Source organism: Panthera pardus, unplaced genomic scaffold (genome assembly GCF_024362965.1).
Source record: "Panthera pardus isolate Hobbes unplaced genomic scaffold, ASM2436296v1 HiC_scaffold_12, whole genome shotgun sequence".
In the NCBI taxonomy this organism is placed as follows: Eukaryota; Metazoa; Chordata; class Mammalia; order Carnivora; family Felidae; genus Panthera; species Panthera pardus.
This window is the reverse complement of record NW_026526677.1, coordinates 17995236-18057461: the sequence shown is the minus strand read 5'-3', so window position 1 is coordinate 18057461 and position 62226 is coordinate 17995236. Positions and strand designations below refer to the sequence as shown.

Genomic DNA, 62226 nt, shown 5'->3' with positions numbered 1-62226 from the left:
GACGTGGCCCCTGAGGTGCCTACTTGAAGTACCCTCCACTCCCACCGGCTCTTGTCCCTTGAATAATGGTCTCTTCCAATCCAGGCAGGTGTCCCCTCTTTCCCCGAGCAAAGAGAACTTCCCAGCACCTTCCAGCTTGGTAATTCTCAGGCCGTGGTTCCAGGTAGCATTTTAAAGCCACTGTGTGCGTATCTAAGTTACCTTTCCAATAAAGACGCTTGGCCACTGGCTGTATGTCAGAGCCTGGACTTTAGGGTTAGAGGACACCACATTGGATCCCCGCGCCCTCCCCCCCCCCCCACCTCTTATAAGCTGTGAGACTTAGGTAGGTCACTTATCTGAGTCTGTGCCTTCAGCGCTTAGCACAGAGCAGTGGTCCACGGCATGCTGTTTATCGTCATTATCGTCAGATCAGGATGACCTAGGTGCCAGAACGGTGTGTGATTCCCCACTGCCATCACCTTTCACCCGGAATTACTGGGGCCACCTTGGATGAGGACAGCTGGAACGGACTCCTCTGCCTGAATGGGGGTCACCTCTTCCTTCTCAGTCTAGAGAGCCTCAGGGAAGATTCTCCTGTTTCAAGAGCTCACCCTACCTGGCTTTCAAGGGAAAAAAGGCTGCAGAGAGATTTTGTTTGTTTGGGGCTGGAAAAACGAGTTTCTCTTTGCTTGTCCCTGGCTTGAGCGCCTGGGTTTCTGAAGCAGGATTTCTGCCATCCCCCGGTTGCTGCTGAGCTGTCCTGAAACACCAAGAAGGAGCTCCGGTCTGGGCTGCTTGAGGAGAGACCACACCCGACCGAAGAAGAACCATCTCAGGGCCCTGAGCACATGGTGGCCACCACTGGACCGGTTTCCGTGGCAACGCCTGGCTTCCGGCCCCAAGACTGCCTTCCTCCCACCTCCTCCCAGGCAGGTGTCTGCCTCCATCTCTAGCTTGGGGATGCTTCTGAGGTTCCTGCCAAGGAACTCAGGTGCTGGCTCACCTGCAGGAGGGAAAGGAGGGGAGGATGGGGGCAGTTCTTCAACACTGGCAACAAGAAAATGCCCAACCCCCTAAATCTATCCATAGCACATCCTGTGGCTCTAGCCTTGCCAGGTGTCTGCCCTGGAAGGGAGACAGAACAGATGCTAGGGTTCTGAGCTTCTGGAATGGTGGTGCTTCCGACTGGCTATAAAAAAGAAACAGAAAGTCTTGGGTGGAAAATTACCACCAGCACATGAGAAGAGGCTGACTCGGGAGCCTCAGGTGACATCGTATATCGTCTCGAGGAGTGGGTGGATGTCAGGAGGGACCGTTCGATGATGCTAGGCATGGGGCAGAGAGGGCAGGTACACAGGTACATGGGTTTAGCTTGTTTTATGTATGATATGGAAGACCAAAGATGTGTGTGAAAGGTACGTTGTGGCCAGTTTCGATCACAGGATCATAAAACCTTAAAGTCAGTGATCGTTTGGTCCAAATTCATTTTACAGATGGGGACACTGAGGCCCGAAGCCAAGTGACTTGTCCAAGGCCACAAAGTGACATAGCCATGCTGGGTTGCTGGTTCTTAGCTCCTAAATGCAGGGCTCTAGACTTGAGTCCCTCTGCAGGGACAGAGCTTATACTTAAGGCGGTTCAGTGGAAAGCCCCGTATAAGGCTTGTTTAACTCTATAGAAATCTATAAGCCCTGTATAACTCCTCTTCCCTCTTCCAGACTCTCAAATATTCGTTTGGGGCTCTAGTGGGCCATATTCATAGTTACCTGGGAAACAGTCTATCTTTGGCTCTGTGGGGTAGGACCTACTTCTCCTACTCTATTACGAAAATAAACATCCAGGTTGTCATTAAAATATAATAAATATGTGTATAATATAAAATAAGGAATTATATGCGCAGCCTTAGAAAGCAAAGACATCTCATGGTTTTCTTCATGGATCATTTATCTTTTATACGAACTTTGCTTTTAATCAGCCCTGGCTGATTCCCTACTGACTGTAAAATTCAGGCCCCAGCCTTTGCCTGATGCCAGGGGCTCTTCCTCCAGAGGCCAGGGCCGCAGTGGCCACCAGGAGGCCCTATGGTGACGGGCCTCCGGGAGTCCTCTTGTCCCTGCCCACCTTCTGGAGCACAAGAGGACTATTGGCTGCTGCACTGATCTTCCAATGATGGGAGTGTTTCTTTTGGGGATGTTAGGGAAAGAATTCTCTAGTTCCTACCTAATTTTTTTTCTTCTCAAGAATGAAGTCAGAGCCCCGAGAGGCCAGTACCCCTGCTTGCGTGTAACCCCTTTGATTGAATGCTCAAGCAAAGCCATCAAGGCACACACATACACACACACACACGCACATGCACACACAGAGAGCACTTTATGATTCAGCCATTCTACTCACTCCTAGGTACATATCTTAGAGAAACGTGTGCATGTGAACGAGGGGATATGCACAGGCATGTCCACAGCAATCTTGTAATAGGAAAAAAAAGGAAACATCTAAACGTACGTCAGTAAGAGGATGGGATTCTGGCATCTCCATACGATGGAATGTTATACAGCAGCAAATGCATGAATGAATGAGCGAGTGAACGAGTGAATGAATGAACTAGAGCTACATGGGTCTGCATGGATCAAGCTCAAAATTTTAACGTGGGCGGGGGGCAGTGCCTGGGTGGCTCAGTCGGTTAAGCATCCGACTCCTGATTTTGGCCCAGGTTATGACCTTGCGGCTCATGAGATGAAACCCCACGTCGGGCTCTGCATTAACAGTGCGAAGCCCGCCTGGGAGTGTCTCTCTCCCTCTCTCTCTCTCTCTGCTCCTCCCTTGCTCACTCTCTTTCTCTCTCTCAAAATAAGTAAATAAAAACCAAAACAAAACTTAAAACGATTTGGATGGGGGGCAATAGTGGGATGCGATTTAAACAAAGTTTAACACACGCAAACACACTCTGACGCTGCTCAGGGTTTACATACACGTGTAGCGAAAGGACGAAGAAATGCTTGGGGGGAGAAACACGGCGGTCTCCTGAGTGAAGGACTTCAGAGGACTTTGACTACCTTGGTCGAGTTTTATAAAACTCGGCAGCGGCTTATGAGTGTTTACCGGATTGTTTTTTTGTGCATATAGGTCTAAAATGTTAAGTGAAAAGAAAGAAACAAGACACCAGGCACCTGACCTGGTTGGAAGTTATTTATTTACCATTGAAAGGTCGGTGTTCCCCAATGTGACACCAGACGTATGACTACAACGTCTCATGCGTCTTTTTGTACTTCAGTTCATGACTGCGAAACAGACACACGCTTAGCACTGACAACAGCAAACACAGGCGGCAGAAACAAATCACGAAGACTAGGTCTGTCTTTTGGGGGGTCCTCGCCTCGATCTGGCTCGGGCTGGGACTACCTCCCTCCAGGACTCCTGTACACCCCAAAGGAACTGCCCCCGGGGCGCCTCTCTTCCAACCCTACCCTCTCTACCCAGCCTCATTTGGAGCTATGTCACTTAACCCACACCCAGAGTCATATCTCAAATTGAAATGGACGGACACGCACAAGGACTCGCGCAATAGACACTCAGCAAATACACACTGATTTGATGTAAGCAGCGGAGTCACAGATGAAGGCGGGCGGACTCCCATCGCCATCCAGGTCACCTTGGGGGCCCCAGGCCGGTCTGCGATGGGTTCTCGCCTTATTTCCATCTCGCTCCACGCCCTTCTTCGAAAATGCTCCCTGCTCCCTGGCCAAGCACAAGGTGTTCCTTTCAGAAATGATCGGCCCAAGTCACACGGGCCCAATTACTCTAATCGGGGGGGTGAGTTGCACGTGTGTCTGCTACAAGGTACGCGGAGGCGAAGATCGCCGAAGCCTGTCGACGTGGCCGTCTGGGACCTCTGGGCGATTGAAAATGCACCCAGACGGAATTTCGTTGGAAAAGCACAGCCGTTACAGTCTCTTCTGTCACTAGGTACACGTACAGGTGGCTGGGATTTGTCATTAGGTGGATGGTAGCACTTACGGCTGAGGTGTCTGCTGCTTTTACCATTGAGCACTCAGGACAGACGGACTTTTGTGTCACTCGCAGGGTCTCTTCCTGCCAACCCCCTATCCATCCTTCATTCATTAATTCACTCAACAGATACTTATCGGGGGCCCGTCAGCTAGCTTCATTCTGGGTCCTCGGAACACACAGGTGAAAAACCTCCCGCAAAAACCTATCTCGTTCTGCGCAGGCCTGCTCCGTGAGGTGGTGGGTGACACTTCGATGTGCTACGGTGGCGTTTGACTCTTACTGGGGCAGCCTTTAGACTGGATTCTGGAAAGCGCAACGCTTGAGATAGAAAGAACGGATGCCTCGTGATGGAATGACCAGAGGCAGAGTTGATCTTTCTGGCGTCAGAGGCCCTCTCCGGCCCACCTCAAACATCCTTCAGTGCGACCGTGAGGCAGGTGCATAGATTTATAAGGAAGTAGAACCCGTGTTTCCTGATTTTAAGTCTAGAATCCAGAGCGTTGTCCGTTGGAGTAGCGGATGTTGCCAAGAAGAGAAGACTGGTCAGCTCATGTAGGAAATGTTTTGTTTCCTTGTGGCTATGCCAACCCCAACAGGCAGACCAGGGCGTGAGGGGAGCCTCAACAATGTGTTATAGGAAATCGCTAGCAAATGCTTTGCCTAAAAAGCACTTGGCAGGGGGGGTGGTCCACCTTAATGAGCAAGATCTCCAATTCTGAAAGCCTTTCCAATTAAACAGGGATCCGATATTTTTTTCCGTTTCTTCGGATGCTTTTCTACTTCTGCACGGGACGGGCAGATCGTGACAGAAGGTGATAAGGCCCCTGCTCAGATTCTCAGGGAGAGGCCAAGCATGGCCTAACTTGTTGCGGGAAAGAAGCACGGCCCTTACCCACCTCGCCTCAGGGTCCCTTGGGGGTCACAGGACCGGGTGACATTTGAAAGCCCAGAGTTTGGATGTCCCGTAGCAGAGTTCAGCTGCAGAATCCATGGTTCTGGAAGTGCCTGGGGATGGTTCTGGCGCTTTCCAGTCATCGTCAGCTGCCATCTTGAAGCGTAAAGATGATCTGTGGGGTGGCCTGAGAGTTTGTCTTTTTGGCCAGAGAATGCCGACGGCTTCAGAGCACTATTTCATCTACCACCTCATTCACAGATACAGAATGGCCGTGTTGCTGGTCCTGTTTTACAGATGGCCAACCACGGAACCCAGGGATCCTGGTTCACAGGCAAATATCCCACCCCCTCGGCAAGACGCATCCTTTAACTGACGATGCGGACAGCTATTTGGAATAAGAAGGTAGGGATTTGAAACCCAGGCTGCTGGTTACTTACTGATTCAAGCGACAGGCCCTGAAAATTCAGGAAGGGAGGCACACTCTCAAAAGACTCTCTCTCCTCTTTCAAGTTGCCTTCCTTCTCCACATCTACGGAGCCAGACATAATAGACTAAGTTAATATGTGCCCCCACCCCTCCCACCCCCCCCCCCCCGAATTCCTCCTGGAAGGGCTGGCATGCTGAGAGATGCATCGGTCTCAGAGGGTCACTTGGGTGATGTCGGTGGATGTGACAACTAGTGCCTCGTGACGAACAGGCTCGTCACGGAAGATGTCCCCAAGTATAACGTGAACCGAGTTTGAGATAAAACGATGGGGAGTTATTGAACAAAAAGCACAGAATTCAGCCCCAGAACAGGATCTGAAGGGCACAGATGAAAATATTAAGCATTAAAATAGTCAAATGAAAGAAACGGAGAGGCCTCCCACATTTCACACTGCCCGTTGAGATGTCCTACAGTGGAACTGGCTGCCCCTGGGGACTGCAGCCCCGACAAGGACTGCGAAAAACCTGTCCGGAATGCTGTAGAAGGGATTGCTCCTAATGCGGTGGTCCAACCTCGGCATCAAAACCCGTCGGTGCTGGTTAAAAATGCAGGTGCCTGGGTTTCGGCCGGGAAGAGGGACTTGGAAGGTCGACGGGTGGGCCCGGGGAATGTGCTGGTGACTCTTCACACGCTAAGGTTTGAGAACTGCTGGGTTCCTGCCGCGACCGGGCCGGGGGCGTGATTTAATGCCGATTTCATCCCACCCCGACAATCCCTGATTCTCCGAGTTGATCCAGGATACTTTATTTCCTCCATCATTTTTGAAACGCCTCTTTTTAAAGAGCCACATTCTGCCCGCACGTTATTCCCCACCTTAAGCTTTCTCTGCATCCTGCTGGACCCCCCACCGGCCAAACCTGCCCGTGGGCTGTATTTGACAGGCGTCTCTTCAACAGCACAGAGGAGCCAAACGCATTCCTCAGGGGGACCCAAATGTCCCATGTCCACCCCCGGCCCTGCCTCGCTCATGTTTTAGAAATGAGAGTGTAAGAAGAGAGGGGCGGGGTCCTGGCCTTTGCAAACACATCTGTCCCCCGGGTGTCGGGATGAGGATGGGGCACAAAGAAGACGTCGCGGAGGACAGCGGGGCTGGAGGGGCGGGGCTGTGCCCGACAAGGGAGGAGCCCAGGCAGCTGGCTACAGACGCAGCTGGTGCCACATGGCGATCTGCCTCCGGGGGTTTTTGAGCATTTCCTCCCAGTGGCTGCGCTCGGAGCCCGAGGCGTGCAGGCCCAGGCTGCAGCGGCCAAGCGCGCAGCTCTGCCCCTCCTCGTCCTGGCCCAGCACCTCCAGCTCCACGCTGGAGGCCTGCAACAGGCCATCCGGCAGCTCGAACATGATCATCTCGTTCCACACTGGGTTGATCTTGTGCTTGGCCCGTTTGGTCTGCTTCTTCTTCAGCTTCTGAGCCTGGTGCTTTAAGGTGACCTTGACAGAGACATCTGGGGGAAAGAGAGAGACAGAAGGGTAAGCTGGTGGGGGGTGGGGGTAGCGGGCCCAGGATGAGGCTCCCCCTCGGGGCTGGAGAGACGGGGTCTCCGGCTCAAGATGTGCATCGAGGCTCCCTCTGGGCACGCCCCGTTCTCACCAGGCCCTGCGCTCATTCAATTGTTAAATGGCCCCCATGTGGCACTAGACCGGGGCATACGGCAGAAGTTCCTGCCTCCACAGAACTTAGGCTGTGGGTGTGGAACTTAGGGTGTGGAAACTTAGAACTTAGGGTGTACAGAACTTAGGCTGTGGTGTGGAAAGCACCCAATAGCATAGTACATCCAGGGTGGTCGTCTGGTGGCCCAGGCTTGGGTCAAGCGAGAACCACCACCTGCCCTGAGCCCTTCCACGCGTCTTCAGGTCCCACGTCAAACCAGGCCCAGGAAAATGGCTCAGCTTGATTTTTAAACTCGGACCAGAAAAACTAAGCCACCCCCATGGCTTCACCCCATTGGTCTGTCCACGCGAGCGTTCTGGCTGATTATGAAGGTAGAAGGTCTTCTCCTCCGTTGTTTTACAAATTTCACTTGAGGGCCCCGGCTTCACGTGGAGGACGAGGGCACACTGCCTTGGCCCCCCAGGGGCACCGCACCGATGGAGCTGTCCCCCAAGACAGCGGCACAGGTCACTGGACAAGCTCTCACGGAACATCACAAGGCTCAGGACCCGGATGATGTTTTCATTTGTCAAGGTTCCCGAAGCTAATGTGAGAATAATTGTTACTCGGTATTTATTGCTATAATTATCATCCCCGGGGGGCTAGTTTGTTATTTCAGCCGATAGATTTGAGAGACAAAGTGTTGTGCTGTAATTGTCCTGACAGGAGCTGTAAAATAAATAAATAAATAAATAAATAAATAAATACAAATAAAAAAAGAGTAGGAGGCAAAGAATTGTCTGGAGGGGAGGAGAGGAAGCACTGAACTCTGGCCTTTGGCTCAGGAATCTGACGGCAAAACCAGTTCTGATTTCTTTTGCCCCAAATAGTTGGCTCAAAGGTAATGAATGCGGTGGCAATTCTCAGTTTGTGTCCTGCTATAAATATCTATTTATTTATCCCCTGCTATGAGCACTTGGCTCTGGGTCCAAGCAGCATACTGCTACGTTTCCGGCCCTGACAAGAGAGCCCGTTTCAGTCCCCAGACTCGGGGTCTGTGCTGGGGTATCCAGAAGCAAAACCTGAGGCTTCCAGAATGTTGAAGAGATGCTTATTTGGGTATATGGGGCACAGATGCCCGAAGCTTCAGGCCGCCTCAGCCCAGGCACCCACACACCCTCTGCCAGCATCCGCACTCAGCTGGTGTGGGGGTGGCAGGTTGACAAAGACTGAGAAGAGAGAAGAGGCTTTGGGGGGGGGGGTGCGTGGGGCACACGGTGACGGCCAGCTGAGACAGGAGGACCTAGCTTTCCAGACACCAGTTGGTGAGGTGAGTCCAGCTGGGTGTGGGTGATGGGCTAAGCTAAGTTTCTTCTTAGCCCAGATGCTCCAGTCCGTGGCTAAGGTCCTATCCTTGGCTTCCTCTGACCCGTGGGTAAGACTGGCTCCTCTCATGATGGATCTGGAACGTAGGAAGCTCCAGGCAGCTCACACCTGGGCCCGATGGAGGGATCGGCCCAGGAGTAAACAGATACGAATTTAAAGAAGGGAGTGTGTTCTCACTCACCCTTCCCCAGGAGCGCCTTGGGCTGGTTGGAGTGGAGGTTCTTGGCCTTAATGAGCACGACCAGGAGGCGGTTGGCAGCTGGGAGATAGCTGATGGATAGAAGGACCTCTCCAGTCCCCGCAGATGGTTCCTGAAACAGAAGAGAGGATACAGGAGGGGGACCCATCCACTAAATGCTCAGCCTGGGGTCACACTGGACCTGTATCCAGCAGGCATCCTGGAAACCACGTACCCATCAAGGCTGCTTTCTTACAGAGGGAGGAGGGCACCGAGGAATTCTAAGCCGCGTGCGCCTCAATAAGAATTTTTCAGTTGCCGCAAATTGTGATTTTCCAAATTATCATATGTTCAAACCCAACTTCTAAAACACATCAAAGAGATGCCACTTAGGATCTGGCAGGAGCAGAGGGTCGGGACCCCTTCTCAGCCTTCGCCATCCCCCACAAGCTCTTGGGGTATCTTAATAGAACACTAGGGTTCTCGGGGACACAGTTTGAGAACCGCTGCCTCGACCGGTCAGGTTCCTGCGGCAGTGGGGAGTTGCGATTCCTTACTCTGTTTGAAAAGATAATTCCTTCCAGTCCCTGGAGGCCTGAGAGTCAATAATATGATGTACGAATGCGGAGCAGGGCCTTGCCTGGTCAACAGAACGGCCAACTGTGTCAACAAAAAAGCCGGGCATGCGACGTTAGGAGGGCCACCAGAGACCTCCGGCAATAACCTCGCTTTGCAGGAGGTGCTGACGCCCCCTGTCAAACAGCCAGCACGCCTTTCCTCCGTCTGTGGCTCTACAGAGTGTCTCCGCTGAAATTCCTACAAGAATCTGTTTGGAATTTCAACAAATCGACTGAGGGACAAAAAATGACCCAAAAAAGGCCCCCACAGGAGGCAGACAGACACGTGCCACGGTCAAAAGGTGGCGTGACAGATTTCAGCACCAGACCATCCGGGGCTGAGCACCATTTACTAGCTGGGTGCCCTCGGGTCCATCATTTCACTCCCCACACCTCCGTTTCCTCATCGGTGGAATGGGGACCCGTCATCCAGGAAGGTCATCCAGGAAGGACAGCCACCACTTTTTGAGATTGTGAAGCAGGCATATTGTTTCTGGATGTTTGGGATTTGGGAGTGAGGCTGGAGGAGGCTGGCTAAGCCCTCTGCCCCCGTCACCCCTTTCCTCCGGGAAAAATGTCTTTGACGTGACTGTATCGATTCCACCAGCCCTAAGTAACCAGTCACACGACAGAATGATTCGGGAGCTGCCAGGAACGTTGGCAATGACATGAGTAACCGCAGCGAAGACTAATTAAACACTTATTACGGGCGAGGCGCGATTACGTTATCTATCCCACTAGGAGGCAAGGTCCGTAAAGCGGCTCCCGGGACCCGGCCTACGGTTGACACACCGTCAACTATGTGTGAGTGCAAGAAGTAAGAGAGAGGGTTCATTTTCAGAAATGCCAGATGAAAGCTGTGCTGTCTCCTTAACAGTAGGTTTACAACCTATTGGAAATATGCATGAACCCCAGCCCCCCACAGTGGAGCCCCAAACGCTTAGACACTTCACTTCCTGGTTCTTCTTCCCCTCTCCGTTTCTCGGGCTTATCTTCGCGGGCTTTGCGATGAGCGTGTGCCAAAGAACAAAGGGAGGAGGGACTGAGGGTCTCTGCGTCACCTCAGGGAATGTACCTCTGTTCCAATGAGACTGATTTTTGCCTTACATGGGCATAGACGTCGTCTGAGTGAGGCTGTAACCTCTGTAGTCCTCAGCCAATGAGGAACCAGGGGCGGGACTTCACGCTAGGAGATAAATTGTCTGCTGTAACTGCCCCGGGGTGTGCCTGTCCCTCAGACACCCGCTCTTGCAAGAACGTTGATTAAAGCCTCACTCCACTGTACTCTGAGTTTCGGTGTCCCTCCTCTGGTTGGGTCGGTGGATTTATTTCTCACAGTGAGAAAGAAGGGTGAGACGTCCTACTGAATCTTGACAACAATCCTAGAGATACCAATCTTGTCTCCATTTAAAAAAAAATTTTTTTTTAACATTTATTCATTTTTGAGAGACAGAGAGACAGAGCATGAGCGGGGGAGGGGCAGAGAGACAGGGAGACACAGAATCCGAAGCAGGCTCCAGGCTCCGAGCTGTCGGCGCAGAGCCCGACGCGGGGCTCGAACCCACGAACTGCGAGATCGTGACCTGAGCCGAAGTCGGACGCTCGACCGACTGAGCCACCCAGGCGAATCTTGTCCCCATTTTAAGCATAAGATCTTGATGCTTCAGAGAGCACGTCCCCACCTGAGGTCATGTAGCCAAAGTAAGAGAAGTAGCAAAACAGCCTTGAATGGAGGTCTGGTCTGATACCGAAGACCAGGTCCTAAGCCAGGGCTCTTCAGACCTCTCGTTCCACGGTGAAGGAGCCGGGCCCAGGGACTTGTCCGGGCACCCAGAGGGGCAGCAACAGACTAGGGTGGACCACAGCCTCCCGATTCAAGGCTGCTTCTTGGAGGCCCATGGGTGACCTGTGCTGTAGCCACAGGATGATCCGGCTTAAACATCCTGCTCCCCTTGGACCAGGCAAGAGGAGCTTGGTCCCATCAGCCCACGAAGGGCTCGTCACCTTTGTATAGGGTGCCAAGGCCCTGGATGAGCCCAGCCGGCTGCACCCCAGCCAGACAATTTTAGCAGCACCTGCCAGCTCAACTCTGATGCTCCAAGTACCTGCTGACAAAAATAACCTTCTTCACCCACACCCTGCCCCCCATCTTTCTCTTGGGCTCTCAGCGAATCATTCGAGATGCCCTCCGAGTGGGTTGCTCTATGATCCCTGATGACGCACACGCCACCTTCGGGCTGAATGTCTTCCGGCAAGAACTGGCTGGCCCCTCCGTTAACCCGTTCTAGCCCACAGAGGAGCGAAGCAGCCACTGAAGGCTCTGCCCACCTTGTTCATGTCAGCCCACGCCCTCGAGCTGGGGCGAGGGCCACCCTCACCTGCCGCGGGGCGCCAGCTCCTAGGTCGGACGGCATGCTGCAGTCATTGCTCACGTGTGTGGAAGCAGGCCAGGGGGCCACGAGGATGTGAGAGTGTCCTTGAGGCACAGTGGCCCCTCTGAGCATGATGAGGATTAGAATGCGTGCACTGTGAGGGCAGGGCCCGGTGCTAATTTCTGCTGTGTCCCCAGCTCCTGGCGCTGTGCCTGGCACAGGCTGGAAACCGGGCAGGGTGTTTGTGGGATGAACGAACGTGTCTTGCTCTTCTAGGGGGAAGGATAGAAGGCCTGAGACTTCCAGAGAGATAGGCTCCCTCGGCCCTGGCGGCACCAAAGTCTCCAAAGCCCTAGGGGAGCCCCTCCACCTCCAGAGAAAGCTGCTCTACCAGCCGAATAAACCAAAGTGTGCGATCTTCTTCCCAGGCCCCCCGGGCTGTGATTCCGCACAAATCCCAAACCACGCGCTAATTAGAGACTGTGCTTCAGAACAGCCTGGTTCCAGCTGAGAGTGGCTGCAAATTTTTGTCCATTTTCTGAGGCTGGGAAAGAAAGAAAAATAAGGCAAGGAAGAGATTATAGCAAAAAGGGAGGCAGGTGGGGACTGAAGGCGTCCGTCAGGGAAGGCTCTAACTGATGGAGCCTCATACACCATCGGGCACTTAGACGGCATTTACATGGCATGGTGGTGAGGGGACAGCACAGGACTCACAGCCAGACCAACCTGGTCCCGAGGTCCCGCTTGCAATGTCCCAGCTGGGTGACCATGCAAGGGTCACCCAGCTACTCTAAGCCCCAGGCTCCAGGTCTGTAAATGAGTCACAGTGTCACCTTTACCAGGCTGCTCCGGGAAAGAACTGGGGTAGAGTTCCAAGCACAGCAGCTGATAGATAAGTACCCCCAAATGAATATGCTTTTTTAGTATTTTATCACTCTAGCATGGGAGTCAGCAAACATCTTCTGTAAAGTCAGGTAGTAAATACTTAGGACTCTGTAGGCCACCCAGTCTCCCCGAGAAGGCGCCGGCCAGCAGGTTGAGACTGGTCTTCTAGAAGGTTCTCTCTAGGCTCCACTGTGGAAGCCCTTGGATAAGGCCTTGACGCCAGAGCCTAAATAATCACACACCGTCCTACAGCCCTGATGTCTCCGACCCCTCGCTGCCCTGACCTGGGAGGATCGATGGCTTGCTCTCCAAGAGACCCCTCTCTGAGCAGTGCAGCCTTTCAGCCGACGTTCCTCTCACACCCTCGGCTCCCCTGACAGCAGAGGGCTGGGGAGAACCATGCCAGGGCTGGTGACAACAGAGAGCACCGGGCTCTGGGGCTGTCCCTAGCCCAGTCCATCCTCCAAATCCCAGTACAGACGCCATTTCGCACCAGGCCTTCTAGAACTCTCCATCAGAGTTAGGTTAGGCCTTTCTTCCATGTCTTAGGATTCAATGCATGTCCAATATCATCGTTGTCCTTGTCAATGTCACTCGTCTGCTCCAATTTATGCCTCTGGCCTGTAAGTTCTGGGTAGAGGGATTCCACACGGTGCTCATCTCCCCAGCAGTGCCTGGCACACAGCAGGGACACAGGGAGTATACGTGAATATAAATGGGGCCATTACTGGGGCGCCTGGAGGGCTCAGTTGGTTGAGCATCTGCCTCCTGATTTCAGCTCAGGTCACGATCTCACGGTCATGAGATCGAGTCCCGTGTCGGGCTCCACGCTGGGTGTGGAGCCTGCTTAGGATTCTCTCTCTCTCCCCCCTCTGCTCCTCCCCCACTTACTCTCCCCCCCTCCCCCAGCATCAAAGCCAAATCACACATAATGTGTTTTCCATGATGGCAGGGGGACCTTACATGGCAAGCTAGAAGCAAAACCAGACTCCAGAAATTCCATAGCCTGGGCTGAGTCCGCTCCAGCCCTCCACCCTGTTCACGACACCGAGCGTCTTCGCACACACACACCCGCACACCCGGGGAAGGTCCGTGACGCTTGTTTCGCGAGCCCTGGCCCAGTCCTGCCGCTGCATGCTCCCCTAACAGGCTTCAACTTTCCTGGTGCAAGGTCACCCTACCTTAACTGAAGTCTTCAGCTCACCCCACTGGGCGGCCCCCAGAGGCACAGACACCCCGTCCAGGCCCAGGCGGAGCTCCCCGACCACGCTGTGGCGGGAGAAGCGGTCGCAGGTCCGCAGGGTCAGCAGCAGGGTGGCTGTGGGGAGCTCCTCCTCCGCCAGGGGGAGCGCCAGGCCTTCCTCCCACATGGTGTGCAGCTGCCGCTTCTTCAGGGCCGTCTGGGCCTCTGCGGTGCCCGTCCTGTTGGCCACGCTGCCTTGGACATAGCAGTCACAGCCTCCATCGTGGCCACTGGTCACAGCTGCAGCCAAGGAGACAGCAACACAGACGTGGGACTTTCTCAAGGACAAGGGTAGAGGAGAAACACAGGCCTGCTTTGAGCTGCCGCATCCAGCTTAATGGCCATGACCTCAGGGGTACGAAAGCCCCAGGGCTGACCACCTTGGCTTTGCGGAATCGCCTTTCAGTAAGACACTCAGCAATGGGAGACCCTCCGAGGTGGCCAATGTCAGCACACGCTGGTCTTCCCCTGGAGAACAGGGACGTGACTGGCTGCTTCCCGGAGCCCTTCCCACCTCATGACTCTGAGGTTTCCCCAAGATGCCGGGGCCCGCAAACGGCTGAGGGCTTTTATGCTCTGATACTGTAATTTTTAATTTTTTTTTTAATGTTTATCTTATTTTTGAGGCAGAGTGCAAGTGGGGGAGGGGCAGAGAGAGAGGGAGCCACAGAATGGCCCACTGTCAGCCCCAGCTCCTTTGCAAAGTCTTAGCTCTGTTTGCCGATGACAAAATTGTTGGGGCAGAGAGACCAGGGGCATCCTGACCCCTTGGACCAGTTCTTGGATTACAGAAATTTTGCTGACCATTCAGAACACCCTCTTTATCCCCCACAAAGCCCCATTCAATGTCAAAGGCACCTGTGGCAGAGACAGCTAGCTGTTTGCCAAAAACCCGGTTTCCTCTTTTTGCTGAGCACCTGCTAAGCCACATTTCCCATGCTCCTTTGCATTCAGTGGCCATGTGACTGGGTTACAGCCAATGGGGTCTGAGCAGGAGTGATGCATGTTCTGCGTGGTCATGGCTTTTAAGGGGTGGTTGTGCTCCCTCCCTCTTTTCCCTCTCTCTCCACCTGCTGGATACAGATGACAAGGAGGCCTGAGAGGATAACGGGGACCCTGATGGAAGGAACCTGGTCCCTGAATCGGAGGTTTGAATCACCATTTGGAAGAGAAAGAGGCCAACCAGGATTCTCCACTTTGAATGTTATATGAGAGGGGAGTGGATTCCGCGCCCCCCCCCCCCCCCCCACCGCACACACACTTCACGGTCCGTTCTTTACCGAGTGCTAATCCAGCACTGAGTGCTCCCTCCAGCCTCAGGTGCTCCCATTCCTCCTGTACAGCTCCTCCAGGGAAGACGGACCCACGGAAGCCCATGAAAGTCAAATACAAGTAATACCTTCCAGGCGAGTCACGAACAGTTCCGCCTTCTGCCGGTCATAGTCCAAGCGGTAGTGGAGTTTGGGGGCTTGGTTCCAACTGGCAGCCTTCTCTGGGTTCCAGGCCTCCATGACACACACATCCTCTACCACACCTGTCCAGAGAGGTAAGGCTGTCACTGCCACCCGCATTATGGTCCTTGTTTTTCTAGATCCTCTCTTTCCCATGTGCTACCCATGCCACGAATGGAAACCAAAAACGCTCTAGCCGGGGGCCGAGTCATGGTGGCCACCCCAGGGTGACACCTGCGGTCCTGGGATTGCATGTTAAGGGGCCGTCACAGCCCAGTGCTCAAGACATGGCCTTTGGTGTCACACACGAGCTGCCACTTAAGAGTTACGTGACCTTGGACAAGCTGCTTGACTTCTTCGAACCTCAGTTTCCTCATCTGTGTAATGGGAATGATAACAGTGTCCCCTTCCCAGAGTTACTTGCATTAAATGATTCAGAAGTTCCCCCCCAGACCACACATATCGCTCACTCTGCCCCTCACTGGAACAGGAGTCAAACATCTGGAAGATTCTCGGTAGTCAAACATAATACGGGAATTAAAGGATCCAGCAGCTGTAGCCGACTCCACTTCGAGCAACTTGGAACTCAAAAAGTTTTGATTCTCAGAACAACTTTAGAGGGTAGACACGTAAAGGCCTATTTAATGTCCTAAATGGCTTGTTATGGGGTTCCTGCGCGTGGGGAAAAATTCCTCTGGTGCGTCTAAGTAAGGAACAGACTGACCAGGATGTGAGCAACGCGTAAAGCGAGACCGTCATGAACACAGGACTCATGTGGCTCCCAGGGGCGCCACGGGGATGATCACAGCAGGGTCAGTGCCAGAAGGGTCCTGCCTGGCACCCACAGCTCTCCCCTCTCAGGCTACCTCAGCCTTCAAATTCAAAGCCAAATCAAAGCCAGACCAAAGCTGGCACGGCTTGGCAATGCAAGAATGGATTCTGCTTCCAGAAACGGAATTCTGAGCTCCCGGGGGGGGCTGAGGATCAACACTGGTGGGAGCAGGACACGTTGGGCATCACAGGAACAGTGTCCGATGAATTTGGCATCCTCGTCGCCTGCACTCCCTTGCCTCTGGTCAATATTTGCTGAAGAATCAACTCCTGATAGATGTCTATGGAACCAGCGTTCTGGGGTGGGGAACAATGACAAACGATGACAAAGAGAAGACAAACTAATGTGTTCCGAATTCTTTAAAGTTCCAGACTCTGACACGCTGCCCTGTTCTTCCTGGTGGGCAGCATCCAATCCTGGCTCCCCCCGAGCTTTGGGAAACCTGGGGTTCCCGAGAAAGGGGAGCCCTCTTGTGATTATGATTACTACCCCCAACGCTCCACGTGCAAGCTTTTCCCCACTCTCGGATCTTAAGCTGTCGGGTCCTCAGAGGGTCTATTTGACATCTTTTTAAAATGCGGGGCTAAGAGCTGGGCAGATGCGTTCCTGCCACAGGCACCTTGCAAATTGTTCTTGAAGAAACGCCAGGCTAATCGCTGTGGTTCTGGGTGGGGGGCGGGGGCACCGGCTCACCGGCCAGCATGCGCTCCAGTTGGACCCAGGCCAGGAGATGCGTAAAAATTGGGGTCAACGTCAGAGCCAGTTACGCTGCCTCCCCTTGTACCGTCTGCCTCTCCGACCACAGAAATAAAACCCCAGACCACACAAGAATCCGTTCTCCTGGACGTGTTTCTTGCCTCCTTATTGTCAAAGAGCCTGCATGCTCTTTGGGGTAGGGGCTGTGCCTGCTTCGCGTATCTGCCCCAGTGCCCAGCACAGCCCTGTACCCCGAAAGGTTGCTGCATCTCGAAGTGGACGCTGATGAGAAGCAGGATAGAAACAACAATAATAACAACACGCTTTGGTTACACCTTTGCTGCCACGCCCTGGGCTAAGCACTTTATATGCATTATTTTATTTACACTTTGCAACAGCCCTCCCGGGAAGACAACAGTAGAATCCCGTTTCAGGTACGAGGAAACTGAGGCCCAGAGAGGTTAGCCACATGACCAAGGCCCCACGAGGAGCACGTAGAAGGGTAGAGAATTGGCCCCGGGACTCTGGAAGCCCACGATTCAATCATGGCCCCTCGACGTGAGTTGAAAAGGACTCTCCACTCCCCAGTCGGAAGCTGGAGGCCTCAGAGAGAAGCCGGGTAGCAATAGGTCTGCAGGAATAAAGGACAGTAATTCCCAGGCCCTGTGCCCCCGTGCTTGCCCAGCGTCAAATGCCGGGGCTGGCCATGAGACGCCGTGAGCCCCCCTGAGTACTGCCCATGGAAGAACGAGGGGCAGGAGACCCCTACCATTCTGAGGAAGGATGAACAGTTCCTCTGTGACCTGCCTCTTGAGGCGGCTGTCATTCGGGGCCGGGGGGCTGGCAGGTGCAGCAGGTTCCTCCGTGGTCCTCAGGGTATAGTCCGCATAGTTGATGACCTCCGGGGCTGTCACAGCCGGCCTGGGTCCGTAGATGTCTGGCAACTTGAGGAGGGCTCGGGGCTGGACGGGCTCCGTGGACTTTTTAACATTGAACTGCAAACACACGTCACTCTGATTAGTCCACGAGAAGACCTCCCGCCTGTTTTCTACCCACAGAAAGGAGAAGCCATGACCCACCCTTTCACGGGAGGAAGAGGGAGGGCTGGGGTCCCTTTATGCTCCGAGAGGCACCACCCAAGCAGCCAAAATGTCACTTTCAAACACACCAGAATCCACAACACCGCGGTTGTGATGACATCTGGGCCCGGTTCATCCACCCCCTGCCTCCCCCTGCCCAGTGGTCTTCTGCTGTGTCCCCTGGGGTTATTCGGGCCCATCACCTGTGCCACCTGCTTCTTGTTCTCTCACCGCCCCTCCCCCCCCTTCAAGAGACCTACAAGCACTGGCCCAACCCGGCCCTACTCACCTTTCTGACATTGTCCCAGAATCTTCCCTTTGCACGGCTCCAGTCACTGGGCTCCCTGCTTCTCAAACAGGGCTGAACTCTTTCTGAGTCTGATTTCTGGACCCCAACCCCTCCCCCCAAACCACCACCCCCACCTCCACCTGCTATAAATTAAGTCCCTCCCCCAAGCCTGTCCCTCCCTTTCACCACGTCCTGCTCTTTGCTTTATAGCTTTGAGCTCGCCCCTATATTGTTATTTTTTTTTTCATAGGTTGGCCTGTTTGTTTCCAGTCCTGTGTGAGCTCCGTAAGCACAGGGATTATGTCTTATCTTGCTCCTTCTGTATCCCTGGTGCCTGCACAGTGTCTGCTCACAGGGAGTATGCAATATAAACCCGTGGCTAGGGCTGCCATGTTCGGTTGTATGGTTTGTGCACTGCACAAAGGAGCCCAGATGAGGGGCAAGTGAGGGTTGAAATGCAGTGTGTGCACCACATGCCCAGCTGTGTGCCCTGAGGTAGGGTCTTAGTCCACCTGGAGGAAAGGGCATCTTTTTCTCTACACAAAGGCCTGCTTGCTTGTGAAGCTTTAAGTATGCAGGGCTGCGTCACACAGACCAGTGGAATCTTCTGTCTTTCCCTCCACTAGGGACTGAGATCTCTTCTACCTAAGGGATTCCAACTTATATACCAGGCAGCAATATCAGGGGTCTGCCTAGTCCCCGGGAAGTCAGGGACTGATGGCCAGACCTAGAACTCAAAATGCTGGGTGGGTAACCCATAAAATAACCCTCAAATTGGGGCAGGTGCAGACCCACAATAGAGTCCCCCAAGCAGCCTCCTGCCCTCCTCGCTGGCCCTGCTGTCTCTCCCCTCTCTGTGGCTGCTGGAGGGGCTGGCCAAGGGTCAAGGCTGCTCTCTGACCCAGGGACTGGGGAGTTTCGGGCAGGGGTGGCAGTGGGGGTGATGCAGTCCTGGAGGGGGACAGCACTCAGAAGTTGATGTGGTTTCCAAGTGGGTGTTTATAGTGTTTCCACAGTCTACGTTTCACTCTCCCGGGATAAATCCCGGACATTCTGCTCTCCTTGACACTCTGTCTCCGACCATCCCCGAGGGAGGCTGGACCTCGGTGACCTTAATTATCCAGGAATGCACCGGGGCTCAAAAGGGCCACAGGCGGCCGCCGTGCAGGTGGCCTGCTCCTGCTTTACCTCTTCTTCTTCCCAAGTCCCTAAAGGGCTTAGAGGGGATAAAACACTTCCTTCCTCTCTCGGAAACACCGCCCAGCAGACTGCAGCGCAACCCAGACTGTCCCAGTCTCTGCTGAGTGTGCCCGGCTCGTACAGGCTGGAAAAGCACTTCTGACTTAAGTGGAACACAGCCGCCCAGGAGCAGACAGCGGGGTGGCCGCACATTTACATCTAGATCGGCCTGACCCCAAAGCCCGCTGCAACCGTGGCTCCCGACCCCCTTCCCGCCTTCAAGCCTCTGCCTGGCACGACACCCACTCATCAGAAACGTTTGTCACCGCTACGCACAGCAACCACCCACAGAGGGACCTGTGCGATTTGCAAACTCAGGTCCCCTCTGCGCCCTCGCTCCATCGACGGTGTCCCCGGGCATCGAGGGACCTGGCCTCTAATACTGACCGTGCCACCGGAGCTGAGCAACTTTTGGCAGGTCATTGCACCTCTCTGAGTTTGTCACCTCAAGTGACATGTGAGTTCAAGGCTTGCTCCACTCCTGCATTCTGAGCTACAGAGAGGTGAGAGACACAGCTCTTTATCTGCAGGTACAGGGGAGCTGGGGAGTCAATCACACGCTGGACAGTAAACAGCAGGCATATTTGGCAGTTTGGGGCCGGAGTACAGGAGCAGGCATCGGGCAGTCTGTATGAATAGCCCTGGGGGAGAGTGGATGGTGCGTGCAGGGGGCAAGCAGGAGTCTGGGAGGGCCTCGGGGAGGGGCCAGGGCGTGAGCCAGACCTTGAAGGAGGGGTGGATGAGAAAGCGGGTCAGTGAGCTGGGGGAGGAAGGCTGTGCCCCTGACTGGAGCCCGGGGCACCCAACGGACACACACATAGACAGCAATGACAGGTCTCCACGTCTTTTTATCCTCCACAAAGTGGTGCCCACCTCCGATATTTCACCCAAGCCCGAGTTACAATTATTACACTATCGGGGCGCCTGGGTGGCTCAGGGCGTTAAGTGTCTGACCCTTGATTTCGGCTCAGGTCTTTTTTTTTTTTTTTTTTTTTTTAATTTTTTTTAACGTTTATTTATTTTTGAGACAGAGAGAGACAGAGCATGAACAGGGGAGGAGCAGAGAGAGAGGGAGACACAGAATCCGAAACAGGCTCCAGGCTCTGAGCCGTCAGCACAGAGCCCGGCGCGGGGCTCGAACTCACAGACCGTGAGATCATGACCTGAGCCGAAGTCGGACGCTCAACCGACTGAGCCACCCAGGCGCCCCTCGGCTCAGGTCTTGATCTCATGGTTCATAAGATCGAGCCCCGTGTCGGGACAGCGTGGAGCCCGCTTGGGGTTCTCTCTCTCCCTCGATCTCTGCCCCTCCCCTGCTCACACGCACGCACGCACACACACACCTTCTCTCTCTGTCAAAACAAATAAATTAAAAAAAAAACATTACATTTATTATATTATCGCACGAGGAATCAGAAGCTTGAGCAAGTTGAAGGTCATACAACTGACAAGTGTTATATAACTGAGCCTTCAGACATTTTGACTCCAAATTTGTGTCATTTCCATTGCCCTGCACCTGCTTCTCAAAAACACAGTCCCTGTTTGTCTGGGATGCTGGACGCAAAGGGGCAACGGCAGTGTCTGGGCTTTGGGCCCGTGCTGCGCCCTCCTGTTCATCAGCACAAAGGCACCCGGCCTGCCACTGGCCGCTGGCCACCCAGCCCCTTCTCCAACGCCTCCTATCTGTCCCTTACTGGGTCCAGAACTAAGGGCACTTGGCTGGTTGGGGGAGCACTTCCGTGGTTTGATATCTGCTTTCATGCCAGTTCAATCAGTTCAGACGAGGGCTGTGTTGATTCATTTCTAGCTGGACCAAATTTGGCTGGTTCCACATTTCTCATGGAAAGAGAACGATGGGGCTCAGTTCTGAGGTTCACTCCGTGTTGCTTCAAGCCTCCGCAGAGCCTGGGTCAGCGCTCCTTCCTACTCGCTGGCTCTGAATTTGTGAGCCCCTTGATGAGCTCAAGAGCCTGTGACAAGAGCTTAAAATGCATCGCCAGAGCACAAAGTTGGGGTGTTCCTGGCTGTCCTCCAACATCCGTTCCCTCTCTATTCTGCCTTTCCTCCAGATCCCCTGGCTTTCGGGATCCCTCCCCGGCCCCAGCTCTGGGTTGGGGCAGGGGGACCTGCTTAATGTGATCCCAGGGGCTCCTGGGTACTGTTTTTAGCACAGGGGTGGGCACCTGTCCCGGAAAGCGAACCCAGACAGGCAGAATGGAAGGACTTGCATGGCACGGAAGTAGGAGAGATCCTCTCCCCTGCTGGACAGGTAGCCTGTGGCCCCGTCTGGTGACTGCAAGACGAGCCAGTCTTGGGACAAAGTTGACATGGTGGACAGCAGGGTGGGAACAACAAAGGAAGCTGTGTTCTCTGGTCACAGTGTTACGGAGCCTCCGAATCAACCAAGCCCGGTATCCCCACTCGGCACTTCTGAGTTGCACGAGCGATGCGGTCCTTCCTGTGCCAGCCAGTTTGGGTTGGGGTCTTTGTGGTTGGCAGCGGGGAGCATCCTGAACTGAGACACCGCCTCTGTCATGAGCACACAGGATGCCATGACCGGTGGAGAGAAACTGCCTGGGGTGAGACGCCTCTCCCACCTGCTGAACGTCTCTGCATCCAGCCGAAGGCATCCTCATTTGCGGTCTATCCTTGCCCTGCCCTGGTAAGGTCCTGTGTGGCAATGGTTCCCTGAGGTGGAGAGCGATTTGTCGCCCTTCACTGGGGGCAGGGTCTGATGCCTGCTACACCACTCCCTTCAAGTAGCATAAGCAGCTGCTGGTTCCCTGTCTCGTTCTCTTGTACAACCGTATTCATTGCATTTCAAAACCCTGGTTCCACCACATCTTTCTTTTTTTTTTTTTTTCAATTTTTTTTTAACGTTTATTTATTTTTGAGACAGAGAGAGACAGAGCATGAACGGGGGAGGGGCAGAGAAAGAGGGAGACACAGAATCGGAAACAGGCTCCAGGCTCTGAGCGGTCAGCACAGAGCCCGACGCGGGGCTCGAACTCACGGACCGTGAGATCATGACCTGAGCCAAAGTTGGACGCTTAACCGACTGAGCCACCCAGGCACCCCACCACTGCATCTTTCAAACGCATCTATGTTTCCCCTTAAATGACTGGAACTTCTGTGCCCCAGGAGCAGAAAAGAGGTTTGGGAGTGGGGTGGGGGGGGCGCTGGGAAAGAATTATGAGTGGGGCACAAGCGAGAGCTCCTGGGAGGAGGGAGGCACCAGGGGAGCAGACCCCTGGAGAAGGACCTGAGCTCCAGCCTAGCACCGTAGTGTGCGAGGGGCGGGATTTGGAAGTGGGGACTGTCTCTCCAAATGTCCCTTGAACCCAGGGGAAGGGCCTGGCAATGTCGATGCAGGAGTCCAGGAAGGTTCCCAGTGGGGCGGACATTCAACAATTAAGGCACCCCCAATTGTGCTGGCATGGCAGGTACAGAGAGGGGAGACCCCTCTGTTGAGTCTCTGCAGATTGTCCCTGCCTCTCACCTGTCCCCTTGGGCCCCTGGCTCCTGCTGAGAGTGTGGACCCAGAGCAGCTTCATGTGGCACAGCCCCATGGCACCTTGGGTCACACCCCTCCCCTCTTGCCACCTCCCCGGGGGCTTCTCAGTGGCTGCTGAGGCGCACGGGACATCCAGGGACACTGTGGGTTGGCCCAAGGGCAACCCAGATGTGCCAAGACTTAACACTCCACGGGATGGGGGGCGGGGGGAGGGACTTGACCACTGTCAGCTGGAAGCCAGACCTGAATTCTTCTCCTTTCCTCCTTCCTACCCGTCCCCAAAGTATCTTCAGTCACCCCTTGGAAGATGACACCTCCAGCAACTGTCCTTGGTGCCAGGTGGTGGCCGGCTCAGTAACACCTCTGTGTGTCCCCTCCCCCCCCCCCTTCCCCGCTGCGTCCCATCCCAAGATGGCACTTCCTGCCTAAGAGCAGCTCAGTGGCCTCAGGGTGGGCTCAGCCTTCCCCAATCCAGGTTGAGACAGATGGCATGGGGGGAGGGACAACCCTTCAGCTAACGAACAAATATTTATTGAGCCCTACTAGAGGCCAGGTCCTATGCTAAGTGTTAGGAACACAGAAGTGCACAAGACAGATGCTGCCCTTCCCTTAGGGGGCTGGTGTCGGAAAAAGAGAAATTAATTATGCAGCTAATGATCTGTAAACAAACGCTTAACCTTACCAGAGGCGTCAGGCGACCCCTAACGTCACAAACGTGATTAAGTTTTTCACCTAAAGACTGTTTATTAAATTGGGCTCTCGTGCTAGGGCATCCATATTAAAGCATCACGTCACCCTGGGAGCTACGGAGGAGCCAAGCAGACTCGGCTGGAAAGGGGGACAGATGGCTTTATCCCTTATACTTGACCTTTAGAAAGCAGAGGGCAGAGGAGAGAGATTCAAACACAGAGTGTTTGGATGATGTCAAGCACAGGCCACTGCAGCTAAGCTCAGCAAAGCCCCCGCCTCGGAGCGGAGCTGGGCTGGAACAAGGGACCTGCCAGCTTCTGTCACTCTGGACTCCAGTACCCGTAACCACGCACACCAACTCGTGTACAAGAGTTTGAAATGTAGCCCGGTGGTCAGGCGTTCAAAGCCCGGAACAAGACAGCGTGATTGGAGTCCAGCTTCCGCCAATTACTTGCTGTGTGATCTTGGGACCGGTTAATTAACCTCTCTGTGCCCCCCAGTTTCTCCATTTGCAAATGCTAACAACACCTCTTTCCTGGGCTTGGATTGAGGATGAGCTAAGCAAACCAGAGTCAAGCCCTTGGTACCAAGGCTAGCATGACAAACCCTCAACAAATGTTGGAAATGCTTGTTTGAACCTGAGGTCTGGAGCAGTGCTATGCAAAGTGGGGTTCGTGCATTGAGTTCCTGTCCGTGAATTTGCGTGTGAGAAGGTACGTAGATGCTAAAGCCAAACCGAACAGGTTTTTTTCTCCCACGGATGGTGTGAGAAGCTCTGGTGTGGACCGCACTTCTCCCACAAGAGCTGCTGGGGCAGGTGGTTCTTCAATGGCTCCCAGGGCCCCTCACCCCCTGGCGTGCACCCCTTTGTGTAATTCTCTTCCCCTGAGTGTGGGCTGGACCTCGTGACTTGCTCCCGATGAAAAGAATACGCGATGAGCTGTCACTTGTGCGATTAGGTTACAAAAGAATTAGATTTCATCTTGTCCGCTCCCTCTGGCAAGCAGCCTGTGATGTTGAGGGTGCCCTACGGGGGGACCCGTGTGACAAGGGAGGGAGGGCAGCCCATAGGGAACCGAATCCTGCCCATAACTTGGCAGTAAATCCTTCCCCAGTCACGCCTCAAGATGACCACAGCCCTGGACAGCACGACCCTGAGCCGGAGGACCCAGCTATGCTAGGACCAGATTCCTGACCCCCCAGAAACGGTGAGCTCGTGTTATTTTAAGCCACCAATTTTGGGGAGAATTTGTTACGCGGCACTATATAACTAATACATCTGTTCAGGAGAATAAAAGTATGAAAACACATAGAAACTACCACGCATGCACCGGAATGGCTAAAATTAAAAGAATGACAACATTGGGGCACCTGGGTGGCTCAGACGGGTAAGCGTCTGCCTCTTGATGTTGGCTCAGGTCATGAAGTCGTGGTTTGCGAGATCGAGCCCCGAGTCGGGCTCTGCGCTGATAGCGTGAAGCCTGCTTGGAATCCTCTCTCTCCCCCCCCCCCCCCTCTCTTCTCTCTCTGCCCCTCCCCCACTCGCTCACACACACCCTCCCTTTCTCTCTCTCTCTCAAAATAAACAAACATTTTTAAAATAAAGAACGACAACCGTAAGTGTCGGCAAGGATGGGAAACAATGGGAAGGTTCCTACGTTGCTTGGAAGGAAAAATAGTAAAACCACTTTGGACAACTGGTAGTTCCTTACAAGTTAAACTTCTGTCTACCCTGTGGCCCAGCAGTTGCACTCCTGGGCATCCAGCCAAGGAAAATGAAAATACACGTTTACACAAAGACTCACCCATGAATACTGATAGTAACTTTACTCATAGCAGCACCCCACTGGGAGCCACCCAGGTGTCCATCAACAGGAAAATGAGTAAGTAAATGGTGACTTCTTTTCATGATGGAATACTCCTCAAAAGTGAAAAGAAATGAACGACGGGTACACCAAACCGCACAGAAAAAAATCACAAAAACGTGCTGAGCAAGAGAAGGCACGATGCAGAAGAACATATCCTGCAGAATTCAACGGATATCTTAACTCAGGAGACATTTGCAGGGTCGGGAGACATTTTGCTGGCGGGCGGAGGCTGTTCCTGGGTAGAGGCCGGGGATGCCGCTAACCATCCTCCAGTGCACAGGCCAGCTCCCTGCAACAAAGAATTATCCAACCCAGAATGGCAGCGGTGCAGAGGTTGAGAAACATCGATTTGCATGTGGTTTTGGAACACGGAAAATGCATCGATGGGGATGAAAATCAAAACAGTGGTTGCCTCTGGGGGAACGGCATGGTCAGAGGCATGTCAGAGGGTGTGGTTACAGCCTATGGTATAAATATTTGTCAAAATTAATTAAGCTATACACTTAGAATATGTGCATTTCACTGCATGCAAACTTTACGTCGCTAATAATTTAGATAGAAAGACCGAGATGGATATAGATACACACACACACACACACACACACACACACACACACACACACTCCCCTAGTAGACATTAGAGTCCCTAATGTCTGGACAACAGGCAGTAAGTCCATTAGGTCAAGCTAGAAGTTAATGGGCAGAAAATAGTCTTTTTGTCTCCAGGAAAGGACTACTCCTAGAGGCTGAGTCTGTGAGTGGGAATGGCCCTCTGTCTGGTCTTTCCTTCCAGCCATATAGAGAACTCTCCCAGAGAGAATTTGGGGTGCAGCCACAGAGGCTCTTCACCAACCCAAAGGCTTGATCCCCACCGCCCATTCCCTGCAGAGGGCATCCTTGCACACACCCACAACTGGTTGAAGCTTCACGGCTGACGGGCTACTTGTTACCAGCCCTGTATTAGTCAGGCAAGGCCGACTGCCGTGTAACAAACAGGCCCCACACATAAATGGCTGAACATAACAAAAGCTGATTTCTTACAGTCTTAAAGGGTCTACTAGCTCTTCTCCAAACCTGGAGTCCCAGCCTCTTCCACCTTGTGGTTGTGCCCACCTGCGCCAGGCACTGTTCAGATAGATATGAGCTCACTGAGTCCCCATATAACCTTATTAGGAAGTGCTACCAGGATCAATCCCATTTTCCAGATGAGGTTGCACTGCCAACTAGTGAGCCCCTGGGGGCTCCATTCAAACCCAGGGTGACTCACTCCAGAGCCCGGCGCTGAGCCGCTCTGCCCTGCTTCCAGCCCCTTTCTCCATCTCCTCGCATCTCCAGACATACTTTACTGCTCACTGGTGTCTTCCTGCCACATAGACTCATGCCCAGGCCACTGGATGGCCCCACTACCCAGACCCTGCCCCTGCGTACCCTTCAGTCAGAGGAACGGGGTTGTTAGGACTGCTTCCCACACTTGGGTGCGTCTAATTCCCACCTGCGGAAGTGAAAAATTCAGATTTTTCTGAAACCCCAAGGCCCAGAGGTTTGGCTGAGAGGTCTTAGGTAGAGCCTGGGGAACATGCATATCTAACAAGCTCCCCAGCCTGACTGTGATGTGGGGGGTTCCCTGTGGCCCCTGGGAGGAACACCCCGGTTTTGGAACCCCCCCCCCCCAGAGATCCAGGTAGGATAGGTGTAGAAATGTCCTCCTGTGCGGTGAGCTGCTCCCTGGGCACAAACTCCCCGTTTCTCAGCGAGGTCCCTCGGCACCCACAGTTACTTGTGGTCGATCTCCCACTCCACGAAAACCGCTGATACCAAATCTCAAGTCTTAGAGGCTTACGGGCAAGTCCACAGGGTCGGGCCCCGGGGGAGCGTGTACTTCCAAGCTGCAAAGTTGAAATTCACTTTGAAGCAGCAGCTTGTCTTCCGGTCCAGGCGCCACACAGCGTTTCCATGGTGACCCAGCCACTGCTGGTCTCTCATTATCCCTTCCAATACATCCTCTTCGGTGCCCCAATCCCTTTTCAAATCCCCTTCCCTTGGGACTCGCCCGCTACCTTTCTTTCCCCTCCTTTGTTATTTTAAAATCAAGAAAGCGTAGTTTGTGGTTAACCGGGACACTCCCTGTCTCCTCCCTGGTATCCAAGGCAACAGACCAGGAGGTTTGTCCCGGAACCAGCCTTGCCGTCAGTTGGGTAAATGTGCCTCTCAACCGGGGAAGAATGAAACACGACTGAAAATAACAGCCAGCCCTGGGCAAACCCTTTCTCTGCTGGTGGTCACTCATTCAGTCATTTGTTAAATCTCTAGATGCTGGTCAACTGCAGGAACAACACCATCCAGTCATTTCCCTTGTGGAGTGAGCGTCGCCAGCGGGGCAGAAAGCAAGAAACCATTAGATGCGGAAAAAAGCAATCTCAGGGACAGATGGTGAGGGGGGGTGGGTGGGAGGGGAAGTGGTGTCCACTAAAAATGTGAGGGTCAGGAAAGGTTTTCTGAGCTAAAATTTGGGGGCAAAAATCGTGTCGAACGTTAGTCATGTGCTGGATAGAGGTGTAAGTATTCTACCTCCATTTAAACCCCACAACCTCATGAAGGAGGGGCTGTTATTATACCCACTTTACAGAGGAGGACACTGAGGCACAGAGGACTTACGGCTGAAGTCACACAGTTAACTGGATACAGAGCTGGGATTCGAACCCAAGCGCATGCCCACCTCTGCCCTCTGACGCCAGCTATCCATTCATTCATTCGACCAATCACTATCTCGGGGTGGGTTGTGTGCATTGAAGGGAGATTTTCAGGAAGATGCAGAGGCTCTGGCTTTGAGTTGGGCGCTCCCTGAAGTAGGGACAGCAGTTTGATGGAGGAGAGATGGGAGAAGGGCATTCCGGACCAAGGCTGTGGCTTGAAAGTCTGAGTGTGGTCAGAGACCAGTGGATACAGCTAAGGCTTAAAACCCCGCGAGAAGAGGAGGGACAATGACTACTGCCAATCTCCCAACATTTCCAGAGTAAACAGAATTCACAAAACAAAACCAATCGGTGGGACTGGAAGCTGCCACATGGCAAGATCCTGCCTAGAGATGTACTTCTCACAGGTGGTCCCTGCATTGACTTCATTAGTCACATCACGATGCCCGAAAGGGCAGTATGGCTGCCGCCTCTTGACCATTGCCTATGTACCAGATGCTTCTCGAAGCACTACAGACTTCACTGTATTTGACCCTCACGCAACCCTGTAGGGAAGTGCCCAATATTTTCTCTATTCTACACCCGAATTTTAATAAATAAAAACAGCCCAATTTTTTACAAAGGAGGAAACTGGGGCTCAGAGAATTCGAAACTTGTCCAGGATCGTACAGCCAGTATACGACCGCCCTGGACTTGGAAGCCAAGTGCACCCAAAGCCAGTGCTGCTATCACGACACTACATGACATGGTTCCCTGGGTCTCTGGATGCCAGCCATCAACAGGTGGAAGTGGAAATGCCCAGCTAGTTACTTTTGATTTGCCGGCACATTCCCTATCGTTATACTGATAATAACCCCACTCCCATCCCCACGCGGTTGTCTGGGTTTTTTTTTAATGAACCGTCTGGACGTGTGGGCATCCGCTTTGTTACTGCTCTCAGTTTTGAGTCTGGGCTTGACATTCTTTGTGCAGAAAACGTGTTTCATTTGTGCCATGAGCCAAGACAACGGCAAGACTATGTTGTAACCTCATGTAATCGACATCGGTCCTAAGTGTTATTTCAAAGCCAGGATGTTTTAAAGGTCAGAGAAAAGCCCTCTAGTCTGGGGCTCAAACTCAGTCTTGCCACCCCGTCCACTCCATTCTATCCTCTATTTTGCAGCCGCCATAGCAGGGCTGTTGGCAATGGGTTTGACTCAGAGCACAATCTCAGCCGGCCTTTATCTTTCAGAATTTCCGCCTGCTCCCCCACCACTATATTGGTTTCCCAGGGGCTTCAGTGGCCAACTTTGGCTCAGGTCATGATCTCATGGTTCGTGAGTTTGGGCCCCACATCGGGCTCTGTGCTGACAGCTCAGAGCCTGGAGCCTGCTTCAGATTCTGTCTCCCTCTCTCTCTGCCCCTCCCATGCTCATGCTCTCTCTCTCTCTCTCTCTCTCTCTCTCTCTCTCTTTCTCTCTCTCAAAAATAAATAAACATTAAAAAAAATTTTTTAAGTCTGAGAAATCTGGTTATATGCAATTTCTTGACATTGAATTCAAAATCTTCTTTCTGAACAGCTATAGGATGTTTTGATTCTATAATGCTTGATAATTGATGAAACAATGGACAAAGGCAACAATTTTTAACCTTGTCGTTAAGCCAATATATTACAAACAAAAGCTAAGGTACTAAAATTTGATGCTTGGTTTTTTTTTTTTTTTTTTTACCCATTTAAAAAATCAGAGCACATTCAAGGTTATTCTTATAATAATACCTCCTTCACGCATCTGCATTCTGATAAGCTTTTCTTAGTGGGAGAGAAAGGAGGTAAATTCTGTAGAACCCCTGAGCAGGTGAATATCATCCATCAAAAGTGATACAGCGTGGAATAAAAGTAGAGAGAGCAACTAACTGAAGACATCCATCCGCTTCTGTGCAGACACTTGGAAAGCACATCATTTTCCAACCCGGTAGTTTAAACGACAGCCAAGTTTTAAAGTGTGCCTTCAAAACAGGACAGGGACTGTTTTACTAGATGATCCTTATATTTTGATTTTAAGCCCAAACCCTCCAATTTCTACCCAATAAAACAGAAATCAGCACACACCTGTCGCCCACTATGTATTTACCCACCCTTAAAACCATGGAAGATCCACGAATAAGTCCCTGCCCTCAGGAAGTTTACCATGCCATGGTGGAGATGAGATATTCCATAAACAGGAATATTAATTGCCTATCCTAGAAGAACTCTCCTGTCCCCACGGCAGACATGACTAATCAGTTAAAGCATTATTTCCTGCTCTGCTCAGGGCTCTAGGAAGCGACTACAAATTAGTAGAAATTGGTATACGAGGGGAAAGCTATATGCTTTCCCTGACGCATAGTTATACAAAGATAACTAAGTATAAAAGGTAATCTTAAAGGGCCATATGTCTAGACTATGTGCTATATAAAAGACTATGGAAGACGTCCTTATCATTAGTGAGGCCAGAGAAGGCTTCCTGAAGGAGGGACAGTCAAGAATAACTCTGGATAGGAGAGGCAGGGGGAGTTCAAACAGACAGAGCAGAGCAGCGGGCACAGAGGGGTGCACACTCGAGGCATGGGGTATCTAGCAAACCATCGAAAGAGAAACACTGGGATTGGAGAAATGGATTTGCAAAGGAATGGTGAGGCCAGGTCATGAAGGGTCTCGAATACCCGGCAAAAGATTCCGAATCCTAGTTTATAAACAGTGGAGAGACTCGGGCAGCTTGTGAACAGGACAAGGACAGGAGCATTATTTTCAGTAACTCAGAGGAGCAGGGGCATGGGGGAGGGACCGGAGGCGAGAAGGCCAGCTCAGAGCCAGGTGAGAGGACGCGAGGGGCCGGGCCAGGGTATACCTGTCTCAAGGGAAAAATGAAAGCAGCATGCGGGACAAGTCCCCAAGGAGATTCCACAGTCCTCCCGGGTGGAGCCACGTGTAGGGACGAGGAGTCTAAGAGAGCTGCGGCAAGGGGAAGGTACCTCCATCACTGCCTCTCGGGTCTCCTTTCTTAAAAGGGCATCGTGCCTGAGCATCACTGAATATCCACAGCCGTGGAAGTGTTTAGGCAACAGGTTGACTCTCCTGTGCGACTTTTATGAGAGATGGCAAAGGACAGGGTGAGAGGGCTGCTTCTGACATTGCTCTCCCAGCGGTCATCTGGGCAGACTCCAAGCCGGGGAGTATCACCCACAGCCGTTAACTTTCAAACGGGATGCCAACCTATTGGCCCTCCCTCCGGTGTCCACATGGGCCCACATTCCAGCAGTCTACCAACGGTCACGAAAATATGATTGGACCGTGGAAGGTCAATGATATCAGATATTTGGCTCTAAGTTACTACACATGTCAAACAGTTTCTGCTCAGCTCGTTGCAAGCTTTTGGAAATGAGAAAAACAGCTGAACTTTCCTACCCACGGATGTGTCTGTTTGACCAAGCACGTCTCAGACGCCTCAAGATGCGCAGAGCACCCTGCTGGAGGGTGGACCAAAGGGAAACCCTGCTAGAGGCTGGACCAAATGGAAAACCTGCTAGAGTCTAGACCAAATGGAAAACCTGCTAGAGGCTGGACCAAAGGGAAACCACGCTAGAAGCTGGACCAAAGGGAAACCATGCTGGAGGCTGGACCCAACGGAAATCATGCTGGAGGCTGGCATTTATTGAGTACCCTATCAGTAAGGGTTTGGGCAGGAACAGAAGTCACGAACTAGGTCATCGAGGAGAGTGTGGGAGGTTAAGGAAAACACCTTGGGATGGAGAATATCCTGGAGCCAGGAGTAGCCGGGCATGAGGAGGGGAAGTTGGGAAATGGGGACGGGTTTGGGCAGGAATGGCAGGTAGGGGAGGAGGGTGCGGAGAATGGTCTGGATGCAAAGGGACGATTTCCAGCCCGGCACTTCAGTTCCGGGCACTGCCCTACCTGGATTATGTGATTTAATCCCCACAATCAGTGACAATGACACAGTTAACAGATGGCCACACTGAGGCACAGACAGGCGAGGTCACGAGCGTGCCATCCCACAGCAGGCCAGGGGCGGACTGGATCTGGAAGCCCAGCACTTCCTGTCCTCACTCATCTAGCATGTGACATCAAATATTTTACTAGAGTCATTTCAATGACAACTGAATTATTAATACCACTTGTTCATCCAAGAGTCATTTCGTGCACTGTTGTAACTCGTGCAGCACCCCCAAAGGCCGCCTGGGGGAGTTATAGGAGCTTGGTTTCCAGTGGTGGCCACAGTCAGAGTCACCATCCTCCTCTGTTCCCGAGGAGGCGGGGGGCCCCGATGTGACTCCGCCCGGGGACAACCTGTGCAGCTGTGTTCATTGCCCGGAGGTCACGCAGTGGCCCAGGGAACTGCAAACACAGCAGCGGCCTCAAACCCTGCCTTCCGGACACCAAGCCACAGGTTCAGCTCGCCGCGGCAAGTGCCCTGCCCGGTCCCCTCCGGTGGCCCTTAGAGGTAATGGATTTGAGGCGCTCCTTTCTTAGAGTCTCACGTTTCCCCGAAGTGAAGAATTCAGAAACACCACAGGGCAGGCAACTGCTGCCTTCGCCAGCTGCCGACTCGTCCGGCTCTTTTTCTTCTTCTTTTTTTTTTTTTTTTTTAGTTTTTTTAACGTTTATTTATTTTTGAGACAGAGAGAAACAGAGCATGAACAGGGGAGGGGCAGAGAGAGAGGGAGACACAGAATCTGAAACGGGCTCCAGGCTCTGAGCTGTCAGCACAGAGCCCGACGCGGGGCTCGAACTCATGGACTGTGAGATCATGACCTGAGCCGAAGTCGGACACCCAACCAACTGAGCCACCCAGGCGCCCCTCGTCCGGTCCTTCTTAACAACAATTGAAGGCCATCAATGATTCACTCTACCACTTGGCCCTCATCGGCCCCCTGCCGGCCTCGTGACGGCACTAAGGATCCGTCTGGCACCTTTGACCCTGTCGGGGCACATGGCCCTCACTCTCAACCTTCCCAATTTGATTCTGTGGTCCATCATTTCAACAACACCTTTTGGAGTCTAAAGACCCCCCCGCCCCCCGTCTTCCCGTCCTTCCCTGATGCCGTGTGGTAAAACCCCACCATTGATGAACTCGCTACAGCACGATGCCTGCCCCCAACAGTCCTGCACCTGGGGTGGTTCCATGAACAATTCCATGGTCAACAACCTCAAAATGGCTCCCGGCCCTGCCTGGCAATCCTACTGTTTCCCTAACTCCTGCCCCGAGCCCACATTTTGGAATCTCTCTGTTGCCTCGGGCTTCTTCTACAGACAAAAAGGAAGCCAAGAGAACGGAGATCCATTCACATAAACCCTGGCTGGACACATGCTGTGGCTTCCCTGTCCTGTTATGCCTTGGGAGGTGCACCCCTCGCTCTCACCCCTCCAAGACCAATCCTTCCTTCCGAGCCTTGCCCCCGTCCCCGTGCTATTTGCGGGAGCCCGACCTCAGCTATTTTCCATCTCTCTCTCCTCCTCTCTCTTGAATGCTCCCCTTTCTCTTTCAGCCTGCCCCTCCCCGCCCTGTTTTTAAATGCGCTCAACACTGCACTGACTTCTTGTCCCCTGATCAGCCACTGTCCTCCACCCTCTCTGCCCGCCAGGCGTCTCAAAAGAATCGCCTGTGCTTGGTACCCTCCTCATTTCCTCACTCTCCATCCGTGCAGCAAGCCACTCCCAAAGGGTCCCGTCAGCCACTGAAGGTCACTGTTAGCCCTCCGAGGTCACTGATGACCTTCACCCTCTGATTCCTATGGATTTTTTCAGTCTTATCTGACTTGACTTTCCAGTGGCAGGTTCTCAGTGGATGATTCCCTTCCTCTTAAAAAGCTTTTTCTCTTGTTCATCTTCTTCTTTTGACATTCCATTCTCCAGGCTCTCCTCCTTCCTTTCTGGCCACTTCTCTGGCTCGTGAAATGCTGATGTCCGTCAGGACTTCCCAGGCGCTTTTCCCCCTCATTCTGCTCTCTTCCTGGGTGGTCTCAACCATGCTCCTGGCTGTGATTGCTGCTTACGACAGACGACTCCCCCAGCACACATCTTCGGCTCCCCGGTATACCGTCACAGCCCACACTGTGAGGTCCGGGACGTGCCCAGCCACTGGCACCATGGACATCTCCATGCAGAAAGCACAAAGAGTCCTCGTGCTCTCCCTGCACAAAAGTGAGCTCGTGACTTCAAGCACCCATGACCTCATTTTTGTTGAGGGTTCCCTGTTTCGCTAATTGCTACCACCACCCAGTGGGGTAAGTGAAAACCTCAGGTGTCACCACGAACTCCTCCCTCTTCCTGAAACCCACACCCAACCGATAGGCAAAAGCCTGTCAGTCTATTTCCTAAACATCTGCCACCATCATAGCGGCCCCAAACCAACGTGGTTTTTCTCCAAGGCTTCCCTTGGTCTCTGTTTCCACTCTTCCCCATCTGGAAGGATGGTTTTCACAGCCCTAATATGGCCATTAGGCCATATTCACCTTACTGAAGATCTTTCCATAGCTTCCACTGCTCTTGGTATAAACATCCAAACAGTCCTGGTGGCCCAGAAGACCCTGGGTAGCCCCTGCCCTAGTCCTGACTGCCTCCTTCACTCTACTCCCTCCTGTGACCTTTACACTCTACCCACTTCGACCTTCATCCAGTCCCTCCTGAGTGGTATTTCTTCTTTCCACAGGGCCTTTGCACATGCCCCCATGCCTAGAAGACTTCAAATGTCATCCCCAACACCCTCACCTAGTAAAAAATACCACTAACTGTCACAGGGATATGCAAGACCGTTCATTTGGGGTATGCCGAAGAAAATAACAGAATTTCATCTCATAATTTATTTTTATTTCATTGTTTTGAAAGGTCCATCTTGTGCATGTTTTATTAGGCACATGATATGTTGGTAGAGTAACATATGTTTAAGTATATATATGCTTATAAAGAATTAAATATGCACGTATAACGTACACGCTCAAAATTTTTTTTTACTGAAAGGAGTCCAAAAATCTTGACGATCAGAGCAGTAATCAGCTCTCACTTCTTGGGAAGACTCCTGCCACCCTTGGCACGCCTAACACAGCTGTAGACAACTGGTGTGATGAACATCTCTACTGCTAGAATCCGAGCTACAGGTCAAGGACGTTGTCTGTCTGGTTCCTGCAGGGTCGTCCCCAGGGCTCAGTGCCTTATGTATAGTGAGTGATCCAGAGGTATGTTTAGAATGAATGAGTATCCTAGAAGTGGAATGTTCGTGCTCTCCTTCCCATCCTCACAGAAGCCTTTTCATGTCTCACATCTGGAATGTTTTTAACGGACTCTCTCTTTCCTACATGGTAAGCCTACACTCAAGTCACTGCTTTCGTAAACATAAATAAGAAAATGACTTGGAGATACTTAAAAATATACCCTGAGTAGCTCCAGGTGCTGAGTCTGTCGGGTGCTTTCAAAAGTCATCTCATTTAGTCTTGAATATGACCTTAGAGAACCTTACCACCATCCCTGCTTGTTGAGGAGAAAAGCGGGAATCAGGACGGTCGAGGTCATTGAGCCCAAAAAATGGTGGAGGAGGAATTCACATTCAGGTTTGGGGTCTATGCCTAATCGGCTCGCCTATTCTATCTCAGCAGCTTGCTCATAAAGTGAACATTTTGATCTGAAGAGGCAATTTCCTCTTTCAAGCGATCTCAAAAACCTGGATCGTTACGAAGCCCGCTAATTCCGGCGGCCATCCAGAATCAAATGCAAGTCTACCATGGAGCGGTTCTGCGGAGGTTCATTCCTTTCCGTTCTCTGTTTCCGCGTGTTTGGCGATGAGGCTGTCGAACAAAGGGCAGCTCAAGTCCACGGTGCTACTTAAAGGGTCCGTCCACTTGCAAGGTAAGAGCCGTGCTCGTTTCTCTTCATAATTTTTTTAGCAGCACGTCCAACACTGTGGTATATGATGCTTTTTCAAGTAAAAAGGCAGTCTTCGTGGGCATTGGCCCATTGGCTTCACAGCTGAAGGTTTTTAAAACTGTCTCCGATATTAGCCAAGAGAATGGAGACCATCCATCCATCCATCCATCCACCCATCCATCCATCCATCCATCCTCTGACTCAGGCAGCCATTCAACATTTCTCCTCACATCTCTGGCCATCTGCCAGTCCCTGCTCAGTTTTCTTTACAAAGAGGCAGTCCATCTTGGACTTAATGAATGGGGGGCAGGGAGCGGGGCGCCCACGAAAATACATCAAAGTACCCTGACGTCTACGCCAGACGGAGGGAGATTCAACTTCGCAAAATTCCCATAGGCTGCTCCTCCCCTTTGTATCCATTCATATTCGTATTCATGTATGCAACGACTAGCTATTTGACTCTAATCTGTTCACGGAAAACACGCTGGCCAGCCATTTTCAGAGAGCAATCACTCGTACTCTGTTAAATGAGACAAGTTTTAATGCATTCCAAATCCACCCAAAAACCTCAATCCACGTCCCAAAATACCACTGGAACACCCTTAAACACCATGTAAAAAAAAAAAATCTCTCAGGAATTTTCTATACTATAAATCAATGAAAACACCCTTCACTTAATTAGCACTCAGGAAACTCCTCGGTGGGAAGGTTTGCACGTGCGTGTAGCCAACTAACACAGTAGGGGACCAAGGCCCCTCCTCCTGGAATCGCACTGGCCCTGATAACGTGAATACATAAGGAAATGATATTGAAAGATAGTAAAATAGCACCTCGATTGGACTGGGTTTGTAGGACCCCCCAGGTACACGAGTGAAGCCGACTGGGGACCCATGAAGGGCTAAAGTTCCCGGGGGGGGGGGGGGAAAGGGTGGGGGAACATGACAGTGATCACAAGCAATGTATTTAAAGGGTGGGGCAGCAGGTGCAAACAGGCTAGTACAAGAAAGGAGCCAAGGGCTGCCACACCCAGCACCCCTCGCATAAGACTCATGAGCAACGAAATGTTTTTATAGGTGTGCCCTTGTAGGTTCACTGTAATGGCCATTCCACACAGAGAGGGCCAGGCGTCCACCAGCTGGGGATATCCGTATCACGGGACATTATTCAGCCACAAAAATAAGGTTCTGATACAGGTCACAACATGGATGAACCTTGAGCACATTATACGAAGTGAAAAAAGCCAGACACAAAAGGTCGCATGTTTGAACAATTCTAAATATGTCGGACGTCCCAAATAGGCGAATGCATGAAGACAGAAAGCAGATTGATGGTTGCCAGGGACTGGAGAAGAGAGAGAAATAGAGAGCGTGTCTGCTTAATGGGTGCAGAGTTTTCTTCAGGGGCGAGGAAGATGCTTTAGAGCTGGATGAAGGTGAGAACAACGTTGATAGTGTGATTTGTACTCTTTAAACTAGTTCGTGAATTTCACCTCTATTTTTTAAAAAAAAGCTTTGAAAACGACTGTAACGTTTCTATCACCAGCGCCCCTCACGTGGGCATTGATCACTGTTTGATACACGAATGAATAAATGAAAGAGTGAACCCTGGTCTCTAGTGCCCTGCTTGCCTCAGGCCACTCTCCAGCCTCTTTGTACATCAGGCCCCACCTTGCTCTCACTTTTCGGGCACCCTGACCTTTTGCTAGGTCCTCCTAAGCACTAAGTAAGGTTTCTGTCACAGGACCTTTGCACGGCTGCATCCCTCCGGAGCCCCTCACCTCCCTCCCCATTGCCCTGATTAACTTCCTTTCTAGTCCAGCTCTCAGCTTGGCCATTACTCTCTCCAGAAAAGCCTTCCCTGACCTTCCTGACTGGGTCAGTTCCACCTTACCCTCTCCTAGCACTAGAACTTTCTCTTCAGGTCACTTGCCACAACCACATCTTCATTTATCTGGGCTCTTCTTCTAACTCTGGTCTCCTTTACCACAACACAAATTTCATGAGGGATAAGAATGGGTCACTGTGTTGTTGAGGAGGGAGCAGCTACCACTGTATCCCCATCTCCAAGCACGGTACCTGGCACATAGTATGTGCTCAGTAAACATAATCAAGGGAGGGAGAGAAGGGTGGAGGCAAGAGGGAGGAATATATCCACCCTTTTCATCTGTTTTCCTTTAGAAACCTACAAACACCGGACAGCCTGGGCGGCTCAGTCAGTTGAGCGTCCGACTCTTGATTTCATCTCAGGTCACGATCTCACGGTTTGTGAGATCGAGCCCCGCATCCGTGTCTGTGCTGACACCACATTTCCTGCTTGGGATTCTCTCTCTCCCTCTCCCTCTCTTTTTCCCTCTCTCAAAATAAAGACAGAAACTTCAAAAGAAAAGAAATTTACTAAGACTTGATTTCTTAACAGATTGGCTACAAAGAGCCCTTTGTATGCAAGTGTATGTTGATTCTGACATGTCCCTATAGAATCCCTTTGTTCTTAAAACCTATCCCTGTGAAGCTATTCTCCTCCACCTCAAAGCGACGCTTCCCAGTGTTTGTTAGCAAGAAATCAGCTGTGGACATAGTGAATGCAGTAACACCGGGGAAGAAGTGAGAGACAAACTGTTAGCGGTCACTGGGAGACCGGAAGGTCAAATAGCGTGGATCGTCTATGGGATTCGGATTTCTCCTGCCGGTCTCCGACTCTGGGACGGCCAGTCACCCTTTATCTTGCCTCCTCTTTGCCTTCTGGCTCTGCTGCTTTCCCATCTGACCGGTCCCTCCCCTTCCTTCTGACTTTGCCTTACACCCCTCCGATTTCTCATTTGGGTGTTTCTTCCATGGGGTTCTGATGGCCTGTCTATTCCCCTTCTTACGACCCAGGTACTCGATGGTAACCGGGGCCAGTGTCTGAAAACCTGAAAATGTCTAAAGATACAGCAATCTTCACTCCTGGAGTTAAGGCGAAGAGAAGAGCCGGGCACCTGAATTATTTATACGCTCCGGCAGAGGAGAAATGAGGAAGGGAGGGGGATGGGATGGTCTGGGACCTGACCCCAGGGAAGGGATTGGGGACAGAGACCTAGGGTCCACATCGTATCAGGAGGGGCCTGGTGTCTCCTGTGGCTGTGTGCTCATCTCTCTCAAATAATCTATGCTAATTTCTTGATGAAAGATTCATCCTGTCTTCCATGTTGCTAAGCAACCAGCCCAAACATGTTTACTGTGTAAATCTCTCTGGAGGGCCCTGGGCTGCACCCAGTGCCTGAAGCGTGATGGACGCAAGAGGAGACAAAGCCGCCCAAGGCTCGGGGAAAGGTTTCTCAAGCTGACCTGCAAAAAATGTGTATTTTTGACACTTTTATGCCATATCTGGGGAAACACAGTGGCCCAAGTATAACTGTGACTAGCCCTTTTCTGCTAATCTCCAGCCTACTGCTCAAAAGTGTGGGCTCAGGGGCCAGGCTTCCTAAATTTGATTCCCAACTCTGCCACCAAGTGTGACTTCAGAGTGCTGTGTTGTTTTTCCCATCTGTAAAATGGAAAGAATACTGACGCATATTTCACAGGGCTACGGTGAGGACAAAATTAACATGACTCAAGACGGCCCGGCACGCACCCAAAGAGCCCGCAAAACGTTGGTTATGCCATCATTAGTGCTTATTCCTCTAGGGAGATGCTTCTAAGTTTTTTGTCTGTGTATTTACACGAATTGGAGAGTCTGCCAGACAGGAGATCAGCTGAGAAACGAATCCTTTAAAAGGGTAAAAATGCATGGGGGGCAGACCGTGGAGCGGCCCGGAATCACACCAGTTCGTGGGGCCTCTTCTGACCACCGAGGCACAGGGGAGACCTTGCCAAGGCAGCGAGCCGGAACAGGAGAAAGCTCTTTGGGCTGAAGGTGGGGGTGCCCCTCCCCCAGGGCTTCCCAAGCCCCTGCACCTGCCTATCACGACAGAAGCGTAACACGATTCATGGCGATTTGCTGGCTGGCTTCGTTGTCTGTCTCCTCACTTAGCAGGAAGAGCACACACCCGTCTCCTCCTTGCTGTATCCCAGGGCCTAGCGTGTGCTCATTAACTTTTAATGAATGAACTTATTAGCTAATGAATGCAGCATATGGGTTCTGGTTCATCCTCGCTCTCAATAATTATGAATTTAGATTCGGGATCTGAGAGGACTTGCTCCAGTGGTCTAAGGAAGAGGAGGGCAAGGCAGGACGGGTGACACGGCCACACCGATGGTCTCGAGGCCCCAGTCCCAAGAAGGAGGCAGCCACAGGAGTAACAGTAGAAAACAGACGGGGCCAGGGAGGTAGTATCTGATGGATCCCAAGAAAAGGAGGGCCATGCCTCTTGTTCACAGCCTGGAAGTCCTCCTGGTGATGAAAATTGTGACTTGATACTAAATTGATGTTTACAAACTGTGTATGACAACATGAAAACTTTTAACGACAACTTTACCAGAGTGTAACCATACAAAGAAAAGTGCATAAATCAGAAAAGGAGTGGGGCGCCTGGGTGGCTCAGTCAGTTAAGTGTCAGACTTCAGCTCACGTTATGACCTTGTGTTCACGAGTTCAATCCCCACGTCGGGCTCTGTGCTGACAGCTCAGAGCCTGGAGCCTGCTTCGGACTCTGTGTCTCCCTCTCTCTCTCTCTGCCCCTCCCCCACACATGCTCACTCTCTCTCTCTCTCTCAAAAATAAATAAACATTAAAAAATTGTTTTAAAGAATGCAACAAGGCAAGCACCATGTGGGGAGCAAAATCAGACACTAAAACCAAAGTTTTCTAAAAACAGGACCCCAACTCCTGCTAAGTGACAGGTGTCAGGGGTTCTGAGCTGTGGTAGAAGGCACTTCTCCCTGCTCACTCTTTATTACTTAGGTTAGCCAAAAACAGGGTTTCTTCTGAAGGGACCCAGAAGTAAGGGGAGTGAAAGCCTGTGCAGACCAGCGTGAGGAGGAAACTCAGGGGGAGGGAACCAAGGGGTCTGGCCACCTTTCACTGAGTAGATTCTGAAGCAGCGGTGAAGGGAAGACACGCACACGCACACACACGCACACACACGCACACACACGCACACACACACACACACCTGTTCTGCTCGCCGCTCTGTCTCCTCACGCAAGCTGCCGGGTCACTGCATAATCACCAACCTTCGGAAGCTGGGCTGACAACCGTGAGGGAGGTCCCCGGGTGACCCTGCCAGACCACGAGCGGACAATGTAGTGAGACTGAACCTCCTGCGTCCCCCAAAGGACTGCACCCGGGGGGAAGGGGAGGGATTGTCTCAGGAGGCAGGACAAAGGGTCCAGAGTGTGTATTTTGGAAAAGCGAAGAAGAACTATGAATTGAAGCCAGCTGGAGGCATGAAAGGTGATGACTGAGGGTTTCTGCCCTCTCTCTCCTCCCACTTAGCAGAGATTCGGGGCCTTTTTTGTTCCATGGATTCCTTCAGCTCTCCAGAGAGGCCCCGTGGACACTTCCTCAGAATGTGTGCAAATAAAAGACATCGGACCACAGAGGAACGTCTAATCACATCGGCTCGTGAAATGGCTGTACGGGTGCCTCTTTGTCCACTCGTTCCCGAACGGGATCTGGCAGGGGGTTTAATAAGCACCATGATCTAGACCTGGCGATAAATGCACATGATACTACAGGTGTACTTGCCTTGAAACTACCTGTGATTTCCCTCGGGGACCAAGTCACAGATGTCGTTGACACTCCTATAGAGTGTTGCCAATATTCCTACTAAGGGGAGATGCTACGTGTCCGTCACCGAGGTTAGTGAAAAGAAAGATGTACTTTTTGCCCTGTCCGAGACCATGAACCTCTGAAAGTCTCTCCACAGACCCCGTGGGGAGGTCTGGGGAACCTAAGGTTAAGAACCCCCAGGGGAAACATCCAAGTTCTTCTCAAAATCACTACAAACTTTGGGGCGCCTGGGTGGCTCGGTTGGTTAAGCGTCCGACTTCGGCTCAGGTCATGATCTCGCGGTCCGTGAGTTCGAGCCCCGCGTCGGGCTCTGGGCTGACCGCTCAGAGCCTGCAGCCTGTTTCAGATTCTGTGTCTCCCTCTCTCTCTGCCCCTCCCCTGTTCATGCTCTGTATTTCTCTGTCTCAAAAATAAATAAACGTTAAAATCACTACAAACTTCAACTTCATCCAACCATTCGGGGCCCGACTGTCCAAGAGACTTTTCCGGCAACCACAACCAGTGACTTACAGAGTCACGGGCAGTCCCTCCGCATCCTACAGACATCCGGTTCCGTGTATGGGCGTCTGGAGCCCGGTTCCCCAGCCCTGCGCCCTCCTTTCAGAGAACGCCTTTCGAGAGCCTTCCCCAACTCCGCCCCTCCTTGTCAACCTGTGCCTCTTTCATCACCCCGCTGTCACCTGTCACCCCTCACACCACCTCCTTCACTTATTTTGAAATGTCAATTGTGTCGTGTTTTCTCTGTTTACTCTATCTGGGTCAGTGCTGAATCTGAGCACAACGGCAGCCAAACCAATGTCGTGAGATGCCTCCTGCACCACATCCGGCTTGCCCAAATCCTTGTCACCGAGGGAACCAGATGAGGGAATGTGGAGGAAGGGGTCTCGTGTGTCAGTAAATGTTTACTGTGCCCCTACAGAGCGAGCGCAGGGTTACAAAGGCATGGTGCATATGCACTCACATGTGCAGAAATGACTCAAGCGAGAGTCCCAAGTCGCTGGACACGGCGACATCTTTATTTGTCCACCGTTTCTTACTGGACACCTAGTCGGTTCTAGCCACTGAGCAGGTGCTGGGAATAAATAACATACAAGTAAGTGGGTATTGGGGCGCCTGGGTGGCTTGGTCGGTTAAGCGGCCGACTTTGGCTCAGGTCATGATCTCACGGTCCGTGAGTTCGAGCCCCGCGTCGGGCTCTGTGCTGACCGCTCAGAGCCTGGAGCCTGTTTCAGATTCTGTGTCTCCTCTCTCTCTGCCCCTCCCCTGTTCATGCTCTGTGTCTCTCTGTCTATAAAATAAATAAACGTTAAAAAAAATTAAAAAAAAAAAGTAAGCGGGTATGAAAGATCACACCCAGTTATAACAAGAGCTACGAAAGAATTGGAAGGAACAATAGGGAAGAAGGTAATAGGGGGGAGGTACTCTGTTACATGTGGCAGGAGATAAAATCCTCCCGAGAAGGTGAAATTTAAACAGAAAGAAGCCTGGGGGCGCCTGGGTGGCTCAGTCGGTTGAGTGTCTGATTTTGGCTCAGGTCATGATCTCACGGGCTGTGAGTTCGAGCCCCGCATTGGGCTCTGTGCTGACAGCTCAGAGCCTGGAGCCTGCTTCTGATTCTGTGTCTCCCTCTCTCTCTGCCCCTTCCCTGCTTGCTTTCTCTCTCTCTCAAAAATAATGAACAATAAAAAAAAAATTTTAAACAGAAAGAAGCCTGAGGGATGGGGAGGAGCTCTGTGTGAAAAGCCAGAGGAAAATGGCCATGGGGGCTGGGGGCGGGGGGTCTTTAAGAAGGATTGGAAATCCAGGGAGGGTGAGATTTCAGATGATTGGGAGAAGGGCATGAACCTTGGCCTGGAGAGGGAGACACCTGCCAGGTCAAGCACGTGAGGGAGTGGAGTGGCTAAAAGCACGGATTCCAGAAGCAGAGCAGCTTGGCTAGCATCCACCCAGCTCTAAAACTTCTCTAGCTGTGCGGCCACGGGCAAGTCACTCAGCCTCTCTGAGCCTTAGCTTCCTCATCTTTAAGTAGGGATCATCAAATACGTCCTTCATTGAGTTGTTCAATGCGTTAAGAATAGAGCACTTAGCACGGTGCCTGACACAGAGCACATGTCATGTAATGGTTTGCTATGACTTGTTCCATGCTCATTGAGAAGCTGTGGGGGGGATTTGAGCCAAGGAGACGGTTGTCTTTAACAGGTTCTTGGCCATTGTATGGGCTACTGGTCATGACTAAAACAGAGTTGGAAGGGATCCCAAATGTCATTTACACCCGGTCCTTCTCCAGTGCTTTTCTCTGGGGAGGGGGGGCGGGGAGGGACAGCGTCTGAAGAGCCACCTCTGTGACAGGCAGAATGGTCTTCCCCTAACGCTGGGTGGGAGAGAAGTTTGAGAGGCAGCCGGCTACAACTTCTGGAGGGTTCCCCCACCCCCTCAACTCCCAGTGGGCGGAGAGCCCACTACTCCCACTTCAGATGGTTCTGGGTCTCATGTCTCGATGCCCAGCTGGCTCCCTTTCCTGCCAGTGTCAATGTCACTTTTCTTGGATTGTAAGTGCCTCAAGGACAGCAGCCATTTCCTTCCATTCTCACTAGCCGGTGACTGACACAAGGCCCCCGAGCAAGCGCTGAGTCTCAGAGCTTTTGAATAATTGATTGGAAGAAGGAAGGTGGAATCATAGCATTCTTGTGCCTCTCCCAGACCTCCAAGCTCTATGAAGAATCTAGAGGGCCTTGGGAAGTCATCGAGACAAGCCCCTGACCCAGGGCCAGCCTTCCTCAAACACCCTAGCAGGACTTTCTCTGGTTCTCTCCAGAGGGCATTTTGCACTCCCCACCACGGGGAATGCTTCCTGGAGTGCACAGCCCCTCCGGGGCTCCTTCCAAACCTCTTCCCTAGACCCCCTGGGTCACACTGTACAATGGGGACACCACCCACTTCCTGCCCAAAGGGCTCTGTGTACAAGCCAATGCATGGGATAAAGCCCTCCTGGGTCCAGGGCCATCATCGGAGCTATCCTAGGGGAGGGCACAGCAAAGCCCCCCTGGCTGGCTGGCTGGCTGGAGCTGAGGGCTGCTGCGAGGGGGCCCCTCCAGATTCACCAGCCTCTCCCCAGACCCCAGGCACCCCCCGCCGACTCCCACGGGTCCAGCAACCACCTCCCCTCTCGGTTCTCCCGTGGCTTTCCCCCTTCTCAGCTAAGCCGGTGCTTTTCCTACACCGGACACCCCCCGCCCCCCCCACACACACACTTCTCTCTCGGGTCCCCATTTCTCCCCCCCCCCCCCCCAATTCTGCAAGCTTCTAACCCTCCAGCCCCCTCCCGCGGTTTCCTCCCAGCCGCTCCACTGTCCTCTCGGCCCCTGTTCCTACCCAAGTCCCCTTCCCATTCCGTCCCCACCCCTCCCCTTTAGCGCTAGGCTCCCCATTCCTCTCGCGCCCCCACCCAGCCTGCCTCCCCTAACTATTCTCTCCGACCCTTCCCCCCACCCCGCGCCCAAGCCTTCCGGACCCCTAGCCGGGTGCTCCAGCACGTCCTCCGCCCTCCTCCCCGCCACGCTCGGTGGCGCAAAGAAGGCGACCGCTCCCCCCCCTCCCCAACCCGTTCCCCCGCGGCTGCGGCCGCCGAGACCCCGCCGCGCCCGGGAGAGGCCGAGGCGCCGCCCCCGCTCACCTGTTGTGCGGACCGGAGCACGCCGGGTCTCGCCTTCTCCGGATCCGGGTCCCGCTCCCGCTGCAGCCCCTTCTTGGGATGCATGTGCCGGCACAGGCAGGTGACCCCGCACAGCGCGAGGATGCTGGTGGCCGTGCCCAGCGTGGCGCCCAGCGCGATCACGGGCACCGACAGCACCATGGTGCCCGCGTCCCCGCCGCCGCCGCCGCCACCGCGGCCGCCGCGCACCTACCCCGGCCGGGCCCGCCGCCCGCCGCCGCCCGGCCGCTCCTGGGATCGGGGCGCGCCGGCTGCTCTCCCCGCCGCCGGAGGTGGTTGGGAGGGGGGGGCGGGGGGCGGGGAGGGGGGACGGCTGCGAGGACGTCAGAGGAGGAGGCCGGCCCGGAGCAGGCTGGTGCGCCCGCACTCAGCTCCACGTCAACCCGCACCCCCTCCCGCCGGCACGTGACCGGACCCCCACCCCAACCGCAGCCCAGCGTCCAGAGGGATGCGAGCTTAGGGTTGTGCCAGGCCAGTCTTCACGCTTTCTGTTGGCGGACACTTGCCCCGATAAGGGCGGGAGCTCGCTGAGGCCACACCGTGTGAGCTGGCGAACCAGGGCTCCATCTGGGTGCAGATTCTGCCAGACTACCAGCCCTTCCTTCCCCACCTTCTCTGGCCCAGCAGGCTGTGAACTTGGGTCCTCCAGGAGGTTTTCAAACACACAAAGCTGGAGACTTCCGGTCTGCCGAATTTGCCAGGTGTTGGCTCTGCCGTGAGGGTGAGGGGCAGGCGACAGGAAGAAGGGAATTGGTCTCTGTCTGGCGTGGAGACTGCACCCGTGTCCTGGCGAAGGGGACCGCCACAATTCTGCTGCTTTCCGCATCTCCTTTAGGGTTCTCTATGACCTCATCTGAGCAGCGGATCTCCGCTTACAGATGAGGAAGCTGTGGCTGGCAGGGGATGGGGGGCAGCTAGAAAAATCCGGTCATCCTGAGCCCAGACTCAGGCTGGCAGATTCCAAGTCCATGTGTCACACTCAGAGAAAGAACTTATCTTGGATGAACAAAGACTGTCACCTGCAGTAGCCAGGAGCCCACAGCTGGCCCGGAGAGGGGGGAATAAAAGCACTGTGCTTGGAGTGAAGGGAAATTAGAATTCCAGGCATGAGGAAGCCCGTCTTAGAGCAGAAAACAACGGTTTTCAGTGCGTTGCACCGTGTGGAGTGTTTCATTGAATTCAGCAGGCGTTTGCCGTGTCTGCAGTTCTCTACGCGTGCTGGGCACGTGTGACAAGGAGTGGGGACGATTTCGTCCACAACCGGGCTTTCAAATTCCCGTGACGCCGATGACTCCTAAATCTGTGATGGCTCTGGCCAGGCCTTCTGTGCTGACCTGCAGAAGTGACCACCACCTGGTGCGTGGCTTAGCTCCCCCGTGTAACAAACCGCCCATGACTCAGTGGTTGCTTCTCATGATCTTGCAGGTTGCCTGGGCTCAGCTGGGTGTATTTCCCGCTCCAAGGGATGTCTCCCGCGACTGCACTCGGCTGGGCTGGGCCGTGCAAGGTGGCATACCACATGACACTGGCTGCCACGGGGGGCACAGCTGGCTGTCCACCAGGGGGGTGCCCTTTGGTTCTCCCCCACGTGGCTGGAGCTGCACGGCAGCCAGGTTCCAAGAGGAAGGAAGCGGGAGCGGCCACTTCTCTTTAGGCCTGGCTTCAGAAGTTCTAGAACGTTGCTTCTTTGGTCAAGCAATAGTCTCCCTCTAATTCTTTCCCTACAAGGTATTAGAAAGGATGTTTCTGAAATGCAGCGCTGATCCTGTCGCTCACATGCATAAAAGCCTTCAGAGTTTCTCCAGGGATGAACCCAAAGACTCCAGTTAGATCCAAAGCCCTAGTGGCACCTGGGAGGCTCAGTTGGTTAAGTGCCTGACTCTTGTTTTCGGCTCAGGACATGATCTCGAGGTTGGCGAATTCTAGCCCCGAGCCTGCTCTGCCCATCCTGTCTCTGCCCATCCCCCACTTGCTCTCTCTCTCTTTAAAAAAGAAAAAAGAAAAAAAATCCAAAGCCCTTTGTGATGTGGTTCCTGCCAATCCCTTCAGACTCACCTCTGTACACTTCCCAACATGCCTTTGAGCCCCCAATACTCTCAGGAACTTGGGATTCATTCGACAAGCTAATCTCTTTGGAGCCTTCATACCATCACCCATGGGTGCGAACAGCAGGTGCTCAGTAACTGTTGAAAGAGGGAACAGTTCACCTGATCATCTCATGTAGGACTTCCAGTGGCTTGGAGGGGAATCCCATTTGCTAAATGAGCTCCGTGTGATTAAACTGACTCTTCCACAAATGTTTATTTTGTGCCTGCTGTATGCTAGGCACATTTTCCTACTGAGCTCCATTCGCTGCCAATCGTGGAGCTCAAGTCCCTCCGGGACACTCGGTATTCTCTCTCATAAGAGCTTCCCTGGGAGGTTTTCTTGGCTCCTGGACCTGGCAACGCAAAATGTTCTGGGGAAATCAAAGGTTTAATTAATGATGTCAGCCCAGATCTCCCATGCCTGAGCCGCTCCCCTGGGAGACCCTTAACACCATCTAGCAGGATCTGGGGTGGGGGGAGAGGGGAAGGATGAGCACTTAATTTTAGACATTGTCTGATGGAGATCGTACACCTGTCATGTGGTTCATTGTTACTATGGTTACCGGGATGACAGCAGCTGCAGTGACCTTCATTTTCAATGGGAAGAGGGACCCCAGCCTGAGAACTGCTTGTCTTTGGTTTCTTTCGCACACAGGGAACCCGTGGCAGGGCTAGGGTAGACCTCAGAGAATTTGAAACCCAGTGATCAGAACTCCGCGTCGCCTTTGCTACATCCCGCCCAGGATGCGATTTTGGCTTCTCAGTTCCTGATACCCAGGCAGTAGCCTTTAGCGACAACTTTCTAAGAAAAGGCATTAGTGGATTCCTTTGAAAAATGGGGCCATCTCTGTTGAGAAAGGCGGTTGAGATGGTCGGCCAGGTGGAGCAGTTGAGATGGTCTAAGGAGGAGATCCACAAATAATTGGAGATTCTGGGGCTGCCAGACTGCCAAGAACAGAGCAAGATGCTCGGGGGTTGGAGGGAGCTTCTGGAAGGCTGAGGCGTAGATCTCAGGAGGTTCCCTAGCCTCTTGATGAAATGTCACCATTGTTATTTTGATCGATATTTTACTCATTGGATGATTAAATATTCTGAGCCTCCACTCTGAATCTCTAAGGTATTAAAATGCTTTTATCTGGGAAGAAAGGCTTTCAAATATAGAAGGTTCTCTTCCTTGCAAGCATTTGTTTTGTCTGCATATAGTGCTGAGCAGGAGGGAGGAAAATAAACAGGCAGAGCAACCGAATTTTAACATTGGAAGGATAGCAGGGATCCCCTTGTGGAAACCTTCCATTGGACCAGTAAGGAAACCGAGGCCCAGAGAGATTGTGGCTTGCCATAGGGGAGTTACTGACAGAGCTGAGGTCTTTTAGGTCAGGGTAGGTTAGGTCCTGCTGTAGCAACAAATGACCTCAAAACCTCAAGGATTAACACAACAAAGTTACCCCTTGCTCCTATCATAATTCAAGGTGGGTCAGGCGCCTCAAGCAGGAAGTACATCTCCAGGCAGTGACTCGGGAGTCTGGGCTCTTGCTTCCCACCATGCAGATGGAGGAAAGAGACCACTGGGGACCACGTGTGCCATTTGCAGAGGCCACGGCTGGAAACAGTCCATAGCTCTCACCGCATTGCATTGGTCAGGATCTGGTAACGCGACAAAGCTAACAACAGAAGAGACTGGGGAAATATAGACGGGGCAACGACAGTAAGGAAAATCAGGCATGGTCCTTCTCACCGTGGCGTTTACATTCACGTGGAGAAGATGAACATTACGATTCATCGCACGAATACCTGTGAAATTACAACTATACTATGAGCTCAGAAGGACAGGTTCAAGGTTGGGACTTGACTTGTTCTGAGACACTTGTGGAAGCCTTCCCAGAGGAAGTGACAGTTGGACCGAGGCCCGAAAGAGTAAAGTTAACTCAGCAAAGAAGGAAGAGGGGGTGTTCCGGGCAGAGACGCGGACAGGGCAAGGACCCTGTGGTGGAACCGCACAGTGGGCATGGGCAGTGTGCCCGTCAGCCAGCGCTCCGGGGCAAAATCGATGCTCAGCGTTTGTTGATTTCTCTGGTGTAAAAGAATCCCACTACCGTGAGTTTCCGGCTACCAATGAAGTCCTGAATATTTCCCAGCTGGCTCCAGGGCACACCCGGGGAAAATCCTGAAAGGAGATGGGGCGCCTGGGTGGCTCAGGTCGTGATCTCACGGTTTGTGGGTTCGAGCCCTGTGTCCGGCCCTGTGCTGGCAGCTTGGAGCCTGGAACCTGTTTCGGATTCTGTGTCTCCCTCTCTCTCTCTCTCTGCCCCTCCCCTATTCACGCTCTGTCTCTTTCTCTCAAAAATAAAATAAACATTAAAAAAAAAAAAAAAGAAAAGAAATCCTGAAAGGAGAGGCAGGGGCCAGACATCAGGGCTGGTAGGCCACCCTGGAAGGCCATTGGGTATTTTTAGGCAGAGGAGCGTGATATGAGCAGATCCGTGTTTTGAAAAGATCCCTCTGGCTGCAGTATTGAGAACAGAGCAGAGAGGGACAAAGTGAATGCTGGTGGGCAGAGAAGTTGCCATAGCGGGCATCCAGGAGAGGGATGCTAAGCTTCCCTAGGACGTGTGTAGTCATTTGGTGGGCTGAGGTTGTTGATGGTGTGAGGAGAGGGCAGTATGGTGGGCAAGTCCCTTTTCTACTGGTCCCACTTTACTCTCTTCTCTGATGACTGTGGTTCTCCATGCTGGACGGCAGCTACTTCGAGGCTCCCCGGCCCTGGGCCCTGATGAAGGTAGGATGTGCAGGAGGAAACTGCCTGGGATAAGGGCGTGGAGATCCTGGGCGCCACCGCAGGGTAATGCAAAATCTGCAGAGCTGACCAGCAGCCGGGCGAGAAGGTAAGGCGCTCCGTCGAGGCTCAGGAGTGGGTCCACTCCCAGGACTCCTGCTCCGGCCCCGAGCAATTCTGGGGCCACATCTTAAGGCAGAAGGGAAAAAAGGGGTTGGGCCTGGGATCCCCTGATACAGAAATCCAAGTCCATAAAAGGTAGGAGAATATTCTAGATCGGTAGTCTTTTATGTGACGGAAAGAAGAGTAGGCCTGAAGTCAGAAGAAATAGGTTCAAATCCCTGTCTTTAGGTGCATTAGGGTTGCGTGATGCACCGGCGAGCAGCCTTTCTTGAGCCTTAATTTCCTTATCTGTAAAATGGGGATGATCATCTCTACTTGGCGGAGGTGCTGTGAGGATGACCCGAAGCCTAGTGCTGTATAAATAAGAGAGGATGCTCGACTCATTGTAATCTGAGAATTAAAATGATCATTTGCGCCAGACCCTTTAATTTCTTAATTAAGCCACTTAGCCCAGGGAAAGAGTGCATATTGAAGTCCCACGGGTGTGTGTTATTCTAGCTCTGTTGCTTATTAGCTGAGAGACCCTGGGTAGATTAGTCAGCCTAACCCGCTTGAACCTTAGTGTCTTCGTGTATAAAGCCTCAGGTATATTGTTTGCAAAGGTGGCTACAATTATTCCCCCGCCCGTGCCCTTACCCCTTTGCAATACAACTTTGCAAAAAGGTGGCCGTCTATCGCTTCGCTCCTTAATCTGGGCTAGCTTCGTGAGTTGACCTGGCTGATAGATTGTGCTGGAAATGACATCGTGCCAGTTCTAAGCCTCGGCTTCAAGAGACCTCGGAAGCTTCCTCTCTCTGTCGTGGGCCCCTGCCCAGTCCCTAGGTGGAGAAGCCCGGGCTAGTCTGCTGGAAGGTGAGACACCAAGTGGCCCAGGGGGCTCTGTCACCCCAGCCTGCAGCTAGCCGGTTCCCAGGAGCACAGCTCCACACAAACACGTGGCTGAGACTGGCTGAAATTCGAAGAGTGACCCAGCCGAGCCCCCGCAAAGTGCCAGTCACAGAATTACAAACTAAATTCAGATTGGGTTATGTTAAGCTGCTACTAAATTTTTCAGTGTTTCTTACACATCAAGATCGACAGATTCAGCCTGGGTGGCTCAGTCGATAAAGCGTCTGACTCTTGATTTCGGCTCAGGTCATGACCTCCCAGTCGTGGGATCGAGCCCCGCGTTGGGCTCTGCCCTGGGCACGGAGCCTGCTTGAAATTCTCTCTCTCCCTCTCCCTCTGCTTCTCCCTGCTTGTGCTTTCTCTCTCTCTCTCAAGAAAAATAAATAAATAAATAGGTAAACAGATTCAAGTGTTAAATGATATCTAACCCTTGTAAGATTACTGTCAGGGTAGGTAAGGCACCAAGCACAGGGCCTGCTACCCAGTACGTGGCTGTGATTATTAGTCCAGCTTCCCCAAGACAGCCTGACCGAATACTTCCAGTAACGCTCAGCGGGTGCACCAGCCTAATAGTAATTGTGTAACAATCCATCTCGGGGACCCCGACACTTAAGAAGGGGGCAACAGTAGCCCTCCGACTCAACCTCCCCTGGACCAACTTTCCAGATTGGCCCAGGCCCTCCACTCCTTCTGGAGCTCTTGCTGTCTGATGCCCACTGATACAAGTCTCACGGCCGGCAGTCCCCTCTCTACTTGACCTCAGCCTTCTCTCCCCTTCCAACTGGGTTGTATACTCACTCGGGGTTAGTTGTGCTTGTCTCCAAATCCTTTAACGCCAGCTGACCTCATTTTTGAATTATATACTTTAACTAATATGTCAACGACTGAAATAGAAGTATGAAGGAGAGTTAGTTCCACGAAAACCAAGGTGAGTCCTTTGGAAAGACCCATGAAGCTAAGTGCCGTTTAGAAGTTCTCTTGAAATAGGTATGGGCGAGTTACCTGGGAAAGGTGGGGAAACATCATAAAATTCTGGGATTCTGCCATTAGACTTCTGGGCAAGTTTTTCTAAGTTCTTCCTCCACCGCAAAGAGAGCAAGAGTGGACTCACAGAGGATGCATCGTGACGTGTACGAAAGGAAATGGTGTTAAATACGAAAAGCTTCCTGCATGTCAGGCATGGGTCTGAACATCTTATCTGTTCTAATGTATTTGCTAAACTGTTGGGGCGCTTGGGTGGCTCAGTCGGTTGAGCATCCGACTCTTGGTTTTGGCTCAGGTCATGATCCTAAGGTCGTGGGATCGAGCCCCCTGTCAGGCTCTGCACTGAGCGTGGGGCCTGCCTGGGATTCTCTCTTCTCTCTCCCTCTCCCTCTCCCTCTTCCCCCTGCTTGTGCTCTCTCTCTCTCTCTCAAATAAAAAAATAAAAATGAATAAATAAATAATAAACTTTAAAAATGATGGCATAGAGCTCTAATTAGCAAAGGATGCACAAAATAATTAAAACTATGATTTGGTCGAGAAGCAAATGCTTGAGCTGTGTGTGTCATGTTTAACTTTAGTGAAGTGTAACCCTAGGCAGTTAGTGCACAAATCACAACCTAGTGGATGTTTGCAACGTGAACCCATCTGTCTATCCAGCACCCAGATCAAGGAACAGAACATACTCACATCCCAGGGATTGTTCATGCATTGTTTTCCAGGATTCGTCATTTTAACCAGAATTTGTAGATGGCGGGCCCAGCAGCCCTGGCTCCCACAGAGTCAGACTCAAGCAGGTTTCCGCGGGGGTACTCCCCGGGGCTGGGAAGGCTCCGTCTATGCTGCCGCATGGATGGGGGGATGCTGCCCCCTAGAGGATGTAGGGGGAAGTGGACCCTCCCCTCCAGGTTTTTACTTCCTGCTTCCTTCCCAGCATCACCTTCCCTAAGAGGCCTTCTCTGCCCACCTTATGTGAAATGACCAGCATTCTGTCCTTCACCTCATCACTCCCCGTTCCCCCTTTCTGCCTTACTTTTAACATTATTTAAGAGTCCATATAATCTAATCTTCCTTGCCTGTCATGTTTGCCTTGCTGATGGCCTGAGTCTCCCTTTTAGAGTATAGGCTCCAGGAAGGCAGGGATATGGATCTGTGTGACCCCCAGCCCTAGAATAGTGCCTGACACATAATAGCACCTCAGCAAATGTGTTGAGTGGACAGCGAGGAGCCCTGTCCCTGCCCACCACCCACCCCTAGTCCCACCCAACAGGGGGGCCTGGAAACACCAGAGCTGGGGAGAATGGGAGCAGCTGTGACTGGGACGCCCGGTCATAGCCTGGGCCAGTGAGTGGCCAGATGAGCTGGACAGTTGTACCATGTGGTGGTCCAGCCGGAGGGCTGTGGCACCAGTCTGCCCCGAGTGAATCCGGGTTCTAGCCGGGGAACTGAACAGGTGGCCTCCGGCAAAGCACTTCATCTTAGTGAGGTTCCCTGACCGTGACTTCTATAAAGGGAGAGAATAAAGTAATGCTAATGGGTGTGAACTGCTTGGCCCAACGCCTGACACGTGGGTAATGCTGGGCTGTGGGAAATGATTAGCATTACATCGAAATGTGAGGACGGACAGGAAAACTAGAGGTCATACGGTCCAGGAGAAACATTGTTTATTGCTGTTATTGAAGACACCCCCCCCCCCCCCACTTCCCTATAGTTTTTTGTGGACATTCAACTTGTAAACAGAAGACAAGCCGTTCTGGTGGAGGGATGAGGAGAGTCACCTGCGACCCCTCATCACCAGGCCTCCCTCTCCCCACCTGACACACCCACAAGGCGTTTCAAAGCCACTCCTGTGAAGTCTCTGACGGTAGTCGACACCCTCCTTTTACGGCCAGGGACGCGAGGTCCAGAGAGAAGGAGGCCTTGCCCAGGCCACACCTGTTTTAGCTAAGCTGGGCCGAGCTCCCAGACCTTCTGACTCCACGACCAGGGTTCACTCCAGGCTCTCTGCGATCCCCTAAACCTCTCAACGTTTTTTCTAGGCTGGTCAGTAAAGCTCCCCAGGGGATCTCAGGAGGGGTGATCTCCCTTCCCCTCATTTAAATCACAGCTTCCAGTGGAGCAGGAGGAATTAGGGAGGTTTTTGAAGAAGATTTGATGGCGTGCGAGAGAGGAAGTTTCAGAAGCAAAAGCAAGTTGGTGGATTTGAGAGGCTCTGTAGGCGAAGCCAGGGTCAATCTGGTGTCAGGGAGCAAAGACACCAGAGGAGGCTGGGGAATGATTATGAAAACAGAATCAAAGCATCAGCGACAAGTACTTTGTAGATTGCTAAGTGCTAAGTAAATGACAAGATGTTTATTGTCATCAATATCATCATTACCCTTCAAGTTAATCAACAGGCTTGCAAGTGATTCTAATTAGCAGGAGAAGAATTAACGCCTGGATGAAAGTCACAAAATGCCAATTTCTGGGCCCTGCCTGGAGAGAGGCTGATTCGGGGTCACTGGTAGGCCCGGTGTTGGAGAGCAATGAGATCTGTGCCCCACATCACTGCTCCTAAGTAAAATCCCTTCCTTCCTTTGCCCCATTTCTTAGGGTTCAGAGTTACTCGTTGATTTCTTATAACACTAATTACATCCCAGGTCTCACTCTCAAAACAGGAAGGGTTCATAATTAACAGAAGTATCTCAGAAACCAATGAAAGTGATGACCCCTCTTCCATACCTATTATTAGGGCAAGGTCTTTTTTTTTTTTTTTTTATTCCAAATAATCTGATTTGATGCTCTGTGAAATTGAGATCATTCGTGAGAATATCAGTCTTGGTGGGATGTGGTTGATAATCTCCAAAGATGCCCATTGATTCCTTTCCTCCCCATAAATGTGCAAATGCGTGCATTTCCCACACCGTAGAAGCAGGCTGGTCTTGGTCGTTTGCTGCACAACAGACTGCACAGAGGTGACGCCCAACGCTAAACCTCCCAGCTTCCGCCTGGGCCTCTTGGAACACTCACAGGCGATGGGCTTCCAAATTCTGGGAGGACCAAGGACATGGGCCACCAGACTTCAACGCGATTGCTGCCGCATCCTGCGGAAATAACCTTTAAGAGAGAAACCTGCCATTTGGACCAGCCGTTTCTCTGGTGGTAAGGCTGTGATGGGCGTCTCTGTATTTGCAAAGAGCATAAATATTTGTAAGATGCTCTTGCTATTGGGCGTTCTTCTTCTCCCACATATACAATGGGGACAAAATAAAAGCCCATGATTCCATTAGATTTCTTATTTTAATAAATAAGTGAAGAGTCCTTTGTCATTTAAATTCACATGGGAAGTACTGTACATATCTCTCAAGTCCTCATATATGGCACCGGGGTGGGTGGTCCGCGGACAATAATTTGGGAGACATCAGGACCTTGGCTGTGCCTCAGGGGCAGAGCAGGGCCTTGGGTTCTTTTTTCTTGTCTCCCTACATGTCACCAACTTTCTAGTTACATCTTTGCACACCACGCTGGGGAGCTGCCTGCATCTTTCTCCAGCCTTTTACAACCCGCCCCTAAGGAAACTCGCCTGGGTTCAGGAGAGAATCAAGGACCAGATTCACCTCTCCCCACGCCCCCCAACTGCCTGCTGCTACCACTGCCCTTGGCTCAATTTGGGGCATCTTACCACGCTGTCTATCCATAGCCACCTGCTGAACTCAGAGCCTGAACTAGCCCTGTCTCTGTGGGTCAGTCTCACTGTGGGACCTCAGGCAAAGTCATTTCTCCTCTCCAAGCCCTTTCCTTAGTCAACCCCACAGCGCCTTTTAAAAAGAAACACAGTATTTTATTTATAGTTAAATAACTACAATCACACAGTCACGAGACATGTGTATCTGTTGGACACTGCACAATGGCTTAACCGTCATTTCTTTTTTACAGCATAATTGAGGTATAATTGATACACAAAAAAAACTTGCACGAATTTAATGGGCTCTGGTAAGGATTAAATGAATTAACACAAGTAAAGGGCAGTCGCTGCTACGAAGGGGCTCATGAATACTAGCTGTTACGACTATTGTTGTTATGATTATGAATCAGCGTTTCTCCAGCTTTCCCCCCATACCTAGTATCGGCCTGAAGGACGGAAGTAATAGCAGCAAACATGCATTTTCTTGGAAGCCTTTATAGTTTTACCATAAAAAAGTTATGTGATTTTGCATTCTTGTCCACCGTAGATTTTTATTGGCTCTGAAATAAAGTGTTTTGCATTGCACCAGAAGGAGAAACAAAAGTTGGCCCCAGGTTCCTTCTGTCATGGCTAGCCCGGCCCCCTAATTTGAAAAGCTCAGCTTTGCCTTGCACCTCGCTCCCTAACATTTTCCCTATGCTTTCTTACCCGTGATGTCCTTGCGGCTTCTCGGTGTCCTGGGGCCACCGCTCAGGCGAACACGCTGCTATTTACAGAGTGTCTGGAGCTTAACGAGGTCAGTGTGGAGTCAGACTGCCAGGGTCAAATCTCAGCGGCTCGGCTTAAGAGCCATGACTAGTTGCCTACCTACCTTTAAGCCTCAGTTTCCTCATGTGTAGTATGGGGGGGAGGATGGTTAATATGGGGGTTGTCATGTCGTAAGGAACAGATTAGGTAATCCTCTGTATGGTGAGCCTCATGCTAGATGTATTGTTAGGGGTGTGTGTGTGTGTGTGTGTGTGTGTGTGTGTGTGTTTCCAACTCAGTGGTTCTCAACTGGAACGATTTTGCCCTCCAGGGGGCATTTGGCAGAGTCTGGGGACATTTTTGGTGGTTGCAGTTGCCAGGGGCAGGGAGAGTGGCTACTGGCATCTAATTGCTGACAACGGGGCTGAACAGCCTACAATGCACAGGACAGCCCCCACTCTCCAACAAACTTCCTGTGCCCAAAATGTCGAAAGTGCCTAAGTTGAGGAACCCCGTCCCAGTTAGAATCTAAGCTCCATGTGGGCACGGACTGCTGCTTGTGCTCAACTGCTGTATCCCCACACCGCAGCAGACAACTTGGTCCTCAATGAATACTCGTTGAATGAATGGGTGACGGTCAAGTTTCTCAGGGGGCGGAGTGTCTGTGGAGTTGGATGGACTCGTGTTTGGGTGCAGACCTGTTTCCCCGCCTGAGGAGTCTCCAAACTCCCGAGAAAGGATCCCAAGGCTGGGCGGGGGTGGAGGGGAGGGTGGAGGGGCCGGTAGATGGAAGGTTCTTTAGTCCACCTCAGGCATCCCATTCCAGAAAAGCAGTCAGAAGACACACACACAGTGGCCATCCTGAGCAGCGATTTCCCTCAGGGCTCAAGGAAGCCTTCTGGGCTGCAGACCCCTAGGAGCCCTCAGCAGTTTTGGGTTGTCCTAGTGGGGGATGGAGATGGTGAGAGGGTAGCTTTGCAAAACACTCAGGGCAAATCCTCTGGAGTCTGCTGATTCTAGCAGTTCCCTGGTTCTTCTTCTTTTTCTTTTCTTCTTCTTTTTTTTTTTAATGTAGTGATTACTTCCTGCCCTGGAAAGTGCTACCTCCCTAGCATTTCTGCAATTTTAAGAAGAAAAGAATGCACATCAGCAAATTCCAGCAATCCCCTAACTCTGGCCTAGCATCCCTTTCGTGGATCCAAGCCGGCAGAGAGCCTGGGGTGCTCCCCCTCTCAACTTCTCCCTTTGACACGGACTGTTCCTTCTCACAGGGCAGTGAAACCCAGAACGTGGGGAGGGTGCAGGGCAGAGACCCGGGGTGCTGTCCTTGGAAAGCACCTCCATGAACCTCCTCGTGAGCCCACAGTGCAGCGACTGATGGAGAGGCCTTGGAAGTGGAGCCCAGAGCATGGTCCAGCCAAGCCATGGCTGACAGATTTCCATGTCGCTAATGGGGTCCCACTCGGGCTTTCCCAGGGTGCAGGTCTGCGCTGGTACTTACTTCCAGGCTCTGGGAAAGGCAAAGTAAGCTTTGCCATCAAGCTATGCATTCATTTAAAGAACTGTCAAGTGCTAAATTTCATTTTACTCGAATTTAACAAAAGAAAAGGAAATGTATCTGAAGTTCAGAATATCTGAACTTCAGATAAATGCTCTTCTCTAGAAGATACTAATTTAAACTATTCTTTTATGGTGAAAAAAACAGAGTGTGGAAAATTTAGGAGATTAGAGTCATTATAGTTGTTGTGGGTTTAACATAAATTTTTGTTTTAATGTTTATTTATTTTTGATAAAGAGAGAGGCAGAGTGTGAGCCAGGGAGGGGCAGAGAGAGAAGAGAGGGAGACACTAAATCTGAAGCAGGCTCCAGGCTCTGTCAGCACAGAGCCCGACGCGGGGCTCGAACTCCCGAACCGTGAGATCATGACCTGAGCCGAAGTCGGGCGCTCAACCGACTGAGCCACCCAGGCGCCCCTATAGTTGTTTTTTAACACCATGTTTTTATTTGGAGCAGCAGACTCGTGCCCTGCTAAGAAAGAGGAAGAAATTAATAACCCTTGATAATGTTCCCACCTTCCTTCCTCATCGCTGAATACTGTTATTATTTACTTTGTCCAAGTTTATAGCACTGACGTTGCGTTCTGGCACCGCAAAGCCTTTGGTAACACAAGCCGTTGCTCTGCCTTTGTTCCCGCACACGGACGGACTACAGTCCCCAGCTTCCTCTGCGACCAGATGCGCCTGCGCGCTAGACGATGGTCCGGGAGCCGCAGAGCGCAGTGCCGCTGGCTGGCGTGGCCCGTGAAAACCTCCGTGGGCCATCCTGTGTGCTCCTTCCCGTCCCGCTGGCTGGATGCGTGGGAACCCGGTACACGTGAGTACTGACCGGCCACAGGATGACAGACCCGTGGAGCCCTGACTCCCCGCTGAGAGGAGAGCTGCCTGCCAATCAGAAAACAACTATGTTGGCATTAAATGACCCAGAAATAATGTTGCATCATGTTTGAGCCCTTATATATTCGGGGTGTGCTTGTTAAGGTAGTTAACATGACCTCAATCAGTATCTTTTTTTTTTTTCCCTACAATTAAATGGACGCCATAATCACTACAGTTGTTCCACTTCTGTGGGCTTTTTTTTTTTTTTTGAACAGTTAGTTTTATCCACAAGTAGACTGTTTCAGAAAAGCCCACAATAATAACAGCTAAGATTTACTGAGCTCTTGCTATGGGACAGACACGTCGCTAATTGCTCTGCGTGTATTAATCCATGTAATTTTTGCAACAATCCAAAATGCATTAATGTCATCCCCATTATACAGATGAGTAAGTAAGCTGAGGCCCAGAGAGGTTATGTAAGATCACACAACTGAGAAGTTCCAACTGGCTCTGAGCTCGTTTGCCTCTGGTCTATATTAAACATCTCAGGGTTTTATATTCCTAAAGTTTTTAATTTTTTTCATGTTTATTTATTTATTTTGAGAGAGAGAGAGAGAGAGAGAGAGGCAGAGAAAGAGGGAGAAAGAATCTGAAGGAGGCTCCACACCGTCAGTGCAGAGCCAGACTTGGGGCTTGATCTCATCAACCCTGAGTTCATGACCTGAGCCAAATAAAGAGTCGGACGCTTAACCGACTCAGCCACCCAGGTGCCCCTATTCCTAAAGTTCATTGCCTTCTTACTGTCTACTGATTACTTGTCATATTTTCTTTGATGTGGCACCAAATTCTCGGGATCTCTCCAATCTCTCCAATCCCTGCTTTTCCAGGTATCTGAGCTTCCTCTCATCCCTCTTGTAGTTCACGCACCACATTTTCTCCTTTCTTTGTTTAGTCCGAGAAAGAGGACGCAATTTGCTGGAGCACATCCTCTAAGTAACTTCCTCAGAAAAATGTGTGTGGGAGCCTCAAGGTCAGAGTCCTGGTAAATCTGAAAATGTCTTTTTTTATTTTGTTTTTTTAACTTCAGACTCTCTTAAACTCTGCTGATAACTCGGACTTGGAATTCCAGATCGAAAGTCATTTTCTCTCCCAATTTTAAAGGCTTGCTCCATTTTATTCGTAGCGTTCAGGTTTTTGATGCTAGTCTGAGTTTCATTCCTTTTTGTTTGTTTCTCTCTAGAAGTTTTCCAGGGTGTACTCTTTTTACCTGGTGTTTGGAAATTTCGCCACAACATGTGTGGGTCTCTTATCACTCACTCTGCTGGCCATTCTATGGGCACTTACAATCTAAATACTTGTGTCCTTCGGGGCGCCTGGGTGGCTCAGTCATTTGAGCTTCCTACTTTGGCTCAGGTCATGATCTCACGGTTCATGGGTTCAAGCCCCACCTCGGGCTCTGTGCTGACAGCTCAGAGCCCAGAACCTGCTTCAGATTCTGTGTCTCCCTCTCTCTCTGCCCCTCCCCTGCTCACGCTCTCTCTCTCAAAAGTAAATAAACATTCAAAAAAAAGTACATACTTGTGTCCTTAGCCCTGGGGAATGCTTTTATTCTCTTCACTTGTCCAATTCTCCTTCTGGAACTCTTATCGGTCAGATGTTATACTTCTTCCATCAGTCTTTCATGTCTGTTATTTTTCTCGTATTTTCCATCTCTGTTTTTTGGTGCTATCTTCTGGGAGATTTTCTTGATCCAATGTACAAAATATTTCTCTCTTTTCTCCCTGAGGGCTTACTCATTTTTTTTTTAATTAAAAAAAATTGTTTTAATGTTTATTTAGTTTTGAGAGAGAGGGAGAGGAAGAGAGAGTGTGAGCAGGGCAGGGGCAGAGAGAGAGAGGGAGACACAGACTCCGAAGCGGGCTCCAGGCTCCGAGCTGTCAGCACAGAGCCCAGTGCGGGGCTCGAACCCACGAACCTCGAGATTATGACCCGAGCCAAAGTCGGACGCTTAACCGACTGAACCACCCAGGGGCCCCAGGGCTTACTCATTTTTTAGGATGAAGCAACTCTTGAGGAGCTCTATACATAACTTATTGATGGGTGAACCTGGTCTCACTGTCATAGATCAAGGACCTTCGGCAAATCCCTCCAGCTCTTACAACCCAGTCTCCTCATCTGTAAAATGAGGGTGATGAGTTCCTCAAGGGTACCGATGAGGGGCTGAGGGTGATGACCCCATGAAACACTGTAAAATCCTATAAAATGTAAGCAATCGTAATGATTCATCCTTTTATTTGAACCTTGCGGTGGGGCAGGGGTTTCTTTTTCTTTTCGAAGCAAAAGCATCGCGTAATCTTTGTTTCTTTGGGAAACAAAAACGAACCGAACCTAACTAAACCGACTTGAGCCTTCCGGCTCCCGCGGGAAGGAGGAAGGCTTAGCTTCAGAGAACTTGGCAGAGGTGTTTTTCTAGGTGGGAGGTAGAACACATGACTTTCTTGCTTCGCGTTTGTCTAGTGCTTCAGACCCGTGAAGGGCCATGGAGTTTCTGAGATTAATCGCTATTGATTCTTAGTGAACCATAAAACCCCAATTTCCTGCCTGCACCCCCAGCCATAAAATGACTTTTACCGCAACCTGTAAACACCCCTTGGTCACCAGACACCCTCCCCCCCATGCCTGTGGGCTGGTTAATGAGCATAAAGCCAGGGCCTCCAGGAGGGCATTTCCCTCCCCTCCATCCTCCCTCACGGCTCCTCTGACTTGCTCCCGGGTTGTGGAGTAGGAGGGGAGCTCCAACTGGATTCAGGCCGCCATGCTGACCAGAAGTCTCTCTAATCACTTCCCCTTGGGCAGGCCAGAGTGGGGTTTGTTCTTTCTTGGCTTGGCTTGGCTTGGATTTCTTTCTTCCTTCCTTTCTCTCTCTTCCTTCCTTCCTTTCTCTGTCTTCCTTCCTTCCTTCCTTCCTTCCTCTCTCTCTTTTCTTTCTTTCTTTCTCCCTTTCTTTCTTTCTTTCTCCCTTTCTTTCTTTCTTTTTCTTTCTTTCTTTCTTTCTTTCTTTCTTTCTTTCTTTCTCTTCCTCTTTCTTTCTTTCTTTCTTTCTCTTCCTCTTTCTTTCTTTCTTTCTTTCTTTCTCTTCCTCTTTCTTTCTTTCTTTCTTTCTCTCTCTTCTTCTTTCTTTCTTTCTTTCTTTCTTTCTTTCTTTCTTTCCCCTTCCCTCCCTTCTTTCCTTCCTCCCTCCCCTTCCTTCCTTCCTTCTTACATTCTTATTTATTTACAAA

The 62226-nt window shown here is 51.8% G+C and overlaps 1 protein-coding gene across 1 annotated transcript; it reads right to left on the bottom strand.

Annotated features, from left to right (window-relative positions):
- Positions 1–3153: 3153 nt before the first annotated feature.
- Positions 3154–45596, bottom strand: SYT13 (synaptotagmin 13). The gene is made up of 6 exons (XM_019470195.2): positions 45269–45596; positions 17390–17615; positions 15041–15175; positions 13580–13881; positions 8528–8657; positions 3154–6814 (listed from the first exon to the last, which is right to left on the bottom strand). The coding sequence occupies exons 1-6, from the start codon at positions 45446–45448 to the stop codon at positions 6510–6512; spliced, it is 1278 nt and encodes a 425-aa protein (XP_019325740.1). The 5' UTR covers positions 45449–45596; the 3' UTR covers positions 3154–6509.
- Positions 45597–62226: the final 16630 nt, after the last annotated feature.

Coding starts and splice junctions, on each gene's coding strand:
- SYT13 (XM_019470195.2), bottom strand. CDS start 45,448: ATGGTGCTGTCGGTGCCCGTGATCGCGCTGGGCGCCACGCTGGGCACG. Junction 15,176..17,389: donor GTTCATCCTTCCTCAGAATG/GTAGGGGTCTCC, acceptor CTCTCTGGACAG/GTGTGGTAGAGGATGTGTGT. Junction 6,815..8,527: donor CAAGGCGCTCCTGGGGAAGG/GTGAGTGAGAAC, acceptor TCTTTCCCCCAG/ATGTCTCTGTCAAGGTCACC.